This window comes from Diceros bicornis, chromosome 7, assembly GCF_020826845.1.
Source record: "Diceros bicornis minor isolate mBicDic1 chromosome 7, mDicBic1.mat.cur, whole genome shotgun sequence".
NCBI lineage: Eukaryota > Metazoa > Chordata > Mammalia > Perissodactyla > Rhinocerotidae > Diceros > Diceros bicornis.
This window is the reverse complement of record NC_080746.1, coordinates 5,897,463-5,955,959: the sequence shown is the minus strand read 5'-3', so window position 1 is coordinate 5,955,959 and position 58,497 is coordinate 5,897,463. Positions and strand designations below refer to the sequence as shown.

At 49.9% G+C, this 58,497-nt stretch overlaps 1 protein-coding gene across 2 annotated transcripts; it reads left to right on the top strand.

Moving 5' to 3' along the window:
• Nucleotides 1–15,068: 15,068 nt before the first annotated feature.
• Nucleotides 15,069–56,634, top strand: ST14 (ST14 transmembrane serine protease matriptase). 2 transcript variants are annotated; one of them, XM_058544803.1, is made up of 19 exons: nt 15,069–15,239; nt 36,259–36,418; nt 36,756–36,883; nt 37,091–37,161; nt 38,001–38,158; nt 38,364–38,399; nt 38,679–38,919; nt 41,716–41,855; nt 42,184–42,281; nt 43,031–43,140; nt 43,240–43,370; nt 44,809–44,913; nt 45,273–45,383; nt 45,451–45,564; nt 45,871–45,993; nt 46,789–46,975; nt 54,694–54,968; nt 55,737–55,873; nt 55,962–56,634. In XM_058544803.1, the coding sequence occupies exons 1-19, from the start codon at nt 15,159–15,161 to the stop codon at nt 56,121–56,123; spliced, it is 2,568 nt and encodes an 855-aa protein (XP_058400786.1). In that variant the 5' UTR covers nt 15,069–15,158; the 3' UTR covers nt 56,124–56,634. The 2 variants fall into 2 exon arrangements, with proteins under 2 accessions (XP_058400786.1, XP_058400787.1); XM_058544804.1 differs by lacking the exon at nt 15,069–15,239 and adding an exon at nt 36,066–36,178.
• The last annotated feature ends 1,863 nt before the right edge of the window (nt 56,635–58,497 follow it).

Sequence of the window (58,497 nt, the reverse complement as noted above, 5' to 3'; positions counted from 1 at the left end):
TATTTTTAAATTTCATAGGAGCTATTTGCTTTATCTTACCAATCTTCCTCTTTTTTTTTTTCCCCCCAGAGCTCCCAGTACATAGTTGTATATCCTAGTTGTAGGTCCTTCTAGTTCTTCTATGTGAGACACCGCCTCAGCATGGCTTGATGAGCGGTGAGTAGGTCTGTGCCCACGATCTGAACCAATGAACCCTGGGCCCCCAAAGCAGAATGCGTGAACTTAACTGCTGCACCACCGGGCCAGCCCCTAACATCCTTTCTCTTTATGGTGACAGATTCATCTGAGTTTATACATTAGAATTTTTAAAGTTTTCTGTCCTTCTCTAAATTACCTGTTTCCTTTTGGTTGTTCATTTCCTGTAAATGTGTAGCAATCATTTTTGATCAAATTAAGAAGAAAGTAAAAGATTAGCTAAAGAAAATAAGAGGGAAAATGAGTGGAGTTTTGTCCAGCAAAATTTAATTTAGGCTACTGATATTTATTATTATGAGACTTCTTGATACCGTAAACAATGGGGCTTGTGGCTGAATTATCAGAAATGTTAGCAGCCTCTGTCTGAGTTTATTAACCTGCCCCTAGGAGGCGATGTCATTGAAGGAGGTTTGTTTACCTGACAACTGCTTACAGCCCTTTGTGCCTGGGCGTGGTTCTCACTAGTGATGTAAGTCGTCGTAATGTCTGCTGCATGTGCAGTGGTCCCCGTCTGCCGGGGATGCGCTCCAAGACCCTCAGTGGGTGCCTGCAACTGCAGATAGTACTGAGCCCTTTGCTGTTTTTTCCTATACCTACATACCTATGATAGTTTAATTTATAAATTAGGCACAGTAAGAGATTAACAACAATAATAATAAACTAGAACAATTATAACAATATACTGTAATAAAAGGTACTATAGATTTTAGCAACTTCAGCATACGATTTTTTTACTTTTTAAGTCAAGAACTTTCACCTTTTTACTTAAAGGAAGCACTTTATGGCTTCTTTTTGGCATATCTGAATTTGCCAGCATCGCTACTCTTGCACTTTGTGGCCATTTTTAAGTAAAATACAGGTTCCTTGAACACAAGCACTGCGATACCACAACAGCCTGATGACCGAGGTGTCATAGCGTATACGGTGTGGGGCTGCTGGACAAAGGGATGATTCACGTCCCTTTGGGCGACGGAGCTGGACGGTTGTGAGATAGCACGCTGCTCAGAACGGTGTGGTAATTTAAAACATGAATTGTCTATTTCTGGAATTTTCCATTTAATATTTTCTGAGCACAGTGGGCCGCAGGTAACTGAAACTGCAGAAAGCGAAACCGTGGATAAGGGGGGACCACTGTATAACAGTAAATTCAGGGGCCAATCTCAGCCCTTACCCTAATTAAGTGTAATGCCAGTGTACATATGTGGTGCAGTTAAGGTAACACTGCATATAAACACGTGTATAAATGTACATGTACAAGATATATGGTGTATCTTCCTTAGGATACTGGAGTAGGGAGTGTGCATTTTATGAGCCTCTGACCAGGAAGCGCTTTGGGAAGAACCAGTTGAACAGGCTGGTTCTTTGCAACCATTAACACTTCCCCATCTGCCTCTCCCTCCTGCATTGGCCACTCAAGTGGCTGCCAAGAAGGTTGTGAAAAAGACGAACTTTTTATTTTTTGAAGCCAGTTTCTGCCAGAGTGCTCCCAAGAGTGTTGTCGCTTGACCCGCTGAAATATCAGCGGGAAAGTGTAGATCTAGCATTCATTATCTGATTTCCAATCTAACAGACCAGCTTCATTTATTTCAGTGCCTGCCATCTGCTTGCTGTTTTACATGCAGTGTCTTATTTAATTGTCTTAACCTTTAGAGCATGGGTATTCTTATCTCACAGAAAGCTGAGGTCCTACTGGTAAGGGATGGAGCAGAGCTCCAAACCCAGCTGTGTCACAGTCATTCCCTTATTCAGTCCTGGAAGACAGTGGGCCCTGGGAGTCATCCCACAAGCTGTGCCCGTCAGCCAGGAGCCATCCAACTGGTCACCTATTAGGACTTTTATGCATTACCAACACTCCTGTTGATGATGGGCCTCTGAGAGGTTTGGGGCCTGTGAAATTGCCTGGTTTTCATTCACACATCCATTACCCAAATGGCGTCAATTCAGAGGCAGCCAGGGTTAGATCTGAATGTCCTGGCAACTAGGCTCACATATTTTGCTCACCTTGGGTTGATAGAGATCTGTAGATATGATAGCTATATGGAGATTAAGTTTTTTAACTTTGAAAGAAAATGCCTGAGGAAATGTATGTAAGGCAGGGACTACCCGGCAGGCCGCACCCCAGACCAGCTCCACTCTGCTCCCTGGTGGCACCGTCCCCTCATCAGGCACTGAGAGAAACTCACTCATCTGGTTTCTACCTTGGTGACTCAGCTGCACCCTCTGGAATGTGGCCCTGCCCACCTGCCTGTAGCCTCAGGTGCCGGCTGACTGGTGTGAGGTCCTCCTACCTCCCTGCCTGCTCTGGATTACAAATCAGAGCCAGCCAGGTGTCCTGGTGATCTGCTCTGGGTTCACTTGCTGTGACACTGATACTCTTATTTTAGGACACAGACTAGGATGTGACAAGTCCCTAAGATTTGGGGAGGCCTAGGGTTCCACTCTAAAGGAACATACTGTCTCAATGTTGCTTGGTAAAAGTGATGGACACAGACAAAATGGATAGAAGGAACTGGAAGTGCCCTTATGGCTTCTCTCATTTCAAGTCGAAACATGGTCACAAGGTCTCCTGCTATTCAGTGCAGAGCCAGTCTGTGGTTTGTGCAACACGTTCTTTTTTCTGGGAGAAAGGGCAAAGTGATCCTTATACAACAAGGAGAACCGGTATCTTGCCTTGTTACCTACTATGAAATAAGGGAAAATTGTATCTATTCTGTCCTCTGTGAGTCCTGACGTCTTAGCAGGCCCTAACAACTGCAGACTGTTACTGCATTCTCACTGGAGTAACCCAGGTATCTGGAGAACGGGACAGGAGACATAATCAACTAAAAAAAATTTTTTTTTCTGGGCCGGCCAGGTGATGTAGTGGTTAAGTTCTCACATTCCGCTTCTGCAGCCTGGGGTTCGGGTGGTTCTGGCAAGTTCAGATCCTAGGCGTGGACCTACACACCGCACATTAAGCCATACTGTGGTGGCATCCCACATAAAAAATAGAGGAAGATGGGCACAGATGTTAGCTCAAGGGCCAATCTTCCTCACCAAAAAAAAAGTTTTTTTCTAGAATCCTTGAAATGGATGGAGCATGACTTTTTGAGGAATCTTTAGGAGTTTCTGGCCAAGCTAACCCAGGTCTGATTGAAATTAAAATATTGAAGTCAGTGGCTCTCTCTGATTACAACATCAGCCTCCATCAATAAAATATTTTTAATATGTGCCCTATATTATTTTAAAATTATATACATATACTATCATAAATAGGAACTTGGAAAGCACAAAAAAATGAAATAATTTTTCCAAATTTTATTTAATAAGGGTACAGAATCTGTTGGGTCTAGTAAAATATTACTAGCTTTAGGGCAAGCAAAGTGATTGCTCTCATTCTCTCTCTCTCTTAACTCAAGTCCATGGTTTATTCAGATTTCTTTAGTTTTTACCTGATCTCCTTTTTCTGTCCCAGGATACCGCATTATATGTAGTTGTGTCTCTTTTTTTTTTTTCCTTGTGAGGAAGATCAGCCCTGAGCTAACATCCGATGCGAATCATCCTCTTTTTGCTGAGGAAGACTGGCCCTGGGCTAACATCTGTGCCGATTCTCCTTCGCTTTATGTGGGACGCCACCACAGCATGGCCTGACAAGCTGTGCATTGGTGCGAGCCCGGGATCTGAACCCGGGCTGCCAGCAGCAGAGCGCACACACTTAACCGCTATGCCACGGGACTAGCCCCTAGTTGTGTCTCTTTAAGCTCCTCTTGACTGTAGCATTTTTTCAGACTTTCCTTGTTTTTGATGATTTTGACAGTTTTGAGTAGTACTGGTCAAGTATTTTGTAGGCTGCCCCTCTATTGGGATTTCTGTGACGTTTTTCTCATGATAAGACCCTGGGGTTATGTGTTATTGGGGAGGAAGACCATGGAGGTAAGGTGCCATGCTCACACCATATCAAGGGTCCACACTGTCACTGAGACGTGTCACTGCCGATGCTGGCCTTGACTGCTGGGCTGAGGCTGTGTTCCTCAGGGCTTGACCTGTGAAGTTATGCTCACCTCTTCCCTTTTCGGAAGGACGTGGCTATGTGCCGCCCACACTTGAGAAGTGGAGAGTTATGTCCCCACATACCTTATTATTTTTTAAATTGTGTTTTAACACTTGGAAATAGAGCAGTAGAAAGTCTGGTTCTAAGGTCTCTTTGTTTCACTACTATGTTTTATGGCAGTCAAAGCTGAAAGAGAGGTATTGATTGTAGGGATGGTTTCATGGGTGTGTACATGTCAATCTTATCAGGTTGTACACTTTTAATATGTGCAGTTTATTGTATGTCAATTATACCTCAATAAAGCTGTTTTAAAAAAAAGCCAGGACCAGCCCCGTGGCTTAGCGGTTAAGTGCTCGCGCTCCCCTACTGGTGGCCCGGGTTCGGATCCTGGGCGTGCACTGACGCACCGCTTCTCCGGCCGTGCTGAGGCCACGGCCCACATACAGCAACTAGAAGGATGTGCAACTATGACATACAACTATCTACTGGGGCTTTGGGGGAAAAAATAAATAAATAAAATTATAAAAAATAAATAAATAAATAAAAGCCAGAAGAGACACCTCACAAAACAGGCTGGAATGGGAGAAGTGCAAGATTGGCTATGCCTATTTTAGCACAACACTAAATTTCCAATCCTATCTACAAATTCTGTTTCCAAATCTAAGTACACAAATAGGTCTTGTAGGTGAGACATTACTTTTTTTTTAGGTGAGACTCCTCTTTTTGCTGAGGAAGATTGGCCCTGGGCTAACATCTGTGCTCATCTTCCTCTACTTTATATGTGGGACGCCACCACAGCATGGCTTGATAAGTGGTGCGTAGGTCTGGGCCCAGCATCCGAACCTGCGAAGCCCGGGCCACCGAAGCAGAATGCACGAACTTAACCGCTACGCCACCAGGCCGGCCCCAGAGACATCACTTTTGACAGCAAAATTACCCAGTAATGGAAACCTTTCCAGACATTTGTTTTCAAATTTCTCCATAGCCTGAGTTTCTTTAGAAAAAGCAAATTGGAACAGGTATTTTTGAGCTTAAAAAACAAAACACAATGTAACATCTTTAAGTTCAACAACTCTTTAAATATTCTGTCACAAGATGAATCTCTCTGTGGTACAAAATGTTTTCTTGGTCACTTCCAATCTTATTGAAAACTATTGCAAAGATTCTACTATATTTTAAAAGTTCTTGATTCTTATCGAAATAACACTGCTCTGTGCCTTAGTTTCTCCATCTGCAAAAATGGGGGTGGTGTTAGTACTTACTTCATTGGGTTAGGAGTGAGTGACCACAGGCAAAGACAGGTCAGTGCTCAGCGCAGAGCAAATGCTCAGTGAATGTCAGTTATTGTCTTTTTTGTGTGTGCAGAAGATTAGCCCTGAGCTAACGTCCGATGCCAATCCTCCTCTTTTTTGCTGAGGAAGACTGGCCCTGGGCTAACATCCGTACCCATCTTTCTCTACTTTGTATGGGACGCCACCACAGCATGGCTTGACAAGCGGTGCGTCAGTGCACGCCTGGAATCCGAACCTGCAAACCCCAGGCCACCAAAGCAGAGCTCGCGTTAACTGCTGCACCACCAGGCCGGCCCCAATGTCAGGTATTGTTATTTCTAACTATTGATCCAGTACATAGGGATCACTACAAAAATAGTATTTGTGTACTCCATGATTAAAAACAATTGGCAAATATTATACCATAAACTGGGCTATAATAGAAACATCTGTACTTCCATCCAAACCTTCCATACTCTTAACATTGTTTTTGTTTGTTTCTTCAAACGTGTGCAGGCCGGCCCGGTGGCGCAAGCGGTTAAGCGCCCGTGCTCCGCTGCAGCGGCCCAGGGTTGACCGGTTCGGATCCCGGGCGCACAAAGATGCACCGCTTGGCAAGCCATGCTGTGGCGGCATCCCATATAAAGTGGAGGAAGATGAGCACGGATGTTAGCCCAGGGCCAGTCTTCCTCAGCAAAAAGAGGAAGATTGGCAGATGTTAGCTCAGGGCTGATCTTCCTCACAAAAAAAAAAAAAAAACAAAAAACTTGAATCTTTTGGGGCCGGCCCAGTGGCGCAAGCGGTTAAGTGCGCGCGCTCCGCTGCGGCGACCCGGGGTTCGCTGGTTCGGATCCCGGGCGCGCACTGACGCACTGCTTGGTAAGCCATGCTGTGGCGGCATCCCATATAAAGTGGAGGAAGATAGGCACAGATGTTAGCCCAGGGCCGTCTTCCTCAGCAAAAAAAAAAAGAGGAGGATTGGCGGATGTTAGCTCAGGGCTGATCTCCTCACAAAAAACAAACAAACAAACAAAAAAAAAGTGTGCATCTTCCAACAGTGTTTACTGAAAATGTTTGCTGAGAGAAGAATGGGCTCTAGTGTCGCCATGTTGTTTTCTGTGTATTGTTTCAGCCATTTGTACAGTGGCAGGAGAAAGTGATTCTATAATGTTTTATAGCCTTTTGTCTTTGGCTTTAATTAAGAAACCTCAAGCTGTACATTTATCATTCCTTAATGAAATTTTGTAAATTACTAAATTGAGTATTGCATGACTTTAAGCACTAAAAAAATGGTGGTGGCTTGTCGTCATGCACTAGACATTTAATTTTTAAGTCTCATTAATCATGTTGGCCTCATTGTATTCATTAATAGCTCAAAATCCAACTTAACACTGAAAGAGAGGAATGTCATTGTTAATAGTAAATGTAAATCCGTGGTCTTGATATTTTAAAGCTTTTTTTGCCAACTTCTTATCAGATAATTGTTTTAACCTGATAACATGGCCATTGAACAGCTTGTACTAGGAGTAGAGTAGAAATGTCAACCTTGCCATTTTCTCGTTCTATGGTTGAAGTACTAGAATTATCTTCAAATGCAGTGAAGATAATACTTTGCAAGAATCTTTTAAAGCCACACACGCATATATATTTACCTTAGTTGATTAAAACTTAAGTCCCTTTAACTAGGCACATGAGCACTGAGCTCAGAATGTAAGCGAGTGAGTCAGCATACTTTGATTTTTGAAAAGCCCATGCAGGCCCCATGGGTCAGGAGTAGCCTGGAGCACAGCTGCACACGTCAGATGGGAGAAGGGATGAACTTGGCTGTGCTGACTATGTGGACAGGCCAGGGGAAGTCAGAGAAAGGGAAATTCTCAATGATGCTCTCAAGACAGAGCATCAAATATGTAGCCCAGGGTAATGCATTCCCAGAAAGGCTCCAAAGACACATTCCCAGACTACCAGCTCAGAGCATCTGCATTTGCCCAGTTTATGGACACCAGGGTGTCTTTTGAGCAGCCTTCCTGTATTTGGAGAATTTCCGTATTATAAGTTCTGCCTACCCAAGGCAGGAACCAGACGCGACTTCCCAGCCGGCTGGTAGGTAGGGCACAGGTGTAACTTAGGCTCGCCAATGAGATGCACTCACAAGAGACTTATTCAAGAGGGAACAAAGAAAGGACACAGGCCACCCTCTGGGGAGGGTGACAGTAGAGGCAGGCAGCTTTCAAGCAGCAGTGGCAGCTTTACCGGTGGCCAGGGTGGGTCTCACTGGGACGAGCTGCAGTGGTGTCTCCCTGGGACCGGAACAGTAGGGGCTTCCGGAACAGCCTTGTGGTGTGGCTGGCCTTGTTCCTGGCTGTGTCGCCTCCTTTCTTGCCTCCCTGGCCCTCCCAGAGATTCTGTGAGCTTCCTCAGACTCTTTAATAATTTCCTCTTTTTTGCCCAAATTAGCTAGAGTATTCTGCTGTTTGTGAGCTGGCAAGTTGACAAAAACTCCATTAGGGCAAATTCACTGAACTCTAATGAGAAAATTGTTATCTGTCGCGTTCATTTAATAAAGAAAATAGGGCTAAAAAAAAAAATAGGTGACATGACAACAAGGAGTCTCAGTGTGGGAAAAAGAAAATATAGATACAAGATAGAATAAGTTCGGTCAATACCCCGTGGTCCTAAATTTGAATTGGAAGTATCAATATGAATTTGTTGGATATTTTCTTTCTTTAAAAAAATCCCTAAAAAAAAAAAATTCCTAGCTTTGTCCAATGAAAGCCCCAGAAACAATGACCAACTAAGTAGCAAGGAACATCCCGTGGCCGGCCAGGTGGCGCAAGCAGTTAAGGGCCTGCGCTCTGCTGCAGCGGCCCAGGGTTCGCCGGTTCGGATCCCGGGCGTGCACCGACGCACCGCTTGGCAAGCCATGCTGTGGCAGCGTCCCATATAAAGTGGAGGAAGATGGGCATGGATGTTAGCCTACGCCAGTCTTCCTCAGCAAAAAGAGGAGGCTTGGCAGATGTTAGTGCAGGGCCGATCTTCCTCAAAAAAAAAAAAAAAGGAACATCCCTTGTGCCCAGATGATTGTCTTGAAATACCATTTCTCACTAAAAGACACCTAGATGTCTTGAAGAAATGGCTGATTGCATGTCTGGGCAGAAAATGTACAAGATGAATCTGGAACATCTTACCAGAAAGCAAAGAAATGCTCAAGATGGGTAGGATTGGGTCAAAAGGACTCACAGGCAACTCAGTAAAAAGGCTCCCACTGGCCAAAGAGGGACAAGTTGAACATCAATAAGCACAAAAATGGGAATGAACCAAAACGTATCAAATATGTTTACATCCAAGAAATCATAATAATACAAAAACAAGCAAACACTTTGCAAACAAACTCTTCCCTTTGGAAAATGTTAGGGAATTAACTATTTTGAAAACAGCTAACTAAAGGGAAAGACTCAGGGCTTTATCTTTCCTCCCCTATACAAATGTTACCCCTGGGCAACCACATAGATGAGAATTTTCTCTTTACAGAAGTATTCCAGCAAGTAAATGAAGAAGGAATGATAAATCGAATCGTTTCTGTTTGCATTTCCTAATGAATGTAGAATCTAAGCATGAAGCTAGTAATACAAGAGACAGCAGACGTGCCTCATGTTGAAAAACACACCACCACCTATGAAGTCATCTTCCCTCCAAAAAAAAAAAATCAAAACTTAATCGGATTAAGCTTCTAGATACAAAGGACAATTTGCAGGAAATGCAAAGGGAAAGGGAATTCACTAAACAGATGACACTTTGAGAATCCAATCAGCAAGGTCCTGATTGTGGGGAGTCTGCAGAACAAATGATCTGATTTCTTCAGTAAATAAATTGCAAAAGGAAAAAAAGATGAAGTGGGAACCTCTAGATTAAAAGAGACCTAAAACGGGCCGGCCCCGTGGCTTAGCGGTTAAGTGCGTGCGCTCTGCTGCTGGCGGCCTGGGTCCGGATGCCGGGCGCGCACCGACGCACCGCTTGTCTGGCCTGCTGAGGCCGTGTCCCACATACAGCAACTAGAAGGATGTGCAGCTGTGACATACAACTATCTACTGGGGCTTTGGGGGAAAATAAATAAATAAATAAAATCTTTAAAAGAGACCTAAAAGACATATTTAAAACAAACAAACGGATAGACAAACAGAAAGCAGGCCAGAGCTAAACTACAGTGTGTAGAGATTCAGGCCTGGATGATAAAACCACATGAAGAGAAACGGGAAAGTAATCGCCAGGGGAAGTCAATACAGTGGCGGCTCTTAGTGGGGGGGCCTTGTTCTGGGGACAGGCGCATGGGGCGCTGGGGGGTGTCCACAAGTAGCCATGACAAGGATGGCGTCTGAGGATAACACTGTAAGCTGTATATTTGTTTTATGCTGTTTTCTATATTTGTGTTACATTTAACAATAAAAAGTTTTAAGTGATAATGGAAAACCAGAAAACATTTACTTACATTTTCACTTTTTTTTAAAAACTTTTATTTTATTTTTTTAATTTATTTTATTATTTTTTCCCCCAAAGCCCCAGTAGATAGTTGTATGTCATAGCTGCACATCCTTCTAGTTGCTGTATGTGGGACGTGACCTCAGCATGGCCAGACAAGCAGTGTGTTGGTGCGCGCCCAGGATCCGAACCCGGGCCGCCAGTAGCGGAGCTCGAGAACTTAACCGCTAAGCCACGGGGCCGGCCCTACATTTTCACTTATCCATTTAGTTTTTTAATAATTTAACAAACATTTATTGAGTGTGAGCTGGGGAACTAACAGATACTGATCCTGCCTTCGAGAGATTTGTGTTCTGAGAGGGGAGTGACGCAGGGCCATGGATCTTTCACTGTGGTCACAACGAACTGGAGAGGAGCCCAGTGGAAGAAGGCAGAGCTTCCAAGGGGCCACGTGTAGTCAGGGAGCGATGATGGTGGCTTGAAGGAAGAGGCCTAAAGAGAAATAGATATATTCCAGGTATATTTTGGAGGTACAACTGACAGAGCTGTTGATTTGTTTGTGTTGTTTGTTTGTGGGTGGATAAGGAAAAGGAAGAAGCAGTTGATATCTTCAGAATTGTTTGACTAAATGGATGAGGAAGCCATTTACTAAGATGGCCGGATCTGAAGTAATATAAACGAGATGGAACTCGTGGCACTAAAACCTGCTGATCTACCTCAAAAGGAGTGTCTCATGTGGTTTCCCAGGTTCTCAGAGCATGATCTTTTTTTCTTTGGGTGAGGAATATTTGCTCTGAGCTAACATCTATTGCCAGTCTTCCTCTTTTTTTGCTTGAGGAAAATTAGCCCTGAGCTAACATCTGTGCCAATCCTCCTCTATTTTGCATGTGGATCACCGCCACAGCATGGCTTGACGATTGGTGTAGGTCCACACCCGGATGTGAACCCGAGTACCTGGGCCACCCAAGTGGAGTATGCCAGACTTAACCACTACACCACGGGGCTGGCCCCCAGAGCATCAACTTTTATCTCAAGGAGCTAATAAATACCTTCACATAGAAAGCACTTGGTGCTGTTATTTGAATGTAATACATACACAACGCATTTACTGAGATTCCAGATCAAGAGGAAGCCACGCAGGCCAAGACTCTTCCCCTATGATTCATTGTGTCATGTCAGCTTACTGAGCGCATGCTATGTGTGTGACAGAGGCAGAAGTGTAACCATATGTCATTACACTGAACCCATGTGGTTTAATCCTCATAAAATTATGATAGATGAGGTAAATGCTTGTATTCCTAAATTGTAAGTGAAGAAATCCAAGAGCAGAAGCCTGAGCAAGGGCTTAATGTACAGATATGCTCATCAGCTTCATGGACTGTCCTCCAACTCGCAACGGCATTTAAAGAGTCTTATGTGGACCAGGAAAATCAAAGTGCTCTGGAATATAAGCTCTAATTGAGGAGTGCACCAATTTCTGGAAGAACTGAGGAAGAAGAGAGAAACTAGGCCTGGAGAAAGTTCCATAGGAGTGATATTTTAGCTGAACTTGGATTTCAGCAGGAGAAGGAGACAAAGCAGGGTGAGGTGAGGTGAGGAAGGATCCAGGCCGATGGAGTAGCGCTGAAAAGGCCTGGAGCATGGGAGAGGTTCAAGCCTCCCATGGCTGTGCACTGGGCCATGGGTGGTGGTGTCTGGAGAAGGCAGCATTACCTGGTGGCTACTAAACAACTGGTATTTAGAAAGTGCATTTTTACCTTCCACAGGGAAGTGCTATTGCTGCACCAACACAAAAGCAAAAGTGGCACTAGGTGTCAAATACATAAACCTTGTTGTTCTGCAAGGTTTAGATACATTCACGAATGACGCCTCCTTAACCGGTTCCTTCAGCCTTACCCCGTTCATTCTAAACCTCTCCTGCACCTCGTTTGCAGATCTCTCTTCGCAGGAGTGGGATTTGCCTGCAGCCTGGCACAGTCTGCCCGGCTGGGTTTGCCACCTGCTCTCACCATCTTGGACGGTAACAGAGCTCTGTGATTTTACACTTGGGCTGGGGCTCCCTGACGTGGCCCCACTGTCTCCCACATTACCACCACTTGAAGCCAGTGTCTTTTAGCCTGTGGTCACCCTCTAACTGGCCCTGACCCCAAGGACATTGGGGCTAGTTGGACAGGCCTCCTGAGGGAGTTGCAAGGGCACAGACCTGACTTCCTCTGCAAGCAGCCCTGGGATCAAGAAGGGAAGGACTTCCTGAGAGGTGACAGCTCCAGAGCAAGAGTGTGTGGGGGCAGGGAGAGGACGGTGATGCAGGTGGTGTGAGCTGGTTGTAGCAGAGAAATGACATGGGCCTTAGGCTCAAATCTGGGTTTGAGGCTAGATTTGCCCCTTGTGAGTGTGAGAATGTGGCCGTATCATTTAGGCTGTCTGCTCTTGGGTTTCTTCACTTAAAATTTAGCAATAAAAGCACACATATCATAATTTTATGAAGATTAAGCCAATTGGATTTAATGTACATTGACATGACACAATGAATCATAGGGGAAGGGTCTTGGCCTGCATGGCTTCCCCTTGATCTGGAATCTCAATAAATGCATTGCATATGTATTGCATTCAAATGACAGCACTGAGGGCCTTCTAGCTTCATGAGATAAAAGACAATGCTCTGGGAACCCAAGAGAGGATGTGAGACACTCCTTTTGTAGCAGAACAGCAGGCCTGAGTGCTCTGAGTGCCATCTCATTTATGTTACTTCAGAGCCGGCTTACTTTCAATTACCCACACAAATTGCAGGGGATTGAGCCATTGGTAATTGTAGCACCTCTTTCCCAATATGCAGACAATAGTGTTTTGATACCTTCTGTTTAGCTTTGGAATGCTTTATAGGATAGAAGGTGGCAGATTTATTTCGCACTTATTAAACTGACATGATTTATTGTGCTAGACTCCGAAGACTCAAAGATGAGTAAGACACTGACAGAAATGCAAAGAAAAGGTGATAAATTCCACGACAGAGGTACCAACTGACCTAGTTCTGGTTTAGAGGGAAGGAAACTCTTGTGGAGCAGGTAGTATGTCAGTCAGCAGGGGCTGGGTTTGCCGCAGTGCTGAACAATCCTCAGTTCTCAGTGCTTTAACACCCCAAAAGCTGACTTCTCATTCACGCTGGCTGCGTATCCAGTGCATGTCAGCAGGGGTCTCTGCTCACTGCAGCCACAGGGTCACGAGGTGACGATGGATGTTTTATCTAAACATGTGCTTCCAGGATCACATTGGCAGGGGAAGAAGGTGTGCGAATTGTGCGTGGCCTCCTCACGCTCCTACCTGGAAGTGGTGTGTAGCCCCTCAGTTGACATTTCCCTGCCCACAGCGAGCCATATGGCCACAGCTAACTTCAAAGAGGAGGGGGCAATCCTCGCCTGTGCCCAGAAGGCAGAGAGCTAGAAACACTCAGTGAACAACACCAATGACTACTGTGGGTGACTTTGTTTCAATACGCAGAGATGAGTGTGAGGGAGGAGGGCTTCCCAGTGCGTGAGAAGCTTTAGGAAAGGGGCAAAGGTTGGAAAGTCTGGCTGCAGAGAAGGGGTCCAGATAGGAACACTGGGAGGCTAGTTTGCAAAGAAAGACAGGCCACATTGTGAAAGCCATGCTAAGGAGGTCAGACTTCTTCCAGGAGACACTGAAGGTTTTAAAGAAGCTGTGGTTTAGGAAGATTAACCTGATTGCTGTGTATAGGAGAGAAAAGAGGGTGGCAAATTGGAGGCAGGAGATCCATTTGCTTCTTACACAAATCCAGGCAAAGGGTGGTGAGGACCAGAATAGGGGTCTTCAAACGGGGAGGAGAGAAAGGGCTGTACATATCAGCTATTTGAGACAAGGACTTGGCCAGATTTGGAACTAATTAGATATGAGATGTATGGGGGTGGAGAGTCAGGAGTGATTCCGAGGTTTTGAGCCCGGGAGAATGAGACTATTGTAATCAGAGAAAACAGTGGAAGGTGTGCAAGTCTGGGAAGGAACTTTAGGGCTTGTTGACTGAAAAGCAGAGATTTTTATTTTGTTTACTCTTGCTTACCAGCACCTAGAACAGTGCTTAGCATATAATATGTGCTCAATCATATTTGTTGACTATGTAATACCAGTGGAACACAAATAGAGAAGTTCCAGGCAATTGTTAATGTGAAATTGGCACTCCTTCATGATGCTAGGGAGGCAGATTTACCTATTGAAAGATTTACCTATTTACCTCATCAGCCATAAGATGAGATGAGTTGCCAAGAAAGTGTAGAGAAAAAAGGGAGAAGGCTGAAGCGGGAACTTTGGGAACCATGACATCTAGGGGCCAGAAAGTAGGACCAGAATCCAGGGAAGTCGGGCACTGGAGGGCAGGATCAATCAGCATCAGATGCTGCGAACCGGTCAAGGATGCTGGGAACGCTGGGAACAGTAAGAGGGCATTTGGTTGAACAGCTCAGGTCTCCGGTGACTCACCCAGGGAGAGCTGGCCGCAGGCCGCAGCAGGGACCTCCTAACAGTGAAGAAGAGGAAGCTCCTGGCCCCGAGGGAGAGGAGGGCAGTGGCTGGAGGGGGAGGCTGGGCCAAGGGGCAGTTCTGGTTTCTGTTTGGGTTTGGAGGGGTTATAACTGAGACCTAGTCATGTAGCAAGAAGGAGAGAGACTGAAAATTCAAGAGGGAGGGAGAGAAACCATGGTTGGCATCATGAAGGCGGATGGAAGGGCTGTGTTCCAGCGTAAAGGGCCACTTCTAGGAAGAGACAAGAGCAGGTGCATAACTTTCGTTGTTGTTGTTGGTACTTAACCCAGGGCCTGTGACGGTCAGGGCACGGTTAATGCCAATGGCCACCACCAGTCAAGTCTCCGCATCTTCCTTTCTCATCACCTTCAGGCCCCTGGCCGTCTTTTCCCCTTTCACCAGAGGGCCGGAGGTTCTCCGGGGGCCGGCGGGAGGCGGGAAGGACCCGGGAGGGGCGCGGCCGCGCGGCGGGGCGGGCCCGGGAGGCCACACCCTGAAACTACCTGCGCCGGGCAGGAAGCGCGAAGGAGGACCGCGCGGCCGGCGCCCGGGTCTGCGCTGGACCTCGGCACGCCCCGGCCCCGGCCCCGGCGGCGATGGGAGCCCGCCGCCCGCGGGGACGACGCCTCTGAGACCCCCGACCGGCCGCCGGGACCATGAAGAGCAACCGGGCCCGCCAGGGCAGAGGGGGCGCCAAGGACTTCGGCGTGGGACTCAAGTACAGCTCGCGGCCTGAGGTGGGCGAGCGCGAGGGGCCGGCCCGGGCACCCCCTCTACGTCCGGCCGGGCCCGGCGAGCGCGGGGGCGCGGGCTGCGCGGCGGGTCGGGGCTCGGGAGCCCCCGGGCCTGCAGCGCCGCACTTGGTCTTGGCAGAGGGAGCCGCTCCGTTGCCCATTTGTGGCCGGGCGCTGGCCCGACAGGTGGAATTTCCTGTTTGGCGGGTGCCTGGCCGGACTTTGGTACCAGCCCTGCTGCGCGCCAGCCACGATGGAGGCGGGAGCCCTCGGGTCCTTGGAGACGCCGAATCGCTCCTCCGGCCTCCTGCCCCACTGTCCTCTCCCTGACCTGAAAACAGGGCTCCGTGTCAGTCCCTCCACGAACTCCGCGCTGTTAATGCACATCTGGAAGGAACCAGCGCGAAGGCTCAGAGAGGGGCTGGGAAGGGATTTGGGCTGGGAAGGGATATTTCCCAGGCCTGTGGAGTCGTAGCCATTCTGGGCCTCTGCAGGAATTTCTTTTCTTCTTCTGGTCAGAAGGCGTTTTGGGCCCTTTGCAGAGGGCGTTCGGGGGTCCAGGGCTTTCGTCGCCGTGGAGCCTGGAGCTGAGGACTCCAGGGCTGGGCTTGCCTGGGCGTCTCCAAGAGGGGATGGAGCTCTTTAGGAAGGTGACTTGATTGGAAGGGATGTGTAGAAGATACTGAAGCTGGAAGCTCTTGTTAGGCAGAAAGAACAATGAGAGACCTCTTGAAAGATCTCAAAGATGTTAAATCTTAAGGTAGAGGGTTGGGGAGGGGCTGTTAGTTACTTTATTGAAGGACACACCTAGGTGGCAGGGCCCAGGCAGGACTAGCAGCCAGGCTTCCATCTCTCTGTCCAGCGAGGACCCCAGGTTTTCCGGAAGGCCAGTGCCCACCAGGTCAGGGCCGGCACTGCGCAGGCGCTGAGAGGCAGGGCTGTTTTGTGAGGGAGCTTTACCGCTCTGCAAATGAAGGGCTGCCCTGCGCTCTCACTTTCCCCCGTGTTCCTGGGTCCAGTAACCTCCTCTGCTGCCCTACACTGTGGCTGTGGCTCCCATGTCAGGCCAGATTTTGGAGCTCTCTGAAATCAGCTCCTTTTCTTCCAGTAGCATCCTGACTTAGGGAGCTTGCAGAAGACCAGATTCTGGGGCTGCGGTGGTTAGCCAACCGCAAATAGGAACTGAGCCCAGCCACCCTTGATTTCTCCACTCTCCACTCCCTGGGAGGAAGGAAGTGTGGACCGCCTAGCCAGCCTGGAGGCTTGGGCCTGTGTTCCCGCTGAGTCTCCGCCCTGCTTGAGGCAGATCCACCTGGAAGGACGCCTTCTCTTTTCCTTTCTGTGATTGTCATGGTTGTGAACACTTGATAATTGCCTATTGGGGCTCTAGACTCCTGCCTCCTCAGCAGAGGGCCTGCTGTTGGGTCTTTGTTATTTCAGGTCTATTTTTCTTCCCAGCTGACTTCCCTTTCTGGGACTGTCTTCTGCTGACACTGGGAGAGCTGGGCCTTCCTGCAGTCTCCTCTGCGCCATCTCACTGCCCACACTCCCTCCCCAGACCTGGGGCTCACCTGCACACTCTGAGCCCCACAGCCAGCTGACTTCTCTTGTCCCCTGCAAGCCCTTGCTTTCTTGGTCCCTGCTCATTTTCTGTGAAGCTCATCCATCCTCCACTCCATCGGGCTCTTGCTTCCACTTCTGATTCTGTGACTTGCTTTCATATGGATCACTCTTTGTCTTTTCTCCTGCCGAGCTCTGTTGAACCAACTCCATATCTAGTCCTGGCCCAGGCACTGTTGGAGGGTGGGCTCTCCAAAACAAATAAGAGTTTGCCTTAAGGAACTGATGGTCTTGAGAGCCATGCTAAGATAGATGTGACACAGTGTCCTGAAGGAAGTAGCCTACGATGCCCAAGCTCATTTCCATTTCTCCAGGAATTTTTCAAATATTCCTCCCACTCGACGCCTTATCAGAGCTCTCACTCCCTGGATCACCCTGCTGTGTTTGCAGTCAGGGTCTGCAGACTTGGCCCTGACTGCTTCTCTGACCAGGAGGTGCATGCTGCCCCTGGGTTTGCCTTCTTTGTCAGCAGAGCTTTGCTAGGTCAAGGCAGGCCCCATAGGGCCACTGTTGCTTTTGAGTTCCTTGTTCGCAGCTACTTCCATCTCTGCATGGATGGAGAAAGATTCTGTTGGGTGGTATTTGTATCTGGCTATGTCCTTCCTAAGGCTGACGACTCTGTCCCTTGCCCCACCCCCACCTGTTGCCATCACTCGGGAAGTGGCTGCCTCTGTGTTCCCCACCATCTCTGGGGCCCTGATGCACACACTGTGTCTGGGGATTGTGTGAGCCCTGCCTGCATGAGAGCAGGTATGCAGATGCCAATTATTATGGCTGTTAATGAGAACTGGGAAGCCTGCCTCACCCAGTGTCTTGGCCCCTGTTGAATATTTGGTGGTGGCCATGAAGCTGCTTTGACATCCATTGTTTCCTTCTCAAGTCAAGATTGCCCCAGGTAAGACTCAGTATCCCCTAGGCATGCAGAGACCAGGATTGGAGAATCAGATGTTGTGGGGTCAAAATCAGATGTTGTGGGAGCTAGGCTGTACAGCTCTGGCTATTCAGAGAGTCATCTCTTTGTTAATTGATTGAACATTCACTCATTCATGTAACAAATATTTATTAGGTACCCACCGACTGAGCATGTGCCAGGTATGGGGCAGTAACACTGAGAAAGACCCCAGTGACACAGTTGCTGCCTTCAGGGAACATCCAGTGTAGTGTGGGAGACTGGGAGTTAAGTTCTGTGTGATAGTACTAGATTCAGGATGAGCCCAGGGGGGCTCACCCAGGCTTGAAGGGCAGGGTAGGTGAGTTGGGGCTGGCGGCCCCTGTGATGTGGTGGTGGGAGTGTCCCACATGGAGCCGAGATCTGGTGCCGCCGCTTTCCTGCCAGGTCATCTCAGATGTTACCTTCTCTCTAAGCCTCAGTTGCTGTGGCTATAAGATGGGGATGACATCTACATTACAGGTTTGTGGCAAGGATTGAAAGGGGTTCTTTATGTGAAAGCCCTTTGTAAGTTGCAGCATGGTGTACAAAGCATGAGTTTGAATTTCTGAGTGGAGAAAGGTCTCGAGACAAGCTGTCAGGGGATGTGGTGTTAGTAGGATGCGTGTGGAGGGGCCAGGAACTGGGTTGTTGGTGGGTGCTGGCCTGGTGGAAGGAGCTGGCCTGCCCCGCTGAGCACAGGGCAGCTGTCCGAAGAGTGCTGGTAAACAAGACCCTCTCCCTGTGGTCTTCTGGTTTTCATTTCCTTCTGTTTACGCAGCTTCTGTCTATGAGAAAGATCCTTCTACGAGAAGGAGGTGTGTGCCTAGACCACTGTAACCGGCTGCTCACCCCTTTCTCCCTCTCATTCGCCCCTCCCCCTCCCACCATAGAAAACAAACTTTAAAAAACTTCCTCTTTCTTGATTCTCTTGAGCATATGCTAGGCTCTCTGGAAGGGCCATGTGCTGGGAAGTTGTGTGCAGGGAAGTTGTGTGCAGGGAAGTTGTATGCTGGGAAGGTGTGTGCTGGGAAGGTGTGTGCATGGAAGGTGTGTGCTGGGAAGTTGTGTGCAGGGAAGTTGTGTGCAGGGAAGTTGTATGCTGGGAAGGTGTGTGCTGGGAGGGTGTGCGCAGGGAGGGTGTGCGCTGGGAGGGTGTGTGCAGGGAAGGTGTGTGCTGGGAAGGTGTGTGCAGGGAGGGTGTATGCAGGGAGGGTGTGTTCAGGGAGGGTGTGTGCAGGGAGGGTGTATGCTGGGAGGATGTGCAGGGAGGGTGTGTGCAGGGAGGGTGTGTAGAGGGCGGGTGTGTGCTGGGCGGGTGTGTGCAGGGAGGGTGTGTGCAGGGAGGATGTGCAGGGAGGGTGTGTGCAGAGAGGGTGTGCGCTGGGAGGGTGTGGTCAGGGAGGGTGTGTAGAGGGAGGGTGTATGCTGGGAGGATGTGCAGGGAGAGTGTGTGCAGGGAGGGTGTGTGCAGGGAGGGTGTGTAGAGGGAGGGTGTGTGCTGGGAGGGTGTGTGATGGGCGGGTGTGTGCTGGGCGGGTGTGTGCAGGGAGGATGTGCAGGGAGGGTGTGTGCAGGGAGGGTGTGCAGGGAGGGTGTGTGCAGGGAGGGTGTGGTCAGGGAGGGTGTGTGCAGGGAGGGTGTGCAGGGAGAGTGTGTGCAGGGAGGGTGTGGTCAGGGAGGGTGTGGTCAGGGAGGGTGTGCTGGGAGGATGTGTGCAGGGAGGGTGTGTAGAGGGAGGGTGTGTGCAGGGAGGGTGTGCAGGGAGGGTGTGCGCTGGGAGGGTGTGTGCAGGGAGGGTGTGCGCTGGGAGGGTGTGTGCAGGGAGGGTGTGTGCAGGGAGGGTGTGTAGAGGGAGGGTGTGCAGGGAGAGTGTGTGCAGGGGTGCCAGAAGAGCAGGGAAGGTAGTAAGCAGAGGGAAACTAAGATTCCCTCCCAGGTGCTCCAATGGGCCAGGTGCCTGCCTTCCCCAGGGGGCGTCCCTGCACCTTGGTCCTGGGAAGACCTGGAAATTCGTGGCCCTCGTTTAGGAGATGGGAAAACTGAGGTGTAAGAGAAGACAACCCTAGCTCGATAGCTGCCCAAGAAGGCTAAGTTGCCTACTACCTGTGGGAACCGTCTGAGGGTGGGTCTGCCCAGAGCTGGCATGTTGGCAAGACGCCATGTCATCAACAGCCTCCCCCACCCGGGCTCTCACTGCCCCGGGGGGCGTGGCCGCTGTGGTCCTGGAGTTCCCCTGGTGTCAGTTCCTTCTCTGGCCTGTAGTTGTGCCCGGGCTGTTGGCTCATGTCTATCCTAAGAGACAAAGTCTGTTCTTGGAAGAGGAAGGAGAGTGTGACAGAGCCCCCAAGGGGCCCAGTGCCGAAAGATGTTGTTGCTTCTGACACAGTGTGCATGCTACTGGAGTATCTAGAATACTAATAATCATCGCTAGCATTTATTGAGCATGTACCATGTATTACACCCCTTAGAGGTAAGTACTATCATTATTATCCTTTTCTAGGTGAGGAAAATGGAGCACAGAGAGGCTAAGTAACTTGCCTAAGGTCACAGAGCAAAACAGTAGTGGAATCGGGATTTGAACCTAGGTAGCCTGGCTCTGCTGTATTCTACTTGGACTGCTATAGTGCAAGACAGGGCTGTCAGCCCAATGGGCTCGGGAAGGAATGGATTACTAATGGTAAGAATTGGTTTGATTTGAGTGAGAAACTGTATTTCTCTTGGGATGATTCTGAGATACCTGGGCTTTGCAAAATTATAATAGCCATTGAGTAGTATGGGAATGGGAACTTCTGGGCTTCCTCGAGAATTCTCACCCTGGATGGCAGTGGTGAGAAGCGTGTTTGGGGTTTGCTTAGAGTTCGTGGGCCTCTTTTTTGCCGCTTTTTCTTTGGTAAAAACTTTTCTAGAAGCAGGTCCCTACTAACATTCTGTCTTGGAATCTCGTATTTTCAGAATTTGCTTATTCTGTCTGGGCTTAGCAACAGAATCCTTAGAATCCGTGTGATAGTTGACTAACTGGTCAGAGTCTTGGGTCCTTTGACTCTCTGAGATGGCGATGAGGATGCTGAAAAGGTGGAGAAGAATGTGATGATGACAATCATTTCTACCCATCACTGAATATGTGCACTTCAGTCCATCATCTCTCTTTATCCTCGCAGCAACTCTACAACGAAATGCTTAGTTTGCAGATGAGAACACTGAGCCTCACAGGGTTTGTGTAATGGCCCAAAGGTGGTTAGAGGTGGAGCAAGGGCTCCAGCCCAGATCTGCCTCACTTCAAAGCCTACGCTCTTAACCGCAGTGCCGTCACACAGGTGTATCCCGGGGGCCGTGGTGATGGGTGCGTGTCCCCAGCACAGTCCCAGAACACGTCAGTGGACAGGGGTGGTGAGCTCCAGGTACCAGCGCAGGTCCACTGAAACTTCTCCTATCGAACTCGTCTGCTTTCCCCTTTTGATGAGGTGGCTCACCTGGTAGACCAGGAGACTGACTGGAGATTCGATTTCAACAAGGCTTTGAACAAAATGTAGCTTTATTTATTGTATACCTGATTAAAAATCACAATGGAAATTTTAAAATGAAAAACAATTCACCCACTCAAGCCAACAAATCAAGTTGTTTACATTTTTCATGCCTCTTTCCACTCCTTACCCTGCGCAAACATTTTATCTAGTTTGTTGTTGCGCACATACAATTTGTGTTCTGGGGAAGACGTATCCACCTCCTGTCTGCTGGGCATGGTGGAGGCCCGGGGGCTGGAGGACAGTGTGTCTGATTGAACAACTGTGCCCCAGAGGGTCCATTCATGGATCCAAGACACTCTGGGCGGTGGCCTCGGGGCTGCTCCTGACTCCCTCCTGGGTTCTGTGCCGTTTCTTATTTCGTAACAACTCTGACGAGGTCTTGGAGCATTGACTTGTCGTCTTTGTAGATGACAACCTACTGAGAGGGAAAGGCCGATACTTTGGATGACTTAATTATGAGTCAGAAGGACCCGGACAGCCTGCGGGATTGGCTGCCAAGAGCAGAATTGTGTCCATCGGCGTTGGGAGTAAGCGCTGTGCTTGCTGCACCCCCCTGCCACGAAGCAAACCCACCTCCCTCCTCGTGTCGTGATGTGAGGAGGGCCTCGGGGACCTGAGGAGCCGGGAGATGAGGAGCAAGCCAGCAAGCCGGGCATCACAGGAGATCCAGAATTTTGAGTTAACGGCAGGCTCAGTAAGAGTCAGGCATGTGATGGGGCTCTCTAAAATCTAAAGTAAATTCCCTTCCCCCATATTTTTATTTGGTTGTACTTTTAAAATTATTATTAAAAGACTAATATATACATATTTAAAGAAATTTGGCTAACTCAGATAAGTAGAAAGAATTAAAAAATGGGGGAAAGTACCCTAAGAGGCATTCTAATAATTTGGTATTGCCTATGCATGTTTTCTAAAACAAGTTGCTTTTTTTTCCTGATTACAAAAGTTAGAAAGGTTTTTTTTTTTTTTTAAGTCAGGCTATGCAGAAATATACAAAGTAGAAAGTGAAATTCCTCTGAAATTCTCTCCCCCAGATTTGATAACCCCTATAAGTAGTTTGGCTTATATTCTCCCACAAGTCTTCTCTGCATAAACTAATACGTGGATTTTAATGTATATGTGTACACGTGTTCTCCCCAAATGGAATCGTAATGTCATTCCTATTCTGCAGCTACAGACTTGTTGTAATTAATTAATTCACCAAACATTTATTAAATACCTTAATCCATGCTAGCACTGTGGAGCAAGACACAGCCACCTCTCCTCTTCCCATCGTTAAGGAGCAAGTGGTTGACCTTGAGAGGGTGAGACAGACGGAGGTGTGCATGGGGTGCTATGGGAGGAAGTTACCTCGCTAGAACAGTGAGGGGGGCCCTCCTCGGGAGCTGCCTGGCGGAGAGGCCTGAGCCGAGTTTAGAAGGGTGGGAAGTGTCCATATACTTTTTTATTTTTTTATTTTATTTATTTATTTATTTTTCCCCCCAAAGCCCCAGTAGATAGTTGTATGTCATAGTTGCACATCCTTCTAGTTGCTGTATGGGGATGCGGCCTCAGCATGGCCGGAGAAGCGGTGCGTCGGTGCGCCCCCAGGATCTGAACCTGGGCCGCCAGCAGTGGAGTGCACGCACTTAACCGCTAAGCCATGGGGCCGGCCCTCCATATACTTTTTGACTTTTTTTTTTTCATTTAACATTGTCTTGGATAGTTTTTCCATTTTATTACCTACTCTTTGAAAAACTATTTTTGATGCTGCATAAGCTTTCATCAAGTAGATATATCATTATTTATTTTTTATTTATTTATATTTATTATTTGTGTGTGCTAATGAATGTATTATCAGACAATTAATGGAAATATAGTAATGGGGATAAGGGAGGTCATTGACGAACAGCCCCCATGGAGACCACGCCGGCCAGGCTGCATTTGGATTATGCTGTTGAATTTTGGGTCCCGTGTCTTGGCTGGAATATGGCTAACTGAGGTTGAACGAGATAGCCAGAGGTTTAGAAAACACTTTGAATGATTGAGTTGAGCATGTTTAGCCCGAGAAAGAGAACACTCAGAGCACGGTGCCGCCTTGGAGTATTTCAGGAGCCACCCTGAGCAGAAGTTAGGCTGCTTCTAATTGCAATGAGAATAATGTGCAGAGTTATTGTGATGCTCATAGTTCTGGGGTGAAGGAAGAACTTCCCAATCTTGGCACTAAATGAAAATTGTGTTTCCCTCTGGGAAGATGGGAGATGGGCTGATGTCTACAATCTGTCCCAGCTCTTGGAATCTGACTCCAAGGACACAGTTCCGCAGTCCACTCCTAGCTCCTATCCTTTTACTTCCAGCCTGGAGATTCTGGTTTGTAATCGTGGACGTAGGCCCCCAGGCGCCCTCTCCTGGTGGCAGTGCTTTCCTGTTTGCATAGTCAGTCCTTTACCCAAACAGCCTCTGAGATTTGTAGCTCCGAAAACATGCCTGGGATCTACGGAAGAGGTGTTTCGGAATCTAGGCAGGAGGCTGGTGGGCTCGGGGCTTTTCTCCTAACTTCTGCAGATCCCTGGGTCCAGCAAGGCAGCTGTTAAAAAAGGTTAAACAGGGGCTGGCCCTGTGGTGTAGCGATTAAGTGAGCTCGCTCCGCTGCTGTCATTTTTGAAATGACAATTATAGAACTGGAGGATAGATTAGTGTGGAGGGGGGCAGGAGGGAGGTGGGCATGGTTGCAAAAGGGCAGCAGGAGGGATCCTTGTGTTGGACCTGCTCAGAGTCCTGACTGCCTGTGGATACAGGAATACACCAGTGATAACGTTGTATGGAACTCAATACTCACATACATAAGTGAATGCAAGTAAATGGGAACTTAGCCCGGTGGGTTATGTCAGTGTCATGGTGTGATAATATGGTCCTACTGGGGCAAACTGGGCAAGGTGTACAAGGGCTCTCTCGGTATTTCTTACAACTGCACGTGAATCTACCACGATCTCAATAAAAATTTCAATAAGTAAAAAAAACCACTAGCCTGTGAAATCAGAATGTGGGTTCAGTGAACATTCGAGAAAAAGAACAAAAAGAAATTACATGGTGCTGCCTTCACCTTCCGTTTCTCTTGCTTAGTTTCTGGGAGAAGCCACCTGTTTGTGCCGCTGCAGGCAGATGCCCCTGAGTGCGGTGACTGGGGGCAGGAGAAAGGCGGGAGTGGCTGGGTCCGGAAGAGGATCTCTGGCAAATAGGGACAGGGCATGCGGACTTAGTGGGATCAAGGCGCTGGAGTGGGGTGGGGGTGGGAAATGAGGACTGGTGGTGCTGTTCTCTCACAGGTGATCTTGGAGCCAATATGGATTTCTCTGGCTGGAATTACAAAAGAGGTTGTGTCCTGGGAGGAGCATTTAACTGAGAACTGGGAGAGATGGGGCTGGGTATAGCAGGTGGCTGGGCCAGGCTGACACCAGAGAGCTTGGGGCCTGTCAGCAGCACCTTGGGGTGTGGACTGAGCATTCTCTCCCCTTCCAGGGGTGGATGAGGGTACCTCGGGGACATAAGTTTGGAAACTTCCCTGGGCCCTGACACCTGGAAACTTATACCAGCTTGCCCTGGGTAGGCCACCTAAGTCTGACTATGGAGAGAGAAGTCCTTCAATCAGTCAATCAATCAATCAAGTGCTAACCCTGGGCAAGTTCAAGGGTAGAAGGGGTGGAGGAGAGAAGCAGTGTGATGAGAAAACCAGGTTACCCTGACCTCATAGGACTGCCTGGTCTACCCAGCGTGGCAGCCGGGAATCACTGATGCCAAATGGGTGGTAAGATCGCAAGAGAGGGGAGGTCCCCGGGAGAAAGTGCTGTGGATTGAGGTGGTCCACGGAGGTTTCCTAGAGGGGCACAGCCTTGGGCTGCATCCTCCAGGGCAGGCGGGTTTGGTAGGTGGTGAGGGGATCCGAGCCATTCTGAGTGCGCAGGATGGGACCAGCTTCCTGGTTCCTTACGGGTTTGGTGGCCTTCTGGCTGGGGGCAAGGTCAGAGGTGGGGGAGTCAGCTCCCTCGACCAGTGTTGAAGGGGTGGAAATCCATATCCAGTGGTGGGCACCGCAGGCTGCCTCTTGGGCCCAAGAAGTGGGTTTTGTAGCCGGTAGACTTTTGCAGAGTGTTCTTCAAGGCAGTGAATCTCTGAGCTCGCTGTGCTTGTCTGCAGCGCTGGGGGCAGGGGGTGATAGCCGATCCCCTGAGAAGCAGCAGAGCCTCTGAGAAGACACTGGCTTTGGAGTCAGATTTGGGTCTGAAATTCAGCCCTGCCACTTTTTAGATATCTGGGTTTTTGCTACATTACCCTCTTTTAACCCATTTCCTCATCTGAAAATGAAACCTAGTTTTAAGAATTAGGGATAATATGTATTAAAAACACCTAACATGGCACAAGGATGCACAAAAATAATGACTATGTGTGTAGAGGCCTTTGCTCCCTCACCGAGCTGCGAGGTGCAGAAGTGGGGGTTGGGAAAGCCCCTTGGGGACTGTCAGGGCGCCCGAGAGCCTCCGTGGCTTTGGTCCATGTGCAGACCCCTCCCCGATGGCTGCCCAGAAGGGCCTTGGGTTAGGCCCCGGCTAACTCGGGGCTCTGAAACTTGTCACAGGCTTGGGGACAGTATCTCAGGGAATAGTACGGAGGCCCTCTGGGTCCTGCTGCTATTTCGACCAGCCTATTTCTTGTTTTATTATTTTAAGGTGCTGCAAAAAATTGCATTTGAAATAAGATTTCAATGTTTTAAAAGATGTTTTGGAAAGATTGGAAACTTGCTGTGTAAAGCAAGGCCCAGCGCATAGATGTGGTTAGGTGAGCGCCATGGCTTTGCTGGGTGAATGTCCCCTGGGCTTTGAGGGGAGAGGCCCCTGGGAGGGCTTGCTTCTCTCCCCAGGCCCCTCCTACCTTCCTCAGTGGGGAAGGGGAGGGAGAGGGGCACAGGAGCTGGAGGCCTCCCTGGTACTCTCCGTCAGGGCGGAGTGATGAGAGGGCAGTGGACGTGGGCCGGCCTTCATTGGCCCTCCCCGGGGCTTCTGGGTAGACCGGCTGGTCTGCTGCTGCCTGGCTCTTTGAGGTCCTCACGGTAGACTTGTGCTGTTAAGGTTTTTTGTTGTTGTTTCGTTTTGATGTGTGAACGTGAACTCCCGCTGCTCCACCAGACCAGAGGGAGGAATGGGGCTTGCCTGGCTTCGGGCAGGTGGATGGACGGTTGGTGGGGAAATCTCAATTGAAGGGAGATGGGGGCTAGGCCCCTGACGTTAGCAAGAATCAGCTCGTTATGTTTTATAACACCTCTACTTAGAAGCCTGTAGGGGGTTATTAACCTTCTTTTAAGAAGGGAAAACTGAGGCACAGTGAGAGTTATTTGCCCTGATGGCTCAGGGCTCTCGGCCCTGACCTCTCATCTGGGTTATGCCCATCAACCTCCAAAGGGAAAGAAGAGACTTGTATCTGGGGGTCCTCCCCCCGCCTGTTCTTTGTACCCTTATGGGGTCTCGTTGCAGGTGTTCCAGGCCCACGGCTGTGTGGGCAGGGCCCTGGGCAGGGCAGGGAGCTGAGGAGGGGCCACAGTGTGAAACCTGCAGGACACAGACACTGGCTGGCAGGGACCACGGGGTTTCTGTGCTGAGTGCCCACGGTCGGCTGAGTCAGGCCCTGGGGACTGTCCTGCCTGCTCTCACCTGGTGTGCCGAGTTCGGGATTATTTCCTTCAGTAGGGACTGTTGGCTGTGAGTCAGCTCTCTGTGCCCTGGCTGGCTTGGGGGCACAGATCTACAGGTAGTTGTTGATCCTCCATGGGGCCCCACGGCCTCGCCCATTTCCCAGCAGCTCCTTTTTCTGGTGGGGCAGCTAGGACAGTGACTGGGTCAAAGGGCAATGGTGAGAGGGTTGGGTGACAAAAAGAAAGAGGTTTAGTGAGTCCACCGCCAGCTGATCAGGCCTCTGCTGGGAGTGTGTGTCTCTGAGGAACTCTGGCGGCAGCCTCAGGGACTTGGAGTGGTGCGCATAAGCTGTTGTGGGAAGGTCCCAGGGCGCAGAAGCCAAGTCCAGCCCCACAGCAGGTACTCTGCATCCTGGGTGGTTGCTTAGAATAGGCCAACTGAAACTTGACGTGAGCGGCCGGCTCCTCTCACTGTGATGGGAAGTGGGTGAGCCGGCAGTCTCTTGGAGTGGTAGGCTGCAGTGTGTCTTGAACTTTCAAGTTCCTAAGAATAACCTGGGGCACTGGTAAACTTGCAGATCCCAGGCCTGCTGTAGCAGAACCTCCAGGGGGAGGGGCTTGGGAATCTGGATGCTGAGCAAGCACCGTGTTTGTTTTATTTTATTTTTTTATCGTTATTTTTCATGGCCCGACAAGTGTGGGAAATGCTGTGGTTGTACAAACAACAGGAACTGTAGCCTCTTGTGGATTTCTTGAGAATCTGGCTTCTTGTGGGATCTGTTGCCCCAGGTTGGGTGGAGGATTCCAATGTGGGCTTTCTTTTCCCTTCTTTATTTGAACCTTCGGTCATCCTGTGATGAACAAATCTAGCGTCCTCTCTTTGCTGGTCACTGTGCTGGACCTGGCCTGCAATGGAGGCAGGACTGGTGAAGCCCCTGCCGTCGGGAGCCTGCATGTGGGCTGGAGACAGGGTCCCTTCATAATCAGCAACTTGAAAAATAGGCTTTTCTCCAGTTTCACCTCTGATATCTCAGTGCTATGCACTTCTACTGTGCTCATCATCGCCCAGGATGACAAATACAGAGTTGGTTTTTGAAAGTCAGTCCTTGCTCTGTCGTCTCAGGTGGTCTTGAGCCATGTGGTGTTGCTGGGGACTCTAACCAGGAGCTAGCTGGCATCAGGGAGTGGCCATGAGAGTTATGCTGGCTTTGTCTTTCTCCTTGCAAAGGAAGGCATCTTTGAAGTGCTACAGAAGTGCCTCCTCACCTTGGAAAACCATTGCAGATGTGTGGATTGGCTTTTCTTGCTTGAACACTCTCAGGGATAGTTTATGGTTGTCATGATTATGGTGGCAGTGATGACATCATAAAATTGAAATCCGTCCCATCTAAGTGGTGGGTACACTGAATCACCAAACCTGTAAATGAAGAGCACCTGCCACAAATCAATGGCAGAGTTGGCAGTGACACATGAATCTAGCCACACTTGTCTTAGTTTCAGGTCTGAGCAACACACCTGTGTCTCCAGCCGGTGACGTCACCTCTGCCCCTTGACCTTGGTGTTCAACAGTGGGGCAGATTACCAGTTGTCATGTGATGTCCTTTCATGGTCCCTCTCAGGCCTCTGAGTGACATCTTCAGTTTTCAGGTTCATCCCTTGCCTTCCCAGCAGATCACACACAACCTTAGCCAAATGAGGAACAATCTTAAAAAAAAGAAAAGTCTTGCATGAAGATTTATTTTTTCCCTGTCTGCTTTGATTGGAATCTTCTGTGGATTTTTGGATAGTTAGTATTACTTTTGCTGTTTATAAATGTAAGCACTTACCAGTTGCCTTTCTCTAGTGAGGACCACACTTGAGGACACACACACAAGGGCAAGTTCCGGCTTTGGATTTGCTAGTCCTGGAGCCAGTGGGAGAGTGGGTCCTGGAGAATCTGGAGCTGGTGACAAGTCTGTTAGTGTGTGCTTGGGGAACCAGGAGAAGAGTCCTCTTAGCGGGAGGATTCTTTGGTTGACTTGGACACAGAGTTTTGTTTGCTCGGCATTTAGCTTTCAGCCTTGGTGAGTTTCTCACTTACTGGGAGTCAGGTGACTGCAAGGGTCTTTCCTATAGCATCACGTACATACCTTCTCTAAGCCAGTTTTTTGGACAGCCACTGGCCGTGGGGAGGATATGTTTCACTTGCACTAACTAGTGTGCTTAAAACAACAGAAAATATAATATTCTCCAGGCCTCATGCATCTGCACTCTTGGATTTCTGGACCCTACTCCCTCTGTCCCTCTAGGAAGTTGGATGGGAATGGCGATAATCTGATCCTTCCCTGCAACCTGCCCCTTGGGTTCTCCCCCTTCATCCCTCCAGGGTCTTTACTCTGTGAGTACCAAGCCCTTCGTGCCCATCTGTCCTCCAGGAAGTCATTCCTTGCTCTCTTGTCTGAGCTAGCCTTGAGCCATGCTGTGTTTCTGGGGACTCTGGCCAGGATCTCACTTGAGCTGGCCGGTGGGAATTGGCCATGAGAGTTACGTGGCCTCTGTCTCTGTGGTAAGCAAGCACCTGGCTTCACAGCCCTGGGTTTTGTATGTGCACCTGCAAGTATGTTTACTTTCGTGAAAGAGAGAGAGAGGCAGAAGCAGGCACCGGCATACTTTCTCTCTTGCCTTGGCTTTGAGGCCCCGTGGAGAGACTGTTGTGTGTGGAGACATGATTCTATACACAGCTGAGCCCGAGTGGGTGGGAGCTCCCTGTCGCCTGCTGCACTGGAGGCTGCCGACCATGTGCTTGCCTGAAACCTGGCTAGGGTTGGCAGGGTGTGGCTCTGCTTTACTGACTTCGCTACCTTTGTGACTTTGAACAGGTCACTCTCTGTCTCTCAGCCTCAGTTTCCTTATCAATAAAATGACTGGGTTAGGCAAGATGATCTCTAATGTGCCTGACAACGGAGCCGAGAGTAGGGTTATAAAAGGAAGCAGTCTAGTTACTGATTAAACAGCATTTCTGGGCTGAGTGGAGCCCCAGAATTCACAGTGCGGGGACGACCAGGGCCCTGCCATTGAGCCAGTCCCACTGCTGACAGCCTTGCTCCATGGCAAGGCTGGGGGTGGCCCCTGGGTCTGCTGTCCATGCTGTCGGCCACCTTTCCGTTCCCAAGGAGCTTGCTTCCCATTTCCATGAATACTTGCTCCCTGAGTTCTGGAAACTGACTACACTGGGGGGTGGAAAACCAGGATCAAATCTGGACCTGCCACTACGTGGCTGTGCGATCCTGCGAGGTCGTCGTTTCTCTTCTCCTTCTCTGTAGCGCGGGGGCAATGGCACCGGTCAGGAGTGGTTCCAGGGTTGTTGTGAGGATCAGGTAAGAAAACAGTTGTGAAATTACTCTCTAAGTTGAAAATAAATATAAACTACTACTTTGTTACATTTTTTCTAACACATGTAAACATACAGACAGTCTGTTCAGAGAGTCTAGCTAAAGCTTTACTATTTTTTCATTTTTAAATCTGATTAGACAACCAAGGACCATTGGGCACGTAAAGAAAACATAGAGCCTGAAAGAGAAAGGCAAAGATCAAGTTCCAAAGACAATATGGAAAAATCTAGCTGGTATCTAAGAAACAGCAAGATAGTGCATTTATAAAATAGGAAAAGGCTGCTCAAGAAAGTAGCCAGCAAAGAACAAAACATCACTCTTGGAAATGAAATACATGGTTTTTGAAATTTAAAAAAGCGAGCATTCGTTGCCTTTATAAGTCTTGCGATCAGGTGATATTAGTCCTCCAGTTTTGTTCTTCTTTTTCACGGTCTGTTGCATTTCCATATGAATTTCAGAAGCAGCTCACCAATTTCTACAAAAAGCCTGCTGAGATTTTGATCAAGATTGTATTGACTCTGTAGACAAATTTGAGAAGAATAGACATCTTAACTATGTCGAGTCTCCCAATCCGTAAACGTGGGATATTGCTTTGCTCTTTTAGAGTTTCTCTCAGCAGTGTTTTGTATTTTTCGTGTACGGGTATTGTACATCTTCTGTCAGATTTGCCCCCAAGTGTTTCGTATTGTTGATGCTATTGTAAATGGTATTGTTTAGTTTTAATTTCCAATTGGTCATTGTTAATACATAGAAATACAATTGAATTTTATATATTGATCTTGTATCTTGCAACCTTGCTAAAGTCATGTGTTATTTAAATAGATTTTTTGAGTTACAAAGCTACAGTAATGAAGACAGTATGGTATTGGCATAAGAATAGACAAAGAGATCAATGGAACAGAATAGAATCCAGAAATAACCCACAAATAGATGGACAATGGATTTTTGACAAAACTGCAAAGGCAATTCAGTAAAGAAAAGATGGTCTGTGCAAAAAATGATAGGGGAATAATTGGGTATCCACATGCAAAAAGAAAGAAAGAAAAAGAGAAAAAAAGAATTTTGAGCCACACTTTGCACCATATAAAAAAAATTAACTCAAAATGGATTATAGGCCCAAATGTAAAACCTAAAACTATAAAACTACTGGAAGAAAACATAGGAGAAAATCTTTGTTGCCTTGGGTTAGGCAAAGATTTCTTTTTTTTTTTTTAATTTTATTTATTTATCCCCCCCCCCAAAGCCCCAGTAGAGAGTTGTATGTCATAGCTGCACATCCTTCTAGTTGCTGTATGTGGGACGTGGCCTCAGCATGGCCAGAGAAGCTGTGCGTCGGTGCGCGCCCGGGATCCAAACCGGGGCCGCCAGCAGCGGAGCGCGCGCACTTAACTGCCAAGCCACAGGGCTGGCCCAGGCAAAGATTTCTTAGCTACAACACCAAAATCGTAATTCATAAAAGAAGAACTTGACAAATTGGACTTCATAAAAGTGAGAAACTTCTATTCTTCAAAAGACACTGTTAAGAGAACGAAAATACAAGCCATAGACTAGGAGAAAGTCTTTGCAAAGTATATATCTGATATATTCTTGAATCCAGGATATATGTAAAGAGCTCTCAAAACTCAATGATAGGAAAATAAGCAAACCAATTTAAAAAACTAGGCAAAAGATTTGAAAAGACACTTCACCAAAGAAGATAAACAGATGGCAATTAAGCACATGAAGATGCTCAACGTCATTAGTCATTAGGGAAAAGCAACTTTAAACCATAGTGAGATACCACTACACATCTATTAGAATGGCTAAAATTAAAAATACTGACCATAGCAAGTGTTAGATAGGTTGTGGACACCTGGAATCCCTACAGACTGCTGATGGGAATGTGACATGGCACAGTCGCTTTGGAAAGCAGTTTGGCAGTTTCTTGAAAAGGTAAGCATATGCCTATCATAGGAACTCACTATTCCACTTCTAGGTATTTACCCAAGAGAAATGATGGCATTTGCCAATACAAGGACTCGTACAGGAATGTTCACAGCAGCTTTGTTTGTAATAGTCCCAAACTGGAAACAATACCAGTGTCCGTCAACAGGTGAATAGGTAAACAAATTGTTGTATACCCACTACTCAGCAATAGAAAGGAATGCACTATTTATATAATAGAAGAACGTGGATGAATCTCAAAATATTGTGCTGAGTAAAAGAAGCCAGACAACGGAGAGAACATGCTGTGTAATTCCATTTATATAAAGTTCTAGGAAAAAGCAAACTAATCTTTACTGACAAGAACAGATAAGTGGTTGCTTGGGGACGGGAAAGGGAATCAGGGAGGAGAGGGAGGGAAGGGCCAGGAGGAAACTTGAAGCTGATGGATATGTTCATTATCTTGATTCTGGTGATTTCATGAATGTGTCAAAACTTACCACACCAAAAATATGCCCCAAATTGTACATGTTATATAGGTACAGTTTATTTTATATCAATTATACCTTAGTGAAGCTACTTAAAAAATTCCATTGGGGGTTTACAAGAGTAAGTTAAAAAAAAAATCCCAGAATAGGACCAAATGATGGAAAAATGTAAAATATGAGAGAGGGAAAAAAAGCCAGATAGAGGTGTAGAGGATCTACTGTTTATCCTTGGTTTTCTGAAATTTCACGTGATATATTTAGATATCTGTGCTTTTTCATTTATCTTTCTCACTCTTCAGAGAGCCCTTTGAATTTGAAGATATCTGCCTCTCTTGAGCTCTTGGAAATATTCTTCCAGCATTTCTCTACTGTCCTCTGCCAGGCTCAGGAATTGGGCTCAGGGATTACAGAAGATAGAGGTAAGACAGGGAAGGGCATTGTTAGAAATCCCCAAATCCCCACCTCTGTTCCAAACAAAAATACCTCTATCCCACCAGTCCCTCGTAAGGGATGGGAAGTTGATTTCTCCAGACTTGAGGACACCCCAGGTTCAGAGGAAGGCTGTAGTGAGGGGTGAAAAGAGTCAAAGGTTTATTCTTGTACATGTTCCGGAATCTAGTGGCTGGGTTTAAATTGCTCCACCCAGGAGATTAGACAATTATTCTCTGAAACAATTAAACCATTCTGTAGAAAAGATCTACACAGGCTAACAGTTGGGAGTGCCCATAAAAAATCGGGCTAGCCACTTAACTGTGGCCTATAGTGAAGCCACTGTGGCAAGTCATGCACACAGAGCTTCCCAAACAGCCTTTAGAACCTCATTCCTAAGTATGGACCACTGAGCATCGTCAGGCATTTGGGGAAAGCCTTCAACATGAAAGAGAAAGTCAAAAACAGAGAAGCGGTACTCATGGAAGTATAAAGATGAGAAGATTCTGCATCCAAAATTCAGAGAACAAGAAAGAGGAAAATTCAAAGAACAAGAAAGAACTCTTGGAAATTAAAATTTTGATAGCAGAAACGAAGAACTCAATAGCAAGGTTAAAAAACAATGAGAAGGATAATAGAGAAATGATAAGTGAAGTAGACGAACAATATGATAGGAATTGCAGAAATGTAGACCAGAGAAAATGAAGGGGAAGACGTAATCTAAGAAATAACACAAGAAAGTTTCCCAGACTGAAAGCTAGAGTTCTCAGATTCAAGGAGTGGGCAGAGAGCTCAGCGTAATGAAATTTAAAGACCCAATTTAAAACACATCCTCAAGGCTTTCAGAGAAAGATAAATCATGAATAAAAAATAATGGATTTGCACTATTATCGTGTTTCTCAAAAGCAAAATTACAAGCTAAAAAACAATGGAGCCTTCAAAATTCTAAGTGAAAATTATTTGATACCTGTAGTCCTATACTCAGCCAAACTATCCACAAATGTGAGTGCAGAATTAAGGTCTGTTGAGAAACATGCAGTCTCAAAAAATTTCCCTCTCAGGAAGCTACTGAAGTATGTGTTCCACCAACATGAAGTAAGCCAAGAGGGATGAAGACATGGAATCCAGGAAATAGGGGTTTTAACACAAGAGGGAGACGAAGGAAACGCCCAGGGTGATGGTGAAGGGAGTTCCCGACAAGAGCTATGGGAAAGGGCCAAGGGCTCTGGGAGGGAGGCCCCAGGAAGAAAATGACATGAGAGGTTGTTTGACACACTATATGTGGAAGATTGGAAGAGTATTACAGAGCTCTTGGATTGTATGGAAAGACCTGCGTATATGTTAAAAACAAACACATGTAAATGAATATTTGCAGCAGGAAAAACAAATTAGTTGTACTGGGAAGGAAACAATAGTGAACAATATTTTCAAAAACTAATAATGAAGATTTCAAAGACTTAGTATGAGGAAAAGAATATGAATAATTCATTAATGATTTTTATATTGATTACATGTTGAAATGATAATATTTTGATATGTGGGGTTAAATACAATGTTATTAAGATTAAAAAAAACTAATAATGAAAACAGAGTATAAATACAATTTGTTAAAACTTGAGCCCTGTAACTATTGGGAGGATAGGAGAAACAGAAGGAAGGACATTAAAATCCACGTTGTCATAATAGGAAGTCAGTTGATTATATTTTAAGTAGATGTATCAAGAGATAGTAGTATTGGCATATTATTTAGAAATATGGAGACAAATTCCAGAACAAGCAGCTTGAAAGCATTTTAATTGGTCGCCTCTGAGGTGTTTCTTTCCTTTTTTTAAAATTTATTTTTATTGAGATATAATTGACATATAGTATTGTGTAAGTTTAAGGTGTACAACGTGTTGATTTGATACATTTATATATTGCAATAGGATTACCATGGGAGGGTTAGCTATGGGCTGTGTTTCTCTATGTGATACTAGATCAAGTCACAAATATAACCAATTAGGAAACTAAAATTAGAGATATAAGTATCCAAATGTGGCAGGAATGGGGAGAATCTTTCCTAGCAGCAAGTTAATAGATAATGTTTAAATGTAACACATCAGGAAGTGTCAGTTCCACATATTCAGAGTTAGGAGGTAAACACCAGAAGAATCACATTTGGAAACTGTTAAAACTGGGCACACCTACTGCTTTTATTACAAAGCCTTTTGGAGTGGGTGTGGGGTAGTTAGACCCTGCTCTCCTCCAGGATTTAGGGCAGGCTGACAGAGTGTGTGCCACAGGGCAGAAAGGTTTGCCTGTCTGTCCTTGTGTGCTGCAGACAGCTCAGCTGCTCCTGTCCGTGTTCGTGCCTCCCTCCTCCTGATATCCGCTGACAGGGAGGAACCCGCGGAAGCTGCCGTCTTGTCGGAAGTTTTGTTTGCTTTTCATGCCCTTGGGTCTGGGTCTGGGTGTGGATTCCAGCAGAGGCCTGGCCTTCTCACCTCACCTGGAGATCCTGGACGGGGCAGAGTGGCGTGTTCCATGGGGGCAGGGTAGGGCTGCCCAGGTTTACTGCCTTTTTACTCTTGGCTGGTTAAACATTGGCGGAGCAAGGCCCCTGGGTAGTGTGTACAGTTGTGCTACCCACAGATTCCTGACCCAGGTGATCAGTGGGGACCGAAGCTAGTGGGGCCTCCTCGCCCCATGCCCCATACCCTGGGGCTGTGTTAGCCGGAGGAGGGGCTGCCCTTAGAAGCTTGCACAGAGGCCCCGTGGTGGCCAGTCACAGCTCTGGGCTGGGCCCGCCCTCCCCACACCTGATTCATTTCAAGGATGATTCATTTCAGTGAGAGCCCCAATGCCTGGGTTTAGACAGGCTGTTTGTTTCATTTTTACTGAAACTAACCATTCTTAAGCAATAGTGCCTGTGCTGCGTGGACACTGTGATGCATGGATGAGAAGGCCGCTTCTCGTGTCTCCTTGCTTTTTTCTCCAAGCTGGACCTTAAAAAATGTAACGTTCTCCCCGAGCCGTGCTGGGGTGGCTTTTGAGGTGAGAGAGAGTTTCTGAACTGTATGCATTTCTCCGTTCAGAACATGAATGGCTTTGAGGAAGGCGTGGAGTTCTTGCCAGTCAACAATACCAAGAAAGTCGAGAAGCAGGGCCCGAAGCGCTCCGTGGTGCTGGTGGCCGTGCTGGTCGGCTTCTTCTTGCTTTCTCTCATGACTGGTTTCCTGGTCTGGCACTTCCAGTGTGAGTAAGGCTGGGCGGTGGGCTCTGGGGAGGGTGATGTGGGGTGGCTCTACTTCTTCTCTCAAAGGACAGACCCAGGGGCCACCTACGTTGGACATGAAGGAGAGAATGGAGGGTGCAGTTGGGGGTGGCCGAGGAGGGGTCTAGGGCACTTTCAGGCCGTAGTTGGGGAGTGGTGAGGAGCTGGCCAGAGCTGGCCCGCAGGCTCATATGTCCACTGGCCCCTCCTGGCGTTCACTCCCCCAGGGTTGCTGAGGGCAGCTTGTGGACACTGGGGGGATGGGAGGGGGGGACCTGTCACTTCCTCTGACCACTTTCTTTCCCTGGTCTCGCACAGACCGGAGCGTGCGGGTCCAGAAGATCTTCAATGGCTACCTGAGGATCACGAATGAGAACTTTCTGGATGCCTATGAGAACTCGAACTCCACTGAGTTTGCAAACCTGGCCAAGAAGGTGAAGGAAGCGGTGAGTCCAGTCCCTGTCCCTGCTGTCTGCTCTGGCTCCCTCACCTGGGCAGAAAGGACACTGCTCTCTTAGCCCCCAGATCCCTGGGCTGGCGTGTGACGTGGGCTTCCAGGCCCCTGGGAAGGGGGCCCGGGTCCCAGGAGCGAGAGAGTGGCAGGGGCGGTTGCCGCTCTCTGGCCCGCCCTGAGCCTCCTCTCCCTCCCTCAGCTGAAGGTGCTGTACAGTAGGGTCCCAGCCCTGGGCCCCTACCACAAAGAGTCGGCCGTGACTGCCTTCAGGTGGGTGCTGGGGAGCAGGCGGGTGGGGGTGGGGTTGGTGTGCTCTCCTGGTGAGACGGAGTGCCTCAGAGCCTGCGGGGTGATGAAGCTGCAAGGTCCTGGCTTGGAGAGTGGAGCCGTCCTCGTTCTGTCCTTCATGGGCGTTACTGAGCAGGCTCAACTCTTCTGTCTCCAAGACGGTACCCGGTAACCGTGGTGGTGTTGCTAGGATGCACTGCGCACATGCAGGCAGAGTGCTGTGAATGGAGGGGTGGCGCCTGCTACACAGCTGCTTGGTAATGGTTGTGATTGTTATTTTTCAGTTTGGGTTTGGGAGCATTGTGGTGCTCAGGAAGGCTTCAGCAAGTCTTCACATTTTCCTTGCTTGGGCAGCCTTCAAATACACTTTTATTTTAATAGACTTTATTTCAAAAGTGTTTTTGATTTTGCTAGTTTAATTTAATCTTTACAAATGCTGCGTGGCAGGTGGCACTCTCATCCCCTTTCAGAGATCAGGAAACAGACTCAGAAAGTTGTTAGTCAGTGTGCCCACACTAGTGGTAGAGCCAGACTGCAATCCAGGTTTTTTTGTCCCTCCGTCTGAGCTGCTCCCAGAATGTATCTGCTTGAGGGTGAGACTGAGAGCAGAGGGTAAAGGGGCGAGCTCTCTTGCATTCAGGATCAAAAGGTGGGTGAACATAAAAGAGAGTCTGAGGGCGGTCCCTGCCTGGAGGAAGGCCCCTTAGTGAGCCCCTCTTAGGGGCCTGAGCTGCCCCATGCACACCAGCATCTGGGAGAGTGTGGGGACAGGCGGGGAGCCAGAGCCCACTCGCATCTCAGGCTTGCGCCTCTCTCCTCAGCGAGGGCAGCGTCATCGCCTACTACCGGTCGGAATTCAGCATCCCGACGCACCTGGTGGAGGAGGCCGAGCGTGCCATGGCGGAGGAGCGCACGGTCACTCTGCCACCCCGTGCCCGCACCATGCAATCCTTCGTGCTGACCTCGGTGGTGGGCTTCCGTGAGTGCAGGGGCGCTGGGGTGGGCATTTGTCAGGCCAGCCTGCGACGGAGCAGGGCCAGGCGCCCTGGACCATTGCAGGGGAACCAGCGCTCCCAGAGCCAGTGCACGGAAGAGAAGAGTGCCTGCCCACCGGGCCCCTCCCTCTAGGGGAATAAGGAAGCAGACCCTGGCAGTAAATACTTGATTCTCCCTCTTTTCTTCAGCCACTGACCCCAGAACAGCACAGACCACCCAGGACAGTAAGTATCATGCCCTCCTCCCAGAGGAAAAGAAGAGGGATGTGGCCAGATGCCCCTTCAGTCAAGGGGGTCCCCAAAAGTCATGTGGTGGTGACCATCAGCACATCCCTCCGCCTCTTCCAGGCCGTGAGAAGACCCTTCTAGGTCTCTCCTGGGCCCAGGGCAGCCTGGGATGTCTCAGAGGAACCAGGCCTGAGTGTCCCCTGACAGGGCTCTGGGTTACTCACCCCACCAGCTCTGCCCAGCTCTGCCCCCCGTGTCCTCCTGTCTCCCACACAGACAGCTGCAGCTTTGCCCTGCACGCCCGAGGCCGGGAACAGACTCGGTTCACCACGCCTGGCTTCCCCGACAGCCCCTACCCAGCTCAAGCCCGCTGCCAGTGGACCCTGCGAGGGGACGCCGACTCCGTGCTGAGCCTCACCTTCCGCAGTTTTGATGTTGCGAACTGCGACGACCAGGGCAGTGACCTGGTCACGGTGTATGACACCCTGAGTCCTGTGGAACCCCGGGCCGTGGTGCAGTGAGTGTCCCGGGGAGCAGAGGCGGGCTGGGGGAGCTGGGCGCCTGCCGGTGGTGGGCCGGGCCTTCGGAGTGAATCGCAGTGCGGGTTGGAGAGACAGTGGATGACTCTTGGCCACAGGCCACTGCAGACAGGTGTGCTGTGGTTCTCGGTGTGAGCTCCAGCAGAGCATCTTGGAGGTGCTTTCGTCAGCCTCGGCAGGGTGCAGAAGGCTCACTTGATGCCCCATCAAGATGGTCCTTCGATGCCAGGGAGCAGGTGCGCTTCCTTTACCTGCCAGAGCAAAGGTGCCGCCTGCTGTTAAAATGTAGGTTTTATTATTACTCAGGTATGGTGAGGCCAACAAGTCAGGAGACCACTGCCATTGAAAAGATGGTTTGTTACTCACAGTTCCCAGGGGGAGGGGCCCCACGGGCCCACAGGGAAGCAGCAGGTTCAGTCAGGAGACAGAGGGCGCTGGGGGAAGACCAGGGCCAGAGCCTTTGTTGTGGTTTCCGCAGGAGAGACGACTCGAGGCAGGGCAAGCAGGTTTAGGATTGGCTGATTTGAAGAATTCCAGTGGGCTCTGGGGTTCTCTGTCTCTACTTGTCTGGTACCTGGCCCTGGGGTGATCAGGGCTGCTGGATAGTGGCCTGGAGTGGACGAGCCCCGCAAAGGAGGTGGGTGGGGTGTGGGCTCTGGATTGGTTGGTTTGCATATGAAAGGCTTGCCTGCAGGAAAGTCTTTACTATCTCTAGGAGTTGGCTGATCCTGGGAGGGGCAGCCTCTCCAGGGTCAGCGAGGCCCCAGCTGTCAGAGCATCGGGATTACAGGAAATGAAAAGGCATAATTCCTCTGCTGTGGCTGTCAGGGTGTGGAGAAGACTGCCTCCCCAGCCAGCCTCCTGGCGGGATGGAGCACCCCTCTCAGAGGTGCTGCCCGTGCGGTGAGCAGCCTCCGCCTGGGCTCTCCCTGACTCAGTGGACCAGAGCCTTCTATTGCTGTCTGTGGAAATGAGCTGGGCAGATGTTTTGTGATTAATAATGGGCTGAAATTCTGGCCCCAAACAAGACGGAACTATCTGCTGCCACACCTTAGCAGCTGGGACTTCTGTCTGAACACTCCTTTTGTGTAGGATTTCTTCCCTTCTCTCTAATTTATTAATTGTACAACAAATAAATACACGGTCCTGAAAGGAAAAAGTGGAAAATAGACATGCATGAAGAAGACAAATATCATGTATAATCTTACTATGTAGAAAGAGTCACTGTTAAATTTGTCATGTATATTCTTCCAGACTTTTTTGCTATGTATGTGTATGTTGTATATATATTTAAAAATAGGATTATACAGCACGTTTGGTTTTGTTACCTGCTTTTTAAAAATGAAGAATATTGGGGCCAGCGCTGAGGCCCAGTGGTTAAGTTCAGCGCACTCTACTTTAGCAGCCCGGGTTCTCAGGTTCGGATCCCAGGTGCAGACCTACACCATTCATCAGCCATGCTGTGGCGGTGCCCCACATACAAAATAGAGGAAGGTTGGCACAGATGTTAGCTCAGGGCAAATTTTCTTCAGCAAAAAAAAAATGAAGTATATTGTGATGATCTTTCCAAATCAGTAAACCTGTCTCTAACCGTAATTTTTTAAAAAATTGTTTTATTGAGGTCACATTGGCTTATAACATTGTGTAAATTTGAGGTGTACATTATTATATTTCAGCTTCTGTATAGTCTCCATCTTGTTGACCACCAACATGTGTGCCATACATGTTGCTCCTTTATCCCTTTCACCCTCCTCCTACCCCCTTCCCCTCTGATAACCGCTAATCTGTTCTCCTTATCCAGTGTTTGTTCATCTTCCACATATGAATGAAATCATATGGTGTTTGTTTCTCTGTCTGACTTATTTTGCTTAGCCTAATACCCTCAAGGTCCATCCATGTTGTTGCAAATGGCATGATTTTGTCTTTTTTTATGGTTGAGTAGTATTCTATCATATATATATATATATGCATATCTTCTTTATCCATTCATCAGTCAGTGGGCACTTGGGTTGCTTCCATGTCTTGGCTATTGTGAATAATGCTGCAGTGAACATAGGGGTGTGTATATTTTTTTGAATTATTGATTCCATGTTCTTTGGGTAAATACCCAGTAGTGAGATAGCTGGATCATATGGTAGTTCTATTTTTAGTTTTTTTGAGAAATCTCCATACCGTTTTCCATAGTGGCTGCACCAGTTTGCATTCCCACCAGTAACTGTCGTTTTTAATGGTTGCATAACATGGCGTTGTTTAGAGGCATCTTGATACAGTCATGAGCCGTGTCTGGAGTCTGAATGCCCGAGTTTGAATTTCTGCCCTGCCACTTACTAACTGTAGAATCTTGGGCAAGTTATTTCTCCTCTCTATGCCTCAGTTTCCTTATCTGTGAAATGGGGATAATAGTATCGACTTCGTATATTTGTTATGAAGAATACCCGGGTTAGTAGATATAAAAGCACTAAAAACAATGCCCAGCGTGTTCTTAATAAGTGTTCGTGTTGGTGCTGTTACTGCTACTGTTGTCATTATTTAGCCCACAGCTTATTTAATGAATCCTCTATTATTAGGCATTCATTGTTTCTGCATTTTTGCTGTTTTAAACAAAAACAGTCTTATAACTAAATCCTTACTCAGATCTCTGATTGTGCAGGGAGGGCTTTTTGACCCCACCCTTGGCCTTTTGTGGCCGGGACCAGGGTTAGGGACGGGGTCCTTGGGCCCCTCTGCTTGGGCTCTGTCTGCTTTCACTAACGCCTACCCCTCTGCCCCCACAGGCTGTGTGGCACCTACCCTCCCTCCTACAACCTGACCTTCCTCTCCTCCCAGAACGTCCTGCTCGTCACGCTGATAACCAACACCGATCGGCGACATCCTGGCTTTGAGGCCATGTTCTTCCAGCTGCCGAGGATGAGCAGTAAGGAAGGCAGGGCTGGGATGGAGAAGGGGACAGGCCTTAGGGGCTGGCCTGAGCACAGGAGGCCACAAGCCAAACCCTGTCAGTGACAGAGTTTGGAAGCTTAAGCCCAAGGGCCTTTTGCCCATCGCCTGGGTTAGGAGCCCTCCCTAGGGCAGCCGGCCTCCCAGCACTCAGACTTGCCAGCAGCTGGCTGTGGAGCTTCTGGTGCCCAGGCCTGCAGGCTGAGAGCAGAGAGGGCTTTGACTCAGGCCTGCTCTCCTCAGGGCCCCCTGCCTGCTGCCTGGCTAAGCAGGTCCTCACCTCTCTCTCCTGCCTTTGCCTTCAGGCTGTGGAGGCTCCTTACGGGAGGCCCAAGGCGTGTTTAGCAGCCCCTACTATCCAGGCCACTACCCGCCCAACATCAGCTGCACGTGGGACATCCAGGTAGGAGCTGTGGCTGTGGGTGTGTGTGAGAAAGAGGGAGGGAGGCAGAGAGGGAGGGAAAGAGAGATGGAGGGAGGGAGGAAGAGAGGGAGAGGGAGACAGAGAGCTGAGGGAGGGAAGGAGAGGGACGCTTCAGGAGGGCAAGCGAGGAAGGGCAGAAGAGAGGGAGATGAGCCCCTTTAGTAACCCCGAAGAGAGCCGCATATCTGGAGCCCACAGGGCAGGGCAGGTTCGGGGGCCTGATCTGCTGCAATGTCAAGCAGACCCCGACTCAAATCCTAGCTCCTGATCCGTGGTTGACAGAGCCCTTGGCCAGTTGGCGTCTGGTACCTCAGCTTGCCCCTAGTAGAGTGAGAGGTGCTGTGGAGTGAGGTTGGAGGGTGTGTGGGGCGCAGAGAAAGCACTTGTTGCAGGGCAGCGAGATCAGAGTCTTGCCTAGTCTGCCCCTCAGCCACCCCAGTCAGAGAGCCTTCTCTCTTTTCTTCCTTGGGTAATGTCGGGAGAACTCTTCAGCCTTCTTTAGTAACATAATAGTGTCTCTCCCCTCTGAGTCTAGAAGTTCTTCCAGGCATCAAACCCGAATCCTTCCTGTTACGTGTTCTGTATCGCCCACATGGGTGGGGGAAGAAAAAACTCAGCAGCCATGTTCCGTGTCCGTCCTCCCCCGTCCCCCACCGCCACCACGTGCCACCTTGGGTTTAGGAAAGAGGGAAAGAAGCAGCAGAGACCCAGCACATCTCTCTCTTCAGGTGCCCAACAACCAAAATGTGAAGGTGCTCTTCAAATCCTTCTACTTGTTTGAGCCCAACACACCCCCAGGCTCCTGCCCCAAGGACTACGTGGAGGTCAACGGGGAGAAGTGAGCGCTGGGAGTGGGGGCGCCGGCCCGCGGTGCTGGGGGAGGAGAGCCTGGAGCCCCAGGGCGGGAGCCTCTTCTGACCACTGCCCACCCCTCTAGGTACTGCGGAGAGAGGCCCCAGTTTGTCGTTTCCAGCAGGAGCAGCAAGATCACTGTTCGCTTCCACTCGGATCAGTCCTACAGTGACACAGGCTTCTTGGCCGAGTACCTCTCCTATGACTCCAGTGACCGTGAGTGAATCCTGAGGAGGAGGAGCCTGGCTAGAAGGCTTGACTCAAGATAGACTCTCTGTTCTGTGTCTTATTAGCAGTATGCTTTCCTGATTCTGAGATACCAGACCGTGTAAGATGCGTATCACTCCAGTAGCTTTTTGAGGGAAAAAAAGGCTACCTTAAATGCATTTATTAAAAAAGTCCGCAGTGACTGGCCCCGTGGCCTAGTGGTTAAGTTCGGCATGCTGCACTTTGGTGGTGGCCCAGGTTTGGTTCCCAGGCACGGACCTACACCACTCACCGGCAGCAGTGCTGTGGCAGCAACTCACATACAAAATAGAGGAAGATCAGCACAGATGTTAGCTCAGGGGTAATCTTCCTCAGCCAAAAAAAAAAGGACATAATAAGCCCTGGTCCACACCACACCCTTCAGTCCCTGTGTGAGGTACCTTGAGCCAGAGGGCCCCCCGGCCATCTGTCCCTTTGGTTGAGCAACACTGTGACTTTGAGAATCTGTGCTTGTCTTTGTGGCCTTTTAGCACCTTTAGGATTAATAGCATAATTCTGAGACATATTAGAAAATACAGGGGCATAAGTCGTCACACTAACTACTCCTAGCTTTGAAAATTCTATGCTCTATACTTAAGAGATCTCACAGCTTCTATTGCCTTTAATTTCATTGTCTGCCGTATGGAAAGCATTTCCTCCACATACACAATGACTCTGTTCCAGTCCTGCGTCATAAAGTAACCTTTTGGAAGGCATTTTAACTATATGCAGGAGTCCAAATTTAAGTTAAAATCCAACCGCACAGCTCGCCACCAGAGTCTGAGTGGGTGCGTGGACCCCGCTGATGAGTGCAGAGACAGTGACAGTGGCCCTCTCAGCTCTGTCACCTGCCTGATGACGTCGGTTGTCAGACACCTCCCGCTGTCAGAAACGTTGAAATGTGGAAACTGGCTCAGAATTAAGGAAGGCCGGTGCCGCCGTTTGACGTTGGATAGCACACAGATCTCCTCGATCTGATCTGCCGAGCCTCTGTCGGCCCGAGCTGCCGTGGGGGCCTGACACCCGGGATGTGGCTGCCCGAGGACACGGGCAGTAAAACTGACTGCACACCAGGCCGGCCTCTGCCCGCTTTGCCTGGGGCCTCCCAGGGTGGGGTCATCGGGGGTCAGGAGGGCCCCCGGCCAGCCCAGGCTGTGGGTCCGTGGCCAGCCCCGCCCCGCCGGCTGCAGGAACCCCGAGCCAGAGCTTGGTGGGCAGAGACACCCCAGCCCTGGGGTGCCAGCTGCAGCCCAGCTCCTCCCTGTGTTGAGAGCTGGACTGGGAAACGTTTTCCCTCTGGTCCTCAGGGTGGCTGTGAGGTTGGCTCCGAGGGAGGGAGGTGAGGCGAGGAGCCAGCTGTGGGATGCGGGGTGGGGGCCATGGACGTGAGGCTTCGCTGTCCCCACAGCATGCCCGGGGAAGTTCATGTGCAACACGGGGCGCTGCATCCGGAACGAGCTGCGCTGTGACGGCTGGGCCGACTGCACCGACTACAGCGACGAGCTCAACTGCAGTGAGTCGGGGCCGTGAGGCCCGGCGTCCCCCCGCCCTGGCTGGGCCCCTGGCTCCTGCCGGCTGACCCCTATGGCAGCAAGGCCCGAGTGGGGGGGGGATTTGTTCCCGCCACCCCGTAGGCATCGAGCCCCCTTCCCCACTCTGCTGTTTGGAAGCCCTGCTCGATGGGAGCAGGCAGGGAGCTGTTGCTGCAGCGCTGGCGTCAGCGTCCCGGACGCGCTCTCCAGATGGGAGCCTGGGCCCTGGCAGCCGTGCGGTTGCCCAGCTTCCCCGGGGAGACAGTGAGGAGCGAGGCCCGAGGGAGGGCTCGCATCCACTGGAGCCTCACGGCTGACCGCTGCCTCTGGCCCCCTCCAGAGTGCAACGCCACCCACCAGTTCACGTGCAAGAACAAGTTCTGCAAGCCCCTCTTCTGGGTCTGTGACAGCGTGAACGACTGCGGGGACAACAGCGATGAGCTGGAGTGCAGTGAGTGTTGGGGGGGCCACCGGGGCCTGGGCCCTGAGCCTCTGCTGAGTGTGCTGTGCTTCCACAGGTTGTCCGGCTCAGAGCTTCAAGTGTGCCAATGGGAAGTGCCTCTCACAGAGCCAGAAGTGTGACGGGAGGGACGACTGTGGGGACGGGTCTGATGAGGCCACGTGCAACAGCGGTGAGACCTTTCTTCCAGGGCCTTCCTCCTACTGGGAGCTGCACCCGAGGAAGCAGCCATGAGCACTTACCTGCAGTGTGTCCAAAGTTTAATCAACACAAAGCCCCCTGCAAGTTAAGGATGTCCATTGGGAGAGAATCTTCTGGAAGGTGGAGAACCTTTAGCAAGGCTAGAAGGACTGTGGGCATGGGTGTAGATGGGTAGGGCAAACCTGAGTGAGGGGCATAAGGTGGTTAGATCATTGGGCTTCTGGTTAAGTGACACAGAGGAACTGATTGCCTCCCCTGTGTCCTCCTCCTTGAGCAGTGAGCACGGTTACCTGCACCAAATACACCTATCGCTGCCAAAACGGGCTCTGTGTGAGCAAGGGCAACCCCGAGTGTGATGGGAAGGAGGACTGCAGTGACGGCTCAGATGAGAAGGACTGTGGTGAGTAGGGCCACCACATACGGTTGTGCAGGTTGTTCACTGTGCAAGGCACATACTGAGGCAGAGATCACTCCAGCACCTCACTCGCCTAGCTCTGCCCTGGTGAGAGTGTGTGTCTGCCTGCAGGAAAGGATAACTTTGCTGATTAGCACAAAGGAACTGCCCCATGGGCAGCTCTGGTCCTGGAGGCAAGGCCCAGGGCAGCAAGCACGTCAGTGTCTCTGTGGCAAGGCTGGTGTCCTGGCCCTTGCTCTGTAGGCCTGGCCACAGGGGAGTGCCAGCCCTGGCTTCCCTGTCCTGCTGGAGGAGAGAGGGCACAGCTTCCAGGAGCACTCGGCAGGGTTTTGCCCCCACCCCACCCATACCGTAATTTGCAGCCTCTTGGGTTAAATTTGAGCATAGCTGCAGCTGTTCTGTGATTGCACGGCACCCAGGCACTCTCCCCTCTGAGAGCTGTGACCGTCAGCATTCAACAAGGATTTCGAGGCAAACAGCACCCATGTTAAATCTAATACACCAGCAGATGTCTGGAGGCCCCTGAATGCATTTGTGCATGAGGTGGGAGGTGGGAGAGTGAGGGTTTTGAATTTGGGAGCTGGGAGAGGGGCCAAGTGGAAGTCAGTGGGGCTCTAGGGCTCAGAGGTGCTTGTAGGGGTCCCTCAGGCCACAGCCCTTCCAGCAGTGCTGGTGGCCACTGAAAGGCGCCTGGCCCCCAGGCTCCGGCTGGACCTGGTGTGGGCCCGGGGCTGGGCCCCACGCTGACTCGCCACCCTTTGGGCCCTCTGCCCCTCCCAGACTGTGGGCTGCGGCCGTTCACCAGGCAGTCTCGGGTCGTTGGCGGCACGGATGCGGACGAAGGTGAGTGGCCCTGGCAGGTGAGCCTCCACGTGCTGGGCCAGGGCCACGTGTGCGGGGCTTCACTCATCTCTCCCAACTGGATGGTGTCTGCCGCCCACTGCTACGTCGACGACCGAGGATTCAGGTAGGCCACTGGGGGGAAGCAGGGAGGCCCCCTCATAGGCCCGAAACGGTGCCCTCCTCTGCGTTTTCTGGGGTTGGAAAGCCCCCTTTGTCTGTAAGTCACGGCAGGGGAGGATGGCACTGAGGCAGGACCAGGACTAGGAGGATGGTAGACACCCCAGGATGAGGCTTAATAACAGTAATAATAAAAACGATCATTTATTAGGTGCTGCCTCTCTGTCAAGCAGCACCCAAGCCCCTCTCCTAACAACCCATTAGGCAAGTCTGATTATGTCCCCATTTTACAGAAACGGAGGTTCAGAGAGGTAAGGACATTTGCTTCAGGTTGCACAGCTATTAAGTGGCGGAGCCAGACTTGAACCCCGTTGTGTGGATTCCTAGCCTGTGCAGTTCGTCTCTGCACCCGGGGCCTCCCTGAGATGGGTTAAGACGAGCCTCACATTCACACTCTGGCTCTGGCTTGCCGGGTGAGCTTGGGCAGTTCATTCATGCTTCCCAGGTCTCAGGTTCTTTGGTGATCATGGTGACACTGAGTTCTTATCCTTAGAGTGGTGAGAATTAAATATGACAATGCGCCTGAGACGCTGAGCCCTGTGCCTGGGGCACAGTCGCTGCTCAGCACATCATGGCCTCAGGTCCGTGGGCACTCGAGCCTGGCCCAGGGAAGGTCGCCAAGAAAGGGTTGTGCTGGCCTCTCAAGACCGTGTGGGCAGAGGATTAGCAGGAACAAGTGGCCCAACCTGGAGCTGGGGCTATTTGTGTCTCAGGTCCAGCCTACCCAGGCCCTCTGGCCATTGGCTGCGGGAGGGAGTCTAAGGGGACGCGGTGCTCCTGAAGAAGCGGGTACAGGGGAGTGGACCTTCCAGGGGATTCCCACCCTCAGGGCCTTCCTGCTGGTCAGTGCATGCCCTTCTGCCGCAGGCAGCTCCATGAGAAGGTGACCCAGGCTGCCCTGACCTTTTGCAGGGAGGAGAGCACCACTGCGGACTCTCAGGAGAGACAGCCTGGGCCCTGAGGGGGCCTGAGGCACAGGTGCTGGGCGTGGTCTGCCAGGTGCACGTAGGCCTGAGTGACGGAGATGATGGCAGAGGCCTGGAGGCAGCAGGGTCAGTGTGACTGTCCTGGGGCTGAGACCATCCTCCCTATTCTCATTTTGTCACACTCCGCTCCACCCTGGGCAGAAATCATTTTCTCTCTTTTTGGGCTGATGGGAGCTTACTTAATAATTTTTAAAAATAACCTTTTTATTTTGGAATAGAGACAAATTGCAAAGATAGTGCAGAATTCCTGCAGCCCCTCACTCCGTTTCCCTGACGTTTACGGGGTGCGTTTGTCGACACTGTGAAACTCTCCCTGTCCGATGCTCTTCACTCCCCTCCAGGCGCTCCTGGCCCTGCCCCGACGTTTGCACTAATGTCCTCTCTGCTCCAGGAGCCGGTCCAGGTTCCTGCTCTGCCTTCGCTTGTCCTGTCTCCCCAGTCTCCTCTGGTTTGAGACAGTTTCAATTTCAGTCTTGTCTTTGTTTGTTTTTTCGTGACCATGGCGGTCTGGAGGCCAGGTATCCTGTGGAATGCCCCCATCTGGGTTTGTCTGGTGCTGTTCTCACGATTAGACTGGGGTCGTGAGTGTGGAGAGAATAGCACATCGTATCATCAGGTGAACGATATCAACATGACTGATTGCTGGCGATAGTCTTCATCATTTGCTGAAGATGGTGTTTGCCAGTTTCTCCGCTAGAAAGTGTTTCTCCCTTTCTAGACTCTGTTCTTTGATATGAGTCAGTTTGGAAGTCTTTTATTCTTTTTATTTATTTAATCGTCTATTTATATTTGTCGGGTCTCGTGCATGTTTATACTTTGGGTTGTAACCCAAAGCCATGGTGTTTACTTTATGGCTCAGATTGTTCCAGATTTGACCATTGGAAGCTGTCTGAGGTGGGCCCCTGTGTCCCTTTGACATGCCCCCATTCTTTTGTGTTTGTGAGCCACTCCCTTGCTTTCTGGCACTACCAGGTGCTCGAGGCTCGTGTGGCCCAGCCCTAGAATTAGCCACTTCCCCGAGGAGCCTTTGTAGTGGGAATTGGTATTTAGAAACCAAGATCTGGAAGCTGGGTGTCCTCATTGTTATCACAGTCCTACTGTGTCTAGGCCCTGTTGGCAGACCGAGCCGGGACATAGGTGTATGTGTCCTTCCGGAAAACCCACCCCCGTGCCCTCCTGTACTCCCTCCACTTCCCTCGCTTCATCGCTTCACTTCTCATTTCCTTTTCCTTCATCTTCTCTTGATCACCAGTCTTACTTCTGCCGATTAGTACTTTCAACACCCATTGTTATTATGAGCGCTGGAGCGACCAAGATGAACAGGGCCTGTGTACGGGTTACCTAATACAGCGCGTGGAGTTTAGGATCCTGCCTGCGGGCTGGGGGTGACTGTCCGGAACGCCTTCATGAGCAGGGACATCTGATCTGAGTGTTGAAACGTGAGAGTGTCTGTCAACGGACAGGTGACTCACAACCTTCCAGACCAAGGGAGGGCCGTGAGCAGAGCCAGGCGGGGGTGAGGTGTGCAAGGGGCTGGGGTGCAGTCACTTTGGACACGTTGCTGAGGCAACAAGCGCTCACAGGGTGTCAGCAAGAGGTGGTAGAATGTGGTTTAAGGTTAAAAGCATAGGCTGCCTGCACTCAGGTCGTGGTGCATGACTTATTAGCTGTGTGATCTTGGGCAAGTTACTTAATCTCTCTGTGCCTGAGCTTAAAATGGGCAGCCCTACCTTGAAGGGCTGTTTGGGGATAAAATGACTTACCATGTCAGCACTTGGAAGAGTGCTTGGCACACCGTTGGCTCCATCTGTTGGCTGCTCCGACGCCCTCCTCAATGACATGGCAGCACTGGGGGTCTTGGTGGCTGTGCCGTCACCGCTGGTCTCTCAGTTACTGGCAGGCCTGGAAAACTTACACAACCAGAGATTAAGTCTGCACATGTAACTGAGCACTGTCCTAGATGAGTCACGTGGACTCTAGAGAGACTGCTGTGGTGGGCTTAATAGGGAAGGGCCTCTATGGAGCTGGGAGCTGGGTGAACGGGGCCTGGCTGGGGGGCTGGAAAGCCTGGGGCATGGGGCTGATACCAGCACAGGGGGGACAATAGGATGTCTGTGTCAGGTGATGGGATCATGGGGAGATGGAGCCAGAGGGGACGAGGGTGGTTCTTCTCTCGCCCCATCCCATGCCGTCCCCCCAGCCGCAGGTCCTTGCCTCCTAAGTACTGCGGGAGCATCTCCGCTCTTTCCCGCTCACTGTGCCTGCCCTGGCTCTCCCTGCTGAGGTGGCACAGCCCCCTCTGCCTGACGCCCCTGCTCCCTTCCCAGCACTCGGGTCTGTATTCCACAGTGCCCGACTGCTCTCTCCAAAGAGCTGATCTGATCCTGTCTGCCCCTTGCTTACATGCTTGCCAGAGCTTGCAGGATGAAGTAGAAACGCCTTAGCATGAGCAGCCGGCCCCAGCATCTGGCCCTGCCCAGCTGTCCAACCTCAGTCTCCTGTCCTGCCTTCACACCTTCCAGATATTCAGTTTGGGGGCTTCTTAAATGCCCCCTTTACTCTCTGTGAATATGCTGCCTTCTCCCCGGCATGCAGGCTTTTAGCAGATCCTCGTTGGTCTTCAGGGCCTGGTTCGTGACTTGTTTCCTCTCCCTGCTCACCGCCTCCCCCCGTGCTCTTCCAGGGCATTCTACCGGCTCCTCTGCAGAACACTTGTCACGTTCTGCTGTCATTGGTGCTTTTCATGGCTCTCTCCCCAAGGACACTGTGAACTTGAAGATTGAGTCTGGGGCAATTCCTGGAACATCATAGATCCCCAATAATTATTGAATAAATGAATAGATGGATGGATGAATACGTGGTTGCATATGAGGATGATTGGGAAAAAAGAGTTGGACAGGGTAAGGCAGAATTAATGGCAGATATAGAATGCCTGGTGGTGGAGGTGCGGCCTGTTCTGAGAGGTCTTGGGTATTGTTCTAGGCTGTTAAATAAGACAAAAAGGATCTCATAAAAGCTGTTTTTAGGAAGTTATTATCTGGCAGCAACAGATTAGAGTGAAGAGAGGAAAAATGACCAGTTTGGAGGCTAGTGCTTCAGGCTGGGTGTGACGACAAGAACAAAGAGGAGGGGTGGGTCCTGGGTCCACGGAGGGCGGGTGAGCACAGTGCGGGAGAGACAGGCGAGGAGTCCAAGGTCCAGGGCTGGGGGTGAGAGGCGGCGCCGTGGCCACACATGTCATGACTAACCTACTTCAGTGGCCTCTTGACTTTCCTGAGAGGTTAGAGGAAATGAAGCAGGTCTTTGTGCTTTTTAATATCATGCACATTTCTTATTTTAAAGATATATTTTCCCAATTTTTTATTTTGAAAAAATTTCAAACCTATAAAAAAGTTGCAAGTATAGTGAAAGAAAAAAAGATTACAATGAACACCCTCATACCCTTTATCTACTTTCATTAATTGTTGCATTTTACCACATTTGTTTTATTTCTCTCATTTCACACACACACACACACAAACACACACACACGCACGTTTTGTTTTAATAAATATTTTTCTTTTAAACACCAAAGTATCTCAGAACACTTCAGTGACAAAGATTTGCTTTACTAAGAAATCCTCTTGGTAGCTAAACACGTTAGACCACAGAGTTAACATTAGGTTACGTACACCTTACAACACGTTACTTCTGTCTGTTAAAATAAGTCAGGGTGGGAGGCTGGACCTGTGGCATAGTGGTTAAGTTCAGCATTCTCCGCTTTGTTGTTCATGGGTTTGGATCCTGGGTGCAGACCTTCACCACTCATCAAGCCATGCTGTGGTGGCAACCCATATACCTCCGTATAAAGTGGAGGAAGATTGGCACAGATGTTAGTTCAGGGTGAATCTTCCTCAGCAGAAAAAAAAAAACAAGCCAGTGTGAACTTAGAAAAGAATAACCAGCTCTGCTTTAGTGCCTAAATTCTCACAGTATCACACTTGGAAGTAGAAAGAAATCTTATTTTCCCCTTAAGTAGTTATTATCATGCCACACGGATTTTTTAAATGTTAACAAAAATAAAGGAAAAAATCCTTGAAAATATGTTATCAGAGGGAATGAAGATACAGTATCGACCATGTGTACAAGTCATCCTTCAGGCACAGCTTAGCCTACTTCTTCTACGTGTGACGTGTCATCATCTCCTTCTCCATCTCTAGTTACAGCAGCATTGCTGTCATCAGCAGTGGGGTCACCTTCATCAATGCCAAGACCAAGTTAGGTCATCGTGTCGATCCTGTTAGCGTGTGTCTGGGCATCTTCGGGACTGGAGCCGGAAGACAGGAGTGCAGTTTCATAGAGCAGGATGACCAGATCCTTCACAGACTTGTCCTTCTTGTCAGCCTCTGCCTTTTGCCTTAAGGTCTTGATGATGGAACACCCAGGGTTCATCTCCAAGTGCTTCTTTGCTGCCATGTAACCCATTGCTGATTCTCAGGGCTTGAGCCTTTATGGTTCTTTGATGTCTGCTGTCCAGCCATATGTGCTTGTGACAGTGAAGCGTGCAGATGTCACCAATCCATTTGACGTGACCACCTTTTCGACTTTTTCTCCAAGATGTCTTTCATGATTTTGCAGAGGTTTTCAAATTTTGTTTTTTTCTCTTCTTCGTCTTCTGGAAGTTCCAAGCCCTCTGTGGTGACTGCCACTAAAGTCTTCACCTCAAATTCCTTCAGTTGTTGGACTCATCCATAGGCTCGATCACATAGGTCACATCTCAGCTGTGTTTCCCAAGACGTTCACGTGTATTTTTCTGAACCGTTTCCAAGTTAGGTGCAGCCATCATGACACTTCTTCCCTAGGTACATCAGCCTGTATCTCCCAAGAACAAGGAACTTCTCCCACGTAACCACAATACAGTTACCATGTCCAGAAATGATAGCATGGATATGGTCCTGTTAGCTCACATACTGTCCAGAGTTCAGAAGTCCACCAGTTTTCCCAATATTGTTCTTTATATCTTTCTTTTTTTTTTTAAATCTAGGATCCAGTTAAGGGTCACGCTTTGTATTTAGTCATTCATTTTCGTTAGTCTCTTTAAAATCTAACCTTTTATTTTCGATCTTTCATGGCATTACATTTTTGAAAAGTCTAGGCCAGTTATTTTGCAGAATGTCTCTCAATTGGGATTTTTCTGATTGTTTTTTCATGATTAGAGTTAGCTTCAGCATTGCTTGTCAGGAAAGGCTACATGGTGACGTTGTGTCCTTCTCAGGAAGCACGTGACAGCCCATCAGTGGGGATGATTGGGAGGAAAGTATGATTACTTGGTTGAAGTGGTGTCCACAGGTCACTCCATTATAAAGGTACTTTCCCCCCTTAGTTATAAATAAGTAATCTTGGATGATGTGAATCTGTGTGAATATCTTGTTCCCCACCATCTTTTACCTGGTGGTTTTAGCATCCATCAATGATTCTTGCACATATTGGTTATTTTGCTATGGTAGGTGCAAAAGGTGATTTCTTATTATATCATTTTTTTCTGTATTTATTAGCTGGTGTTTTTCTGTAAAGAATGGCTTTCCTTGTTTCATAAATTTTTTTGAAATTATTTTTTAGACTCAGGATGGACATGGATTCCCCTCCCCCTTTCATATTATTCATCGTGTATAGTACAGTTATGCGCCGCATAACAACGTTTTGGTCAACGACAGACCGCAGATACTATGGTGGTCCCATAATATTAGTACCACATAGCCTAGGTGTGTAGTAGGCTATATCATCTAGGTTTGTGTAAATACACTCTGTGATGTTCGCACAACAATGAAATTGCCTAAGGACTCATTTTTCAGAACTTCTGCCTGTCGCTGAGCGATGTGTGATTATGATTTAATCCCATTGTTGATTTTGCTGTTCAGATTATCCTGATCTGGCCATGGAAGGCCTTGTTGTGCTGGCTCCATCGTTGCTTGAGCACTCGCTCTCCTCTGGTAAAACAAAATGTTATGGGTTCGTTTTCTGCTTTACTTGCTCCAGACCTGAAAGGAACCATTTCTCCAAGGAGCCTTGGCTCCTGTCATTTGCGAAGCATATTTAGAAACCAAGTTCTGGGTGCTTGGGGGGCCATCACTGCTGTCGGGCCACTTTTCTGAGAAATCACGAGCTTTCACTGCTACCTCTGATTGCACTCCAGCCGCACAGGTCCTTCTTCTCCTCCCTCCACCCCACAGCTCTGCCTCCCTTTCCTGCACGGAACGTGGCTCCCAGCCTCAGTGTCTCGTCCTTATTTGTCCAGTCCTCCAATGCACACAGGACAGTTTCAGAAGTGCTACATCTCTCCTGCTACCAGCAGCAAACCTAGTAGATAAAGTCCAATCTGTTCTTGGATTCATTTGGTGCTTAGAATACATAGCACTGTGTTAGAAAAGCATTCGGATTGATTTCTGGGTTATTTCTTCTGTGAAAGATCAGATTAATAAGATATATATTTTGGTAATCAGATAAAAATGTATTAAAAGAGGGAAACAAAGAGGTAGAGGGTGTGAGTGCTGTGCAGGAGGCACTCAGTAGTTTCCAGTTGAGGGTCGAGGCCAAGCCGGAGCCACCTCCCCTCCCCCCACTGCCTCTGCAGCCGGCAGGTGGCTCTGCCTCGGTGAGCGCTCAGCTCACTCCGCTCAGGGCTGCTCTCCTGCCCCTCCAGGTACTCCGACCACACCCTGTGGACCGCCTACCTGGGCCTGCACGACCAGAGCAAGCGCAGCGCCCCCGGGGTGCAGGAGCGCCGGCTCAAGCGCATCATCTCCCACCCTGCCTTCAACGACTTCACCTTCGACTACGACCTCGCACTGCTGGAGCTGCAGCAGCCCGCCGAGTACAGCAGCAGCGTGCGGCCCATCTGCCTTCCGGCCGCCTCCCATGCCTTCCCTGCCGGCAAGGCCATCTGGGTCACCGGCTGGGGCCACACCCAGGAGGGAGGTGAGCTGGGCTGGCCTGCAGTGGGAGTGTGGCCCCACCTCCCGGTGCCTGGCAGGATGAGGCCGTCCAGGAGGGAATGGAGGCTTCTAGTGAAAGCGAGGGGTTTGGAGGCCAGGCTCTGGATGGAAGGCCCAGCTGTGCTGCTTGACTCTGAGTAAACTCTCTAAGCCTGTTTCTTCCTCTGTAAAGGGAGGGTAAAAACACCTTCCCAAGTGGCACTTAGTGAACGTGAGAACATCGTGGGGAAACTCGGTGATGAGGAAGGCTGGTCGAGCTGCGCCGGCGTCAGGCCCGTCGTGGGAGCCCGGCCTCCTCTGGCCTCCTGCCTCCATCTGAAGGCCTTTCGGTGGAAAATGTTGTATTGAAACAATCAGTTATAATATTAACAGAACACACTGCTGAAAATTTGTAGTCTATAGAGAGGAAAAAGAAAACCTGACTCACAGCTCTGCTGCCTGAGCAGAACCTCTGCGGGCGTTTGTGGTGCTTCCTCTCAGTCTGTCTGTGGTGTATGTGCCATCTTGTTTCACCTCCCGGATGTGCAGCCTGCCACCTAATTACTCTGTAGGCTGCACGACGCGATGTCCCGGCGAGGAGACGTGTCATCAGTCACTTAACCATTTGTCACCAAAGGCATCTGGGTTGTTTCCAGAGTTTGCTAGTGAAGTTACTCCCGTGGGAACATCTTGAGTGGAGCTTTTCCCCGCGTGGCATTGCTCCCCTAGGAGCCTGGTGGCCGGGGTCAGCCTGTCCTGCCCTCTCCCCCAGGCACCGGGGCGCTGATCCTGCAGAAGGGCGAGATCCGGGTCATCAACCAGACGACCTGCGAGAGCCTGCTGCCGCAGCAGATCTCACCGCGCATGATGTGCGTGGGCTACCTCAGCGGGGGCGTGGATGCCTGCCAGGTGGGCCCTCTGCGGGGGGCCGGGCGGGGCGGGGCGGGGCGGGGGAGCTGGGCAGGGCGCTCACGCAGAAGGGCTTGTCTCCCCTCAGGGCGATTCCGGGGGCCCCCTGTCCAGCGTGGAGGCAGACGGGCGGATCTTCCAAGCCGGCGTGGTGAGCTGGGGTGACGGCTGCGCCCAGAGGAACAAGCCAGGCGTGTACACCAGGCTTCCTGTCTTTCGGGACTGGATTAAAGAGCAGACTGGGGTATAGATGCAAGGGCCATCCACCAGCCACCCTAACATGCACACCAGTGGGCTGAGGACAGGGTCGCTAACTGCACGTCTGCCTCGGGCCCCCCAGAACCCAGACTGAACTGAATCCCCAGGACTCTGGAGATGGAGATTGGCCTGGAGAGCCTGTCACCTCCCTCAGCCTCCAAAGCGGTTTGGGAGATGGGAGGGCAGGCCACTGGCAGTGCCGAGAGGCCAGAGCCGCTGCCCTCTCACCCCAGGCCTGGCCGCAGCTCTTCCCCGGAGACCTGCTTCCTCCTCCTCTTGGGTGCAGGAGCCGCTGTGGAGTTGCTCTCGGACCCCTGGGTGGGGCTGGTGGGGGCCCTGTGGGCTCCTAGAGTCACACTTTTCAGGACCAGAAGGACCCTGGAGGACAGACGGGGCTAAGATTTGAATGATTTTATCAGCTCCCAGGGTGGGGTTCAGTGTGTGTCTTTGTGTGTATGAGTAAAACACCGTTTCTTTTTAGGTAAATTTCTTTTCTTACTGGAGTTGATAAGCTCTCCTTCCTCCTTCTTCCTAGCCCCAGTTGCAAGAAACTGGGTTTAAATTCCCCTCAGCACAGACTCTGGAGTCAGGCTAAGAGTGGGGGACACAGTACCCTGTAGCCTTCTCCAGGCCCACCGGGGGCTGTGTTTCTGCTCTTACCTGTAGCTTTCGAGACCAGGGCCTGGTGCCCTGATAGGAGGGGTGGGGAGGGGCTGCGGTAGCTGCCCAGCCTGGGTGCTGCAGGGGTAGGGAGGGGCTTTGTCCCTGGAATAAAGAAAGTGGGACTTTCTCTTGGGGGGGAGGTGGTCCCATGGGTACTGGATGTGTGTATGTGTGTGTGTGCTTGCACACTCAGATTTGAGGGTGTGCGTGAACTCCTGGCTGTCCAGCGTGGGCTGAGTGGATGGGTCCTGAGGCCTGGGAGGAGTGATGCCGCCTTGCTTAAGGGCTCTCACATCTGCAGTGCCGTTTTCCTTTGATTTTTACTTATTTATTTAAAACATTCTCTTTCTCCTTGCTTGGGATGACCCAGAGGGACAGTGTCAAGGTTCTGGGGAGGCATAGGGAGCTCTCGAAGGTGTATTGAGGGGCTTCTGTATGCCAGGGCACTGTATGAGCTGGAGCCGGGGGAGAGGAGTGGACCTAGGAAGAGAAATCAGATGGCCAGTGTCGTCAGGGAAGACGAGGTAGTAATTGCCCATCGCTGTATCTCCAGCTCAAGGCCTGGCTCTTAGCAGATGCTAATACACATTTATTGATAAATGGTCTTTGCCCTCCATGAATTTTGGAAACCAAAGAGAGGAAGATACAGTCTGATTGGAGCAATCTGAGCAGACTTCTTCGAGGAGGTGAGCTGTGTCTTTCATTTTAACCTGAGTGTTTTACTCTCTTGAGAGAGGGAGAAGTTTTGTCTTGACACCTGCGTTGGATTTCCCTCCCAGGGAGGGGAAGGGGATCTGTTCTGACCACGGTGTGGGAAGTGGAGAAGGTGCTGTCAGGAGGCATGTGCAGATGGGGCCGTGTTGCACATAGCTGACGTTGAGGGAGAGTGTCGCCTGTGGTCTGCTTCCTCAGTCCCGCGTCCCTCAGGCATCTAGGCCTCAGCCCAGGTGTGGATGTGGTTGCCCACACAGTGGGGTGCAGGGAGGCTGGCCTGGCCCGGGCCTGCCCACAGCACCTTCATTCTCCTGCTGTGGCCTGACATTGTCTTGAAAACTCCCTCCCCAGGTCACCGCAGGCAGGGCCATCAGAAGACTTCGCTGTGAAAGGGTCTTGGGCCCGCTAAGTCACAGAGTCTCTCTCCAGCCCCTGTTCTCGTTTACTGGTTCTCAGACTCACTGTTCTCCACCTGGGATTCGGCTTAAACATGTGGATGGTTAGTCCTTCGGGGTCACCTGCCCTCTCCAGGGGTCTCAGTGGTATGTCTGTGGGGACTGGGATTAACATCTAGGACAGTGTGGCCCCTGGGCCAGCGACATCAGCAGCACCTGGGAAGCCTCTGAGGAGCAGCTTCTCACACTTCACCCACAGCCCCTGCGTCAGAAACTCCGGGGAAGGTGGGGGGTGGTGCAGCAGTCTGTGCTTGCACCAGTCTTCCAGGCGATTCTAATGTACTGGAAGTTTGGGAACCACTGTTGCTGCAGTGTGTGCACAAGCTGACAGCACCAGCCTCCCCGAGGGCCCCGCAGGCACCCAGAGCCCTGGTGCGCAGGCGGGGCCTGCAGTCCTGGCGGGGGCCTGCGAGCCTCATGCATTGGATGCCTGGAAACGCAACAAGGTGTCAGTGCCTTTAAAACGATTGTGGAGCCAAATCCAGTGTTACCTCTTAAAGGAGAGAACAGGCTAAGAATCGTTAACTACCGGGG

What these genes read in the sequence shown, in the direction of transcription:
- ST14 (XM_058544803.1), top strand. Translation starts at nt 15,159, where the DNA reads ATGAAGAGCAACCGGGCCCGCCAGGGCAGAGGGGGCGCCAAGGACTTC. An exon ending in CCTGGTCTGGCACTTCCAGT is followed by an intron (nt 36,419 to 36,755) that starts GTGAGTAAGGCT and finishes GGTCTCGCACAG; the next exon opens with ACCGGAGCGTGCGGGTCCAG. An exon ending in GGGGCGTGGATGCCTGCCAG is followed by an intron (nt 55,874 to 55,961) that starts GTGGGCCCTCTG and finishes GTCTCCCCTCAG; the next exon opens with GGCGATTCCGGGGGCCCCCT.